General features: G+C 39.8%; 3 protein-coding genes and 1 pseudogene across 3 annotated transcripts; all 4 read right to left on the reverse strand.

Moving 5' to 3' along the window:
• Window positions 1–12,950: 12,950 nt before the first annotated feature.
• LOC122997391 lies at window positions 12,951–18,046 on the reverse strand (annotated as a pseudogene).
• A 2,904-nt stretch (window positions 18,047–20,950) lies between these two features.
• LOC122996561 (ankyrin repeat domain-containing protein 1-like) lies at window positions 20,951–27,865 on the reverse strand. Its single transcript, XM_044372065.1, has 9 exons — window positions 27,725–27,865; window positions 25,919–26,089; window positions 24,925–25,053; window positions 24,436–24,543; window positions 24,175–24,273; window positions 23,953–24,051; window positions 23,578–23,676; window positions 23,165–23,263; window positions 20,951–22,740 (listed from the first exon to the last, which is right to left on the reverse strand). The coding sequence occupies exons 1-9, from the start codon at window positions 27,749–27,751 to the stop codon at window positions 22,663–22,665; spliced, it is 909 nt and encodes a 302-aa protein (XP_044228000.1). The 5' UTR covers window positions 27,752–27,865; the 3' UTR covers window positions 20,951–22,662.
• Window positions 27,866–31,914: 4,049 nt separating this feature from the next.
• Window positions 31,915–37,523, reverse strand: LOC122996562 (ankyrin repeat domain-containing protein 1-like). The gene is made up of 9 exons (XM_044372066.1): window positions 37,382–37,523; window positions 35,594–35,764; window positions 34,600–34,728; window positions 34,112–34,219; window positions 33,851–33,949; window positions 33,629–33,727; window positions 33,254–33,352; window positions 32,842–32,940; window positions 31,915–32,426 (listed from the first exon to the last, which is right to left on the reverse strand). The coding sequence occupies exons 1-9, from the start codon at window positions 37,406–37,408 to the stop codon at window positions 32,349–32,351; spliced, it is 909 nt and encodes a 302-aa protein (XP_044228001.1). The 5' UTR covers window positions 37,409–37,523; the 3' UTR covers window positions 31,915–32,348.
• A 2,756-nt stretch (window positions 37,524–40,279) lies between these two features.
• LOC122996563 (ankyrin repeat domain-containing protein 1-like) lies at window positions 40,280–47,170 on the reverse strand. Its single transcript, XM_044372067.1, has 9 exons — window positions 47,025–47,170; window positions 45,227–45,397; window positions 44,247–44,375; window positions 43,759–43,866; window positions 43,498–43,596; window positions 43,278–43,376; window positions 42,903–43,001; window positions 42,491–42,589; window positions 40,280–42,068 (listed from the first exon to the last, which is right to left on the reverse strand). Exons 1-9 carry the CDS (start codon window positions 47,049–47,051, stop codon window positions 41,991–41,993), a joined length of 909 nt encoding a protein of 302 aa, XP_044228002.1. The 5' UTR covers window positions 47,052–47,170; the 3' UTR covers window positions 40,280–41,990.
• Between the last annotated feature and the right edge of the window lie 12,480 nt (window positions 47,171–59,650).

A 59,650-nucleotide genomic window follows, 5' to 3' on the forward strand; every position in this document is an offset into this window, starting at 1 on the left:
GATGGACCCATCTAAATTGGAGGGAGAAAGACTAAGGGATGAAGAGTGTCCTGCAAAATTCCTAAGGTCTTTTCAAAATAAATGGAGGGAGGAAACTGGTGGAGCATGGAACGAGAACAGCACAACTGAAAGCCTGTTCAAGGTTATGGCAAAGAAAGCCATGCCTCAAGAAGTGCAAAAGCGCTTGAATAATGTAGTGGGGCTGATGAAAATGGACTGGCCTCTGTTTTCTGAACATCTTGTACATCATGTGGAAAATGTGAGAAAAGAAAAACAGAAAGAAGCGGAGGTAAATAAAAACCTGGCTAGTAAGCTCACCCAGCTCCAATTGAATGATCTACACTCCAAACAAAAAAAGGAAAAAACAAAAATATAGGCTCCAGTAGTGGCAGTGGAGCAACCTCTAGCTCCACAGTCTGCAACACCCCAGACACCCAAACAGCCCCAAGCACAGCCTGAAGTCACACCCGTGACGCCACCTGCTTCCCTACCACCTATTCATGTGCATGTTAACCAGCCTCAGGTAAATCAAGGGCCCCCCTATAGAGGACAGCCGAGGTCAAGGGGAGGAAACTATCGCCCTGGGAGAGGAAGAGGACAAAATCCACAGATGAACAGACAAACACAGTCCCAAAACCAGTCCAACTCAAACCAAGATGAAGAAATGTTGTGTTGGGGGTGCGACCAGAAAGGACACCGCCGAAGGGACTGCCCCACCAATCCATGGGTGGGGCCAGCCAAAGATTGGCAATAGGGGCGCCTAGAGAAGCCAGAGGGGACACACATGACACCGGTCATCTCAACACAACCACAAGAAGAACCCACTATTGCCGTTGAAATACAGAGTCGAGAATACACCTTTATGGTGGACACAGGAGCCACATACTCCTGTATAGGCAGCGAAGGTTCCTCATTTCCCCTCTCAGGACAATCCATCTAGACTGTAGGCTTCTCTGGGACAACCCAAATAATTCCCCTAACACGACCGGTGCATATGATAGTATCAGGAAAATCAATAACGGCACCCCTACTCTATTCAGAAAACACCCCTATCAACCTATTGGGACGAGACATCCTGTGCCCACTAAAGGCAACTATTACCTGCACCCACACAGGTCTCAAATTGGACTTAAAAGACAGTGTTTCAAGCATGATGACAGTCCAAGGGCTAAAGGAATTTGAAAAACCAACTACTCATGTTCAGCCTGCAGTATATTGGATACAATGGCCGCCCAACTCAGAGCTAATACACCAGTGGAACACCTGGAAAGCGTGGGTACAAAGAGAGCTGCCCTCTGCATCTGAACCACAGCCGCCACTGCACTGTACTATGCTGTATGATGAAACCCAACAACACACGGATTACAGAGAATGTTGGAAAGAGCTGGTGGGTGGAAAAATATTCTCCATGGTATGTCAGGACCTCTATGTAGGACCACAAGGAGCTGCAGCAGCAGTCATCCTGCCACCAAAATTGCGCCATTGGTTCCAAGTGGCCAACTCCACCCCACATGTCACTCTCATGGTTGCAGTTGGAAAAAAGGCTAAGGACATGGGACCTATGGTGAAGAAAGCCTTACAAATAACAACATGGAAACCAACTCAAAAAAAAACATGTGCAGTCCTCTGCCAGTGGACAATATCTGAAAATATCCCTACGAACGTATGATGAAGGCACTGGGATCCAAGTGTTGCTCAGCCAGAGATCTCCTACTCAAGCGCCACTCTCAGAAGAACACAGTGTGCTATTACTACAGAGCTATTACTACAGGGGCTGTGGTCACAACATAAAACAGATGTAGGGTTGGTTAGGTCAGCGCAGCCGGTCCAAATTAAAACAAAACAGGGCATCATACTGCCGTATAAAAAACAATACCCGTTAAAGCCCCATCAAATAGCAGGTATAGAACCCACCATCAAGGGCTTGGTAGCAGCAGGCGTGCTAAAACCAACAAAAAGTCCGTGCAACACACCAATTTTTCCTATCAAGAAACCACACTCAAATGATTATCGATTGGTACATGATTTGCGTGCCATTAACGCTATTGTAGATGCAGAAACGCCAGTGGTCCCAGACCCACACACTCTGTTATCTAATATTCTTCATGATGCCTGCTGGTACACAGTCATTGATCTATGTTCAGCATTCTTTAGTGTACCATTGCATCTAGACTCACAATACTTGTTTGCCTTTACATATAAAAACCAGCAGTACACTTATTCACGTCTTGCGCAAGGCTACGTGGACAGCCCATCAATTTTTAACAGAGTTCTAGCCAATGATTTGCAACATCTAAACGTCACTAGCACAGTGCTACAGTATGTAGATGATCTGCTGGTTTGTAGTCTAACAAAAGAACAATGTGTACAGGACTCACTCTCAGTTCTACAGGCTCTAGCAAGAGGGGGACATAAGGTAAGCAAAGACAAATTGCAGTTTTGCCAAACACAGGTAGAGTATTTAGGAAGACAGTTATGTGGCAATAAACGAGCAATCGCTCCCTCACAAATCGAGGCAGTATCAAAAGCTCCAAAACCTCAGACAGTGGGCCACATGGTGTCATTCCTGGGAATGACTGGATTTAGTCGACCATGGATCTGTGATTATGCTATAAAAACAGCCCCACTACGTGGCCTAATCCGTGCTGCAGGACAAACAAATGGCTCAGCTGAGTTGCAATGGACTGCTGAAGCTGAGGGCGCATTTTTGGCTTCAAAACATGACCTGCAACAAGCACCAGTGTTAGGTAATCCTAACTATGCTAATGTTTTTCATTTATATGTTGCAGAAAAAGCAGGCTATGCATGTGCGGTACTAATGCAGGATACGCCAACAGGTAAGCAACCACTAGCATACTATAGTACCAAATTGGACAACATTGAAACAGGTCTGCCACCCTGCTATCAGGGGCTAGCAGCAGCTGCCTTTGCCTTTCAGAAGGCATCAGCTATCACAATGGGCCATCCAACCATTTTGTACACATCTCATCAGCTGCACGCTTTGATCACGAGCCCCAGATTTGTGTTAACACAAGCAAGACGAACAGGCTATGAGGTAATCCTTTCAGCCCCTGAACTCACAGTTCAACGATGCACTATAGTTAATCCAGCCACACGCATGATGCTGCCTATAGAAGGCACACCACATGATTGCGTCCAGTCTACAGATGTGTTCCTACGTCCTCGTCAGGACCTACATAACCAGCCTATAATTGCAGAACTTACACTTTTTGTAGATGGTTCTTGTTTCAGGGATGCTACAGGAAACCACGCTGGATATGCTATAATACAGTTGCATCCCGATGATACCTTTACGGAAGTACAAACATTGAAATTGCCTCAGCCTTGTTCAGCACAATTGGCAGAAATTAAGGCTTTGACTGCGGCATGTCATTTGGCTGCAGACAAAACGCTGAATGTTTATACAGACTCACAGTATGCATACGCAGTATGCCATGTTCATGGAGTTATTTGGAAACAAAGGTTTTTTGAGAGCAGATGGCTCCCCAGTAACCCATGGGGAGGCTATATCAGCTTTGCTGGAAGCTATACATCACCCTAAGGCACTAGCCATCATCAAATGTGCAGCACACCAAAAAACAAACTCATTGATTGCCAAGGGTAACAACTTGGCAGACGAGGCTGCAAAACGTATAGCTACATCCACATGTATGGGACCACAGCTAGTGGCAGAAGATTGTGAACCCTTAACAAACTTAGCATCCCTTATTGCAGCACAACAACAGTCAGGTCCATATGCACACTCTACATGGCTTCAAAGGGGGGCGGTTAAAATAACAGAAGAGGGTCCCTCACAGGGGCTATGGCGCAGTGCACAAGGCCACTTTGTTCTCCCCACATCACTGATACAAATCGCAATTCGTGATGCTCACGGCCGGGACCATTGTGCAAGGGGAGAGGTATTGAGAAGGCTTCAGAAGGTATGGTGGTCGCCATATTTAGCGGCTATGGTGGATAGAACATTGCATGAATGTGAGGTGTGTGCACAGCATAATGTAAGGAAAGCATTTTCAGCACCAATAGCACACATCCCACCACCAGAAGGACCGTTTCGCCACTTAATGTTAGATTTCATAGATATGACAGAACGAGTAAAAGGGTTCAGATACATCCTGGTGGTAATCGACAGATTCAGCAGATGGATAGAAGCGATCCCAACGAAAGGTCCAGACTGTAGATCTGTAGCTAAGTTCTTGTGCAAAGAGGTTTTTCCGAGATTTGGAATACCAGACACTATCAGTTCTGATAATGGGCCGTCAATTGTAGCGGAGACACTCAAAATAGCCTTAAAGATGTTAGGGATCAAACAAAAGTTTGGGTGTGTGTACCATCCACAGTCTCAGGGGGCTGTGGAAAGGGCAAATGGTACCTTAAAGACGAAGCTTAGGAAAATTATGGCAGATAGCCAGTACAAGGTTAACTGGGTGGATGCTTTGCCGTTGGCATTAATGTCTATGCGAACACAAGCTAACAGACTAACGCATCTAACACCGCATGAAGCGCTTACAGGGAGACCGATGCCGGTTCCCTATCGTAGGGGGCCATATGAAGGGCCACCCCTTGAACAATGTGAAAGAGAACTAACATGTTATCTGCAACATCTAACCCAAATACACAAGGTTGTGTTTCAACAGATAAAAACTGTGGCTGAGAGCAAGGACGTGGAAATCCCAGAACAACTGAGGACAGTCGAGCCTGGTGATTGGGTCTACGTAAAAGTATTCAAATGAAAGTGGGATCAGCCAAGGCGAGAAGGACCTTTTAAGGTGATCCTAGCCACCCCAACTGCACTAAAAGTAGAGGGTAAGAGATTTTGGTTTCATCTCAACCATTGCTGCAGAGCACGACGCCGACAAGAACCAGAACGGGACGGCAACGCCTCCCGACAAGAGGAGAGACAGCAGTGCGGGCCTCAAGGAGAAAGAAGATCACAAAGATTAGCTGCTAGACGTGGAGAGTCAGTAAGCAGTGGGAGGAGAGACAGTTAGAGGGTCAACGAGTGGTGAGCCACAGAGTAGTAGCTCAACCCCAGTCAGACAGAGTCATGAGGATCCAGCAGAAGTCAGGGAAACTTCAGGTGCCTCATCAGGAGAGGAAGTATCAGCCGGAGCCATTCCCATTGAATGTAACCCACAGAGTTACTATAATCGGAAGACAAAAGCATGAGAGAAGTCCAGGGAGTGACAGACGGAAAGCGTTGCTACTAGTAATTTTGGGGATGGGTTTAATGCTCACTAGGTATAGTAGCACAGGAAGAGTGTCAGAGGAAGAGCAGTTGGAAGAGTGCGCCCTAGCCACAGGCCTAGTAGCAGCATTAGAGGGAAAGATATGGAAGGAGGAGGTAATTGCACTCACATACATAAGATCAGCCCAGTACAATCAAACCCTAACATTAGGACCTGGAGACGTGAAAATAGACACATATGCAGTCCACCAACAATGCCTGGCAGAGGGGATAGTACAAATACGGGTGCAATGCTCTTACAATCAGTGTACGAACATAAGGTCCAAACGCATAATGAATGCCGAAGAAGCGATCAAATTGACTCGGGTGTATGTGAACGATAGTAAAGTTAGAAGCCTGCAGGAAACAGTGCACCAAAGTGATGAAGAGGAGGTATTAGGATGGGAGAGCAATTTGTTTTATCAATTGGTAAAATATTCTGCTAGACAGGTCAGCCAACGCGCTTGTATTACATGCTATAACTCAAAAAGACTGCCAGAAATAAAACCAATTCCAGGGATAAAAGAAGAAACATGTTCAAATAAATCCACTTGCTTTGCTTACTGTGCAACGGTAATGGCAAGTTGGGAGAGTATAACAAATATGGATTTGACAAAAAATACATCTATATGCCCTCAACGAGTAGATAATGAACTAAACACCTGGACACCATCCTTAACTAAAATAACTAAAAAGATAAAACATCCCTTCTGTATAACAAGGGGACAAGAAATGAAAAAGAAAATGGTAGCGCTCAATGGTAAGCTGCAGCAACAAACTGAAAAGGTAGCATTGAAACAAATGGGGACAACGATGAATAATGTTAGCAACTTGGGAATAGTGCTAAGTGTAGAATCAGAAGATGGTCTACGGCTAGATTATAGGTGGCTGCGTATGCCAGAACAGGGGAGAGTTAAACACCTACCAAGCAGCATGCCTTACTTTATATATAGTACTACAAACACTGCAGCAATACAATGTGAACAAGTTATAATAGATCAAGGGCTACCACTGATTGTTATGAACAATAATAGGTACTACAGTCAGTTCATCTTACCATCCTTAGACAACGGCACAAGACCACTAGCAGATATATTTTGGCTGTGTGACGACAACCAACAAGTAAAAGTAACGTTACCTAAAAAGTGGAAAGGGATATGCGCGCCAGTTATGGTAATGGGACAAGTTACTGTAATTAGTGAGCAGGTAGTAAAAAAATAGAACAACCAAAAGAATTAGGCGAACGGCTCAGACTCCATGGAAATTGGATGATAACATATACATAGCATGGAACCAGGAGCCCATTGGAGTACCAAAAAGACCATCAGGTGGTAGGGGAGGACTGTGCTAAAATCTCATTAACATATGAATATGATTTAGTAACAGCAGGATATAATCAGGCAACAGCAAGATATTACGACTATCCTGATTTTCCCTACTTTCCCCTTACCACTAAATATACAGTCAACATGATTACTATATTCTATGGAGAAGATATATTGTTTAGCACTCACATGTTCCTACAAAGATATGGTAAGGCAGGACTAGAACGACTATCAACTAGATACGAGCAGAAGTATAAAAAAATGCTTGAGTTATGGCAGCTTGACAGGGAGATGGATGCTGAAGCAGAGGAGGAAAAGGAGTAATAACTGGCAGAAGTCTGTGTCAATCCTCATTATGTGATGTTCCACCCCAGGTAGACATGGCTGAACAGTGGCTGTACTATTACGGCATGGATGGGCAATCCAATGCAGATTACCAGGATGGCCTACACATGCCAACAGGACCAACACCAGGGGGAAATGCAGCTCCAGGTTGGGCCGGTGTGTATACCTGGACATTCCAGCCACCTTCGACAGGACCCACCTGGACTGAGAGCAGACCACCACCACCCCACAAGCCACCATCAACTCCATGGCTCTTGAGGAGCAGGACCCGCCAGGAACAGCAACCACAACTGCCGTAACCCATGCAGTACTTATACACTGAATCAGAAGGCATCAAAGGGGGGAAGGGCGTCAGCTCCACTACTAAACGAGAAATTGACGACAACTCAGTGGAGACTGACCTGCTGCCCGCTCCACCCTCATTATGGGAAGGACCGAAATCTAGTCCTACAGTCAACTAACTACTGTATTGTCCAATGATTGTTTTTGATTTGTTTTCTTGCTACCTAAGACTACTACTAATACTTATGATACTGAAACTAAATGAATGTGCCTGAACCCCTATGACTTAGATGTATTTGTCACCCATTCCCCATATTGCAGGATCCCTGTTATTAAGAGATGACATGGTTTGTGAACCTAAATACAGTGTACATAAATATCGATTGGCAATGGGACCTTATCATCCCCAAGCATTATCGATTGGACTTTTTAGTCCCAAAGGGGGGAAATGTGGTGTAGTTTCATTAGAAGTCATTGGTGTGCTTAAAGACAATATTAAGCTATGCAGATTGATTTTACAAGTTTATAAGCAATAAGGGCTAGTGTGATACAATTTGTATTGGTGTAGTTATAATCTCACGAACCATATTTAATCACACTGTACATATAGAGGCACAGTAGAAGAATCATAATCATACACTGGAGAAATTTGAGTGTGTTTGTATTACATGTCATGTTGCTTGGGTCTGCATTAAAGTCTTCACCTTTTAGAAAAAATACCCTCTGGAAGAGATCAAGAAATAAGGGTGTAAAATGACTAAGAATAACTAGAATAAAATAAGAGGCCAGAAGACAACTGGACAATAATGGTATAAAGTGATTCCCAATACTTATATATAAAAAATTGGACACAATCAGGAAGAATTATGTGGGCCGAGATATGCCCACAAACAGCTCAAAACATGGTCTGAAGAGTTTTTGCCAGCAACAAGTGACGAGGAAAAAAGTAACATAATAATTGGTCAAAAATTAGGGAGGCTGGATGATAAGGTGTGGCCTAAGCTGACCCAAGGACATAAAAACAATGCCCCAGAGAAAAACCTTTGGAGCGATTTGATACTTTGTAAAAGGTGCTACTCGTTCCCCTTTTTTGCCGGCATTAAAGAACACTTTGCTGCTTGGACCTCTGACTCCCTTTTTATTAAGAGAGAGTTTTTTTTGCTCTGATACATTTTTCTGCAACAATTCGACACAACACTTGCACCTTTAATTTATTTACTGTATTTACTTATTTCTCAATTCTCTGATGCCTTTAACTGTTCTGAGCTTATATTTCTGATTATGTGTAGAAAACTCTTGGCAAAAAGCCAATGCATTTCCATCACTGTAGGGTTCTGGAGAAATATAATTTACTGAGATTTGAGGATTTTAGATTATTCTCACATTTGTGCCTAGTTTATAAAATGTTAAATGGTTTGGCCCCTCCTCCACTATGTGACTTTGTGTACACTGGCTCAGTAAGTTCTATTAGATCCTCCAGAATATCCTCTATACAAGATTGTACCAGACCATTTCGTCGCACTGCATTTGGACAGTCAGCTTTCTCTGTAAAAGCCACAACTCAGTGGAATGTCCTCCCTGATGATATGAAGAGCTGCAGTTCAATCAGTGCGTTCAGAACCAGGTTGAAGAATCTGCTGAAGGCTGCTCAGCTCTGTGGCCACTGAGACTGGATTTGATCTCATGGTCTTCCCAAATAATCTTGCTTTTGTTTTGACAGGCTTGCATTGTTGATTTCTGGTTGACATTGTGGGTGTATGCTTTGTATTTTGTGTAGTGTGTCCTGTGTGTTTTTTACTTTGTATTGCTTGTTATTGTGCTGTTATATGTTTTAATTGTAAGGGACTGCAGAGGAAAATTAACTTTAAAGCTAACTCTGGTGCAATGCATCAAATGTTAGCATTTATGTTTAAAACTGTACATTGTCCCAACAAATACAATACAATACAATACAAGGTCTGGTACCAACAGTTTTTCATATTTGTGTCAGTAATATTTTCATCAGTTGAATATGAGGGAAAAATAAAAAATAACTACTGGCAGGCAACACACTCAAAACACAGACAGTAATTAAACTTTTTGGGGTGGTTGGTTAAGACAAACTTATTACAAAAAATATTTTCTCTTTCTTACTTTTATTGTGAAAGTGTCCAGAAACTGACGTAACTTCATAAAGCTAATTAAATGTAACAAAAGCAACGGGGAGATCAATACCACAGTAATCTACTGTTTATTTCAGTTCCCTAAATGCTTCATTGTTACCTTTCCCAGGTACAGCCAGAGATGGAACAGAAATATTCAGATGGTAAATCTCATTTTACAATGAATCCTTCAAATTTGAAGTACTGTGTGTGTACAGATGCAGAAAAAGATGAGTTATCAAGTGTTTATTAAAGCAACTTTTAACCCAGAATGATCTTCATTTTCACAAAGACCTTTCTGGTTGAAATATTTAAGATGAGATTGAACTCTATTCCATCATCACGAAAGAAATGTCAGAATTCCACGGGACAAAAGCAATGATGCCTGCGAGCTCACCTGACATAGTAAAGATCCCCACCACTAGGTTAAGGCTTCGGTTTCCCAGCAGGACCATGTCCATTCTGGTAGCTGCACTCTTTTTCTGTTCCTTTTTGGACTTGAAGGAAGCCCAGATGCCAGTTCCAAGGACCAGCAGGTAGAAAAACACCATCGCTACCACTCCTGGGATGTTTACAGCCATGATTGACCTAATAGACGTCCTCACAAGTTGAAGTCTGACTGACTCATTACCTGACAGGTTTGAAAGGTTTTCTAGAGAATGATGAGGAAAGGCCATGCCTAAAAAAATATTCTAGTATCTAAGACATTGTTTGAAAACCAACCCCTCAAATCTGAGGCTAAAATGAGCCTCTATCAAGCCATTTTGCCACACCCATGCACAAGACCCATAAAATTTTTCACGATTTCTGGCATATGTGCAATGTTATCGAGCACACCAGGTGCAATACATTCTAGTGGAGACCTGCAGTTGTGAGCAACAAGCACCACTTGTTGCTCACATTGTCTCAGCACATTTGGTTTGGATGTGTGTCATTGTTTGTTCAACAGTTTTTACATTGTAAATGCACTTTTGTTCCTCAATGGGAATTAACATCATGTGACTTATTGCCTCCAGCATCTTGATCAGTTGATTCAGTTTCATAATCTGTCATAAATTTGTCTGGAAGCGTCTATACTGGATGGAATGCTGCTGTTTTTGCTGCCTTGATCATATAACATGGCAGCATTATTTCTAGTGTATGTTGAGTAGAGGTAGTAGTTTGCATCTTGAGTCCCCCGTGATTAGGTTTGGGCAACAAAAACACTTCGGTTAACATCAGGGAAAGAGCTGCGCAAGGTTTTAAATGCCACAATGAAAATAAATCAAATAAAGAAATAAATAAAGTGAAATGCAATACACATTGTTATTTGTATTTCCTGATTATGTATGCATTTACTGTAGCGTAATTACATGAAAAACATGTTAAATGACAAGTTGTTCAGCCTTTTATCTTTAATAACTGAGAGAGCTGTTTTTCATTGTGACATGAATTTTCCGTGTCACATTAAAATCCATTCATAGCAGAAAACAAAGTGAGGAGGAGTATTGCACTGCATTAGCATTAGCTAATCATCGTCCAATAAACCAGCTAGCTTAGCTGTCCACAATTACCAAGAACTGTCTGTTTGTACAACTTCCTTTAGCACAATCCATCAATAAAACTGCAGACAGTTGAAGAAGTTCTGCACATTTCTAGCTCTACATTTCTATTCTGGGGCTCTACTGGTATATCTTTGCATGATTCACAGTTAAAAACTCCTAATTTTCTTATACTGGTCCTTTATGCAGCCCCTCAGTTCAGCCTCTGTCTGAAACAGGCCGTTTTAGCTCCTGTCACTTTAAGGCATGTTTTTAATTGATTATGAAACATTGCTTTTTCTTTTTACATCACTAGAAATGTCAGCGGGATTTTGAATCTCTTATTTCAGAATACTTGATGCACTCAGTGAGGAAGTGAAGCTCTGTCAACAATAAAAAACAGCTTAAATTCAAAATCTGTTTTATTCAATCAATCCATAAATACAAGGCAAGATTTACATACATCTTTAATAATAAAAAAGGAATCCGATAACCATTCATATATCAAGATCTGTTGTATCAACATCAACACTTGTCAAACATCCTCTGAACTAACAGTTTCAGCTCCATCCCTCTCACACTATCCCCAGAATATCTCCTCTGTGGGGCCAGTTGAAGCTCTGTTTGTATCACTGATGTGATACGTTGGATAACTTATTTAGACCCCAGATGTTCAAACTGAACTCCAGTAGATGAAAATGGGAAAAAGACAAACTTAGTCTAAAGATTAAACCTGCAGACATATGGAAAATTAGATTCACAGAGTATTTGGCAGCAGAAAAAAACATTAAAATAATCCTGAAACTAATTTTCAAAATGATAAATTGTACTTTTATTTGAAATTTTGTTGCAGATAAGACCTGCAGAATATTATGGAGCCAGATCTGTTATTATGCAATATAAACACATGTCCTTGCAGGAAATAAAATGTAAAACTGTTGTCTATTTTACAATCTAGGTATTTGTTCTTATTTAAAAAGTGTAAAGTGTTAAAAGTGTAAGTGGAGAGATTCTTCTCGACCTGATCCAAAAACTTACTTTGTCCTGTCTCGTCTCTCAAACTTAAAAAGCATAAGACCAAAGAACTTGGTTCAACTTCTCTGAATGTTTAAGTACAACAAAACACTCTCACACAGAGCCGCAGTAATTTGATACAAACGATTCACTTCAGTTTTACTCTGGAATGGATCCACTGATTGTTGATCCAATGGGACTGAGAGAAAAGTGTCAACCAGGTGATGAAAATCTCAAGCAGTATCCCATTTGTTTCCATGATGTCAGTAAATAAAAATCAGTAAATTCCAAGTTTATATATTTGGTTAAAGTCAGACCATAAAAATCCTTAAACCAACTACAGTATAACTCTAGACAACCAGTAACTCAGTTATTAAGTGTATTGTATTGACATAAATCAAAAGCGATCGCTTACACTCATCATTCATCAATAAATAAATCATCTTCTCAATGCATCGCTGACTTCAACTCAGCTTCAAATAAATATTAAGAAAGAGAAAAAGAAAACATCCTCATGTTGTCAGCCGAGACATTGTCCAGCAATATTTGGCGATCAATGAATCTACCAGTGCTAATAATCACATTATTAACAACATCCTGATTAGATTTCACATTTTTGATCAAAAGCTCACATCCCTGCTGTTTTTTTTTTTTCGGAAGGTTCTTCTCCCATGTGACGTTACACTAGATACAATATATGTGTAATTAACATCTGAGAAAATGTAACCCTGCCAATAACCTACAGGTTCAAATCCCTGAACCAGAAGGAGGCGCTGGATGTTAGCGACTAATGCTCTCCAACACACCCAAACACTCTGGCTGAATATCTGTCAGTCAACACGTGAGACAGTTTGAATGTGATGCAGGGCGTTCTCTGAAAGAGAGCGTGAACACTCAGCAAAGCCTCCCTGAAAAAACAGAGATTTTCAAAACAAAAGACTTGTGTGCTTCCTCAGTATGGAAATGCCATGGACAGTCCTGCCCGACAAACCAGACAGGACTAGAAAAATACAAGTTTTTTTTCCCTTTGTCTACAACATTTTTTCCCTGATAATCCAGTACATTCTGTGGCTGAAACTCATGATTCTACTGGTTTCTACTCGCTGAAGTTACACAGGAGGCTCTTGGCTCCGTTCTGCCATGAATACAGCGTTTCCATCGGAGTTTTTCCATCCTGTACAAAAAGAAACAAACACACAAGATCAATAAATGGGTCCTGAAAATTTATTTTCTCAACACAAATGTAAAAAACCAGTCAGTGCAGAAAGAGTATTTCCATCTGTTTTCAGTTCAACTGCATCTTGAAGCAAGAAAGTATAAGATGTGTCGCTACACTAAAATTATAATAAAGGATCTTAATTTTAGAAAATACTTTAAATAAATATTTTTTTACATGTTTTGAGAAAATAAGTGGTTCAGAAAAACACAATAAGAAGACATTCAGGGAATAAATGCATCATAATTTCAAAGGTTACAATTTGTTTTGTGTGTAAATATCTGACTTAGATTATTGACATAGATTTTGTGTATTGATAACAGTATGGAGGCTCTGAGGAGTCATGTACTGTATATTGTGAGGTGATACTCTGTACTTACACAGTTCTTGGTTTTGAGACTGGCTCCGTGCATCATCAGCAGCTTGATCATCTTGAATCTGTTTATTCTCACAGCATCATGCATGGGCGTGTCTCCGTCCTACACTCAGGGAGGAAAAACAGACATTCAGCATATGTAAAGCTCATTAGGAATCATTTTACAATCCCAATGATAAAAACACTCATTTCTAATAAGCTGTTGTGTGTCAGAGTGTGACATATTTAGTTTGGAGTTTTGTAATTGAATATAAATACAAGTCTGTAGCAGCACATTTTGCTGCTGTAAGCCACAGACAAGCACCCCTGCAGTGATTGAATTAGCTTTGTGTCCTGCTGCAGGAGATTTAATGTAGCTGTAAGAAGACTAGCTGCAGATGTCTGGATCTTCGGTCTGTCTGAGTCCTTACTCTGTCTTTGGCGTTGACGTCTGCTCCGCAGTGAATGAGATGCTCAGCACACTCATAGTGTCCTGTCCTCACAGCTACATGGAGAGGAGTGCTGCGCAACTGGAGAAAGCAAACACGGAGAGAGGATTTCTTGATTTATGCAGGAAAAATACTGAAAATGCCACTAAAACATTAAAGGCTCAATCTTTATTTTTGTGCACACTTTGTGAAAATATATTCCTGCACTGGTGTTGTTTTTAATACGACCACCAGATGGTGCTAAAGTAACAAACACATACTGTACTGGCTTTTAGATGCACCTGAGAGAATAAGAACTCTATGCAGCAGAGGTGACCTGTAGGAAACCCAATTTCCAAGTTCAGTGTGTGGACAAACCTTGTCTCTGGAGGTGAACTTGGCTTCCTGGTCGAGGAGGAGCTGCAGGGCCGGCAGGCTGCCTCCTCTGCAGGCCCAGTGGACCGCTGTGGCCTCCAGCTGAAACACACACTCGACTGTTAGACTACTGTATGTGTGTGTGTCTATGTGCATGTATGACAGAGACAGTGAAAGGAGAAAGAAGGAACAAAAAAATGTATGGAGTTTTCAATCCTCTCACCTTGTCTTTTTTCTCGATGGCAGCTCCGGCCTCCAGCAGCTTCTTCATCACCTCCACGTGTCCTTTGTATGAGGCTTTGTGCAGCGCTGTCCTCTGGAACTGGATATAGGTTTTAAAAAGTTTCCTTTTTAATATTTCAACAGTTTGTTCACTGAAACAATCGATGAATTAAAAGCAAAATACTGATAAGACAAACAAACATAAAGATTACTTAGGAATACTTTGTGTTTAATGAGATGTTTCTACAGAGGCGACACTCACATGGTCGGCTACGTTGGGGTTTCCTCCGTCACTCAGGTACTTCTCCACTACAGCCATTTTGTTCTCCATGGCTGCTGTCAGGAACAGCTTCTGATCCACAATCTCTGGCTGGAAGATATATGCAAAAAAAATTACATATAATCTATAGTTTTCTTTCTCTGAAGCTTAAAATAACTAGAAGAAGGTTTAAAAACAAATACAAATCTGAAAAGACTGTATTTTCCTCATTAGCTCTTAAATGTATGATATGGTCAGTTCCCCGCAGCAGCAGCTTTTACAACTTCCTGCATCAAAGGTGGCTACATGTGAGCGTCACTGCAGAGTATTTCAGTATGAAGACAGAGGTTCAATGAAATCAGTGTTTCTGAAGCTGCATTTCCTCTTACAGCCACTAGATGCTGCCTTCAAGCAAACAAGGCTGAATATCAACTTATCAAGACAAGAACATGTTTAGAAATATAAAAAATGTGAAGACTATAATCCTACCACAAACTCAGGCTCCGGCTCTCGTTTCTTGCGGATGGGAGTCTTCCTCTCCCTCCTCCTCTTCCTCAGCTGCAGGATGTTGAACAGGTCGTCCACAGTCTCCAGCTTCAGTTTGCCGCTTTTATCCGTCTGACAGGGCAGAGACGAGACACAGGACTTCAACAAACAACATCAACAACTAAATGAAGAAACATATTCGAAAAGCGGCTTCTCATCTTCATCTTTATGAAAGTATTCATTGATTAAAACGAAATATTTGCTTAAATATAAAAAGTAAAGGTACATATTAGTATATTTCAGAGTGTGAATTAATGATATTGTGTAACTTGTAAACATGATCTCAATGTAGGAGCATCACAGCTGGACTTGATCCTTATTGGCTCCTCAGATTGTTTTAGTGATTATTGATCTGTCAAATGAGGTTTGTAGCATTTATACTGACTTTTTACCCTTACACAATCATAAAAAGATGGAAAAAGACATGTGTATTTGTTTTTAAAATGATAAAAAATGATTCCTGAAAAAAAGAATAAGTCTAGTTTACTAGAAATTGGTATGAAAATATATGTGAATGCCTCCAGGTGGCAGCATGGAGCTGAAGTGAAGCTCAGAGGAGACTAAATTCAAACCCAGTTAGAGATCATATGCAGGATTTAAATAGTATTTACTGTATCAGTCTCATTTGTCTCTTTGCCTTTGCTTCACCATCATCTTCAGGCAAATGCTTGTCATTAAATAAAAACAAAGTACATCCTGAGCTCTGCCAACACGTGTTGATACAGAGCAAAGTCACGGATAACAGCCCAATGACTTCCTCTCCTTGTCCTGGTGACAACAGATACTTGAGTAGCGCTCTTGTTGCTGTTATCAGTGGATTCTTACATTGAGAGCAGCCACGCTGACTTCTTCCTGTTCGCTGCCGCTGTCGTTCTCCTCCGCCAGCGCTTTGTGGGACCTGCGGTCATCCTGCTTCTCTTGATGGACAGCTGTCTCGTACACGCCGTCTTGGAAGTTGGCTGCCGCCTCTTTGCCCTCTGACCTCTTACCGGTCACCTGAAGGGAGAGAAGAGGTGGAGATGTTGTACGTGACGTGTCTCTTTAAGGTCATACCAATGTCTAAATATCTGCCCTGAGCTTTAAAAAGGTGAACATTAAGTCTAAGTTTAAAATACTACAGTAGTGCTCACATTTAGCCTTACACATTTATTTAAATACAAAAAAACCTTCAAATAAGGTGAGATGATTTGTTTGGTGGTTCCAGTAGTGTTTTTTAGACTCAAAATGAGCCATAATAACATATAATTTGATTATTTTGAGGTAGAATAGAATAAAATGTATGAAAAGTTAATATTTTATATGTATTAGTTTCGATTCTTTAAGATTTTTGAAGTTGTTTGGTGCAGTTGTTGGATTTTGTTGAAGGTTTAATGACTTTAATGTTGAAGACAGAATCACTGGCGGAGTTGTTTCACAGTTGTTGGTGCTTTTATATTTTCTGCATTTTGTCCACAGTGACTCCAAGTTAATGAAACATAAGAAGGAGTCTCAGTTTGTAAATCACCAATGTTACTATCAGGCTGCTGGCGACAGATGACACAAACTATTCCCGCTTCCTGAGACTTGTTCTGTACATGTGAAAGATGATATGAGACCATGAGAACATTTGCAAAGGAAAAGGACTGAAGCTGTTAACAGAATTCCCTGTTAACTTGATGTCTTAATCAAAGCTCAGCGGGAGAGCTTTTTGTTTGGTCTTATCCAGAGAGTTAAAACACAGGAGCTGCTCTCAGCATTCAGTGTCTGCAGAGCCAAGTCATGCTGCTAACACACCACAGCTTCAACACATTAACACACACACTTCAGCTCCGGAGGGACGACTGTTTATATGTCCAGTTAATGAATCACTCATGTAATCACTGGATCATTATTAATCATTCTAACCGACTTTTAATCCTCACAGGGAGGAGAACACAGTAAGAAATTCAAAATATGAAGTTGAAATGTGCAGAAATAAGTAACTTTATCAGATAAAACAATTCAATTTGATGCTTAGCAGTGATCAGTGTTGCTTAATGTTTAATTACCTTTACCTAAACATAAGTTGTAATTAAGCAGCCTTTCCCTTAAGCTTGCAGAGTGAGCGCTAATTGAGCCATAAAATGAGGTAAATGAAAGAGTTTATTTCAGGTTGTGTACATAGATTAAGAGATGATTGAGGTTATTTTGAGTTGTTTTAATCGAGCGTTTTCTAGTTTTATTTATCTTTCACCTCAGGTGTTCTGGCATCACATGTAAAAGTTTCACTTTGGTTGTTTCAATCTCTCATTAAATGCATCACTACAATATATTTCTAGTCATCTTTTACATTTCAAAGGGACAGAAGGCAAAATAAATCAAACATCTGTCCAAGAAATGAATCCTTTCACCCAACATGTTCAAAGCATCATCAGTTTCCAGCAGTACGTTAAAACCAGAAGCTATTTTTTTATTTTCTTATGTGAACAAATAGAAAATTGTTTGAACCCAGAGAGAGAAAATGAATTAATTTTCCCTCCATCCCCTCATTTAAAAAGTTGCAAGCACAGAAATCCTACAGCTCATTTTTGGGACTCTTTCCGCCTCCTAGGCCTTCTCATAATTGCGATCATTTAAAAGTAACACACACATCAGCAGATCTTACCAGTTCCTCAACACTGTGCAGGACCATTTTTCTTCTTTGATAGGATGTAGTTTAATCTCACTGCAGGTAACTGGAGGTAGAGTTAAGTCCACTGGTCTTCTCCTGAGATGCTCCCTGTCTCTCTGTCTCTCTGTTCTGCCTGCAGCCAGAGTGTCGGCTTCTTTTATAGCCTTGTCAAACCTCTGTCCAAAAAATAGAGGTCCTGTCATTCAACTCAGATCACATTACTTCCCTCATGTGTACATTTGGCACGGTCAGTGCTGCCAACATCACCCCCCCCCCCCTCATCTCCATCTCCAGCCCCTCCCACTACCAGTCCTGCCCAGTATGGACTGCTGCTGGTTTCTGTATCATCATGCAAAGATTGAAGTGAGGTAAGAGGTGTCACTCTGCCACTGTTGACATTAACCGTATTACAGATTCTGGGGGGGAGACGATAAGAATTTAGTTTTATTGTCTTAGTTTTTCAACTTCCTGGGTATCAACTGTCTTAACGTTTGACTTAAACTTACAATAACTGATGTTTTTGTCCACCAGCTTTCAGCAGAAAACAAGTAGTGAACACAACACTGACATATCATCATCTTTTTAAGTTGATATGTTGAACATCCAGCAGTTACGGGGCAACATTATCATTCATGTGGAGTCATGTTTCTGTCCACCTGATGAATGTAAGTCCAATATTCACTGTCTTTTAGCTCTGTTTTTACTCTCTACCAACTCCTGAGGGAAATATCTGGCTCTTTAGCTGCTAAATGCTCCACTATGTTCACTATGTTCACAGCATCACTTTTGATCCTTTTCTTTAAACTGTCCATAGTGATGCTAAATCAGTGGAGAGTAATCCATCCTCTCAAACACAAACAATCTTTGGCAGTGTCTCATCACACTGACCATGTGGCCCCAGAAATGCAGTGATGTCACCGTGAGGAGACATGATGATGGTTCATGATGGTTGAGCAATAAATATAAATATCACACGTCCAAACATCCACTCACTGCCCTGCGGCCAATCACAGATCAGGGCCAAAGGTCAGCAGGATGCCTGACTGACTGGAAGTGGGTAACGTTATGTCATGTGTTTTATGCCCTGCTTGTAAATGTTGTATACTGCATATTACACATCTGAGAGCTGCGTAGAGTACATTCTCTGACAGTGATGACTCTTTACGATATGTGCAACATGTTCTCACTCCCAACTCGTCATATACCGAAGCTTGGTCAGGACCCCCTGGCGTCACTTTTTAACCCACTGGGTACCCCTTTAGCATCGTTTTTCAACGCGCAGTATCACGGCAGTCACTGTTAAAAAATAGTTATATTTTATGGTGTGACAACGCCGTGGTTAAGGTCTGGTTAGGTTTAGGCACAAAAACTACTTGGTTAGGGTTAGGGAGAGATCATGGTTTGGGTTTAAATAAAAAATGAAATAACAACGTTAAGTGTTAGGGTTGGGTTAAGGTCTCGAGCCGTGCTCTGCGCTGACTCTGTGCTGATTTCCAACTTTTTGCCAACAATATTACAAGCCATCCACGTCCTAATAAGAAAGTCAGCTTATATAGATGTCATGTGAAGTACGTTACTTCAGAAATGTCGATATGATACGTACTGTTGAAATGTTAATATGCTCCGTATTACAGGTACATATTCAATGTATCTGTGGTTAAGAGAAACATACAATGCCAACGTTTTATTCTGGCGACCAGGCTGAAATTTGTCACCTTATATAGACATCATCAGTCTCATAGGGTCTATTTCAGACGTTGTAGGAGTTCAACAGAAGTCTATCGGACTACCCTGCATGTTAAATAATGACGCTAATGGGCTACCCAGTGTGTTAAAAAGTGATGCCATGGGGTCCTGACCAAGCTTCAGCATGTGACGAGTTGGGAGTGAGAACGTACCTCGAGGGCTCCTCTGTTGAAATTTTTAGGGGGCACTATTGAGCCCCCCTGCCACACCCTAAGCCCAAGACCCATATCAGACAAAAAAATTCACCCCTTCTGACGCGTGTGCCAAGTTTTGTGAGTTTCCGAGCATCCCTAACCCCTCAAAAACAGATTCCTGTTTCATGGCAAATTAATAATATGTCGCCATGGCAACAATGTTTGATGAAAACTTAAAAGCTTCACTATTTAGCATCATCAAGGTCTTACAAATAAGCTGACCAAATTTGTGGTGGATCTGGTTAACATGCTAGTAGTTTGTAAAAGTAAAGGTCCTATAACTTCCTGTTGCCAGTAGGCGGCGCTATGACTATGACTCAATATTGACATGTAGATGTCATCAGGCCAGGACTCTTATCAAGCCTGAGAAATTTTGAGCAGATTGGACGATGTATATTTGAGTTAGAAAAACTTCCTCTTTCATGGTGAAAGGTTTTAAATGCCACAATGAAAACAAATCCAATAAAGATATCAATAAAGTGAAATACAATACACATTGTTATTTGTATTCCCTGTTTATGTTTACATTTACAGTAGCGTAATTACATGAAAAACATGTTAAATGACAATTATTCAGCCTTTTTATCTTTAATAACGGAGACAATTGTTTTTCATTGTGACATGAATTTTCCATGTCACATTAAAATCCAATCATAACAGAAAACAAAGTGAGGAGGAGTATTGCATTGCATTAGCATTAGCTAATCATTGTCCAATAAACCAGCTAGCTTAGCTGTCCGTAATTACCAAGAACTGTCTGTTTGTACAACTTCCTTCAGCACAATCCATCAATTAAAACTGCAGACAGTTGAAGAAGTTCTGCACATTTCCAGCTCTACATTTCTATTCTGGGGCTCTACTGGAATATCTTTGCATGATTCATAGTTAAAAACTCCTAATTTTCTTGTACTGGTCCTTTATGCAGCCCCTCAGTTCAGCCTCTGTCTGAAACAGGCCGTTTTAGCTCCTGTCACTTTAAGGCATGTTTTTCATTAATTATGAAACATTGTTTTTTCTTTTTACATCACTAGAAATGTCAGTGGGATTTTGAATCTCTTATTTCAGAATACTTGATGCACTCAGTGAGGAAGTGAAGCTCTTAAACAGCTTAAATTCAAAATCTGTTTTATTCAATCAATCCATAAATACAAGGCAAGATTTACATACATCTTTAATAATAAAAAAGGAATCCGATAACCATTCATATATCAAGATCTGTTGTATCAACATCAACACTTGTCAAACATCCTCTGAACCAACAGTTTCAGCTCCATCCCTCTCACACTATCCCCAGAATATCTCCTCTGTGGGGCCAGTTGAAGCTCTTTTTGTATCACAGATGTGATACGTTGGATAAGTTATTTAGACCCCAGATGTTCAAACTGAACTCCAGTAGATGAAAATGGGAAAAAGACAAACTTAGTCTAAAGATTAAACCTGCAGACATATGGAGAATTAGATTCACAGAGTATTTGGCAGCAGAGAAAATATTAAAATAATCCTGAAACTAATTTTCAAAATGATAAATTGTACTTTTAATTTGAAATTTTGTTGCAGATAAGACCTGCAGAATATTATGGAGCCAGATCTGTTATTATGCAATATAAACACATGTCCTTGCAGGAAATAAAATGTAATACTGTTGTCTATTTTACAATCTAGGTATTTGCTCTTATCTAAAAAGTGTAAAGCGTTAAAAGTGTAAGTGGAGAGATTCTTCTCGACCTGATCCAAAAACTTACTTTGTCCTGTCTCGTCTCTCAAACTTAAAAAGCATAAGACCAAAGAACTTGGTTCAACTTCTCTGAATGTTTAAGTACAACAAAACTTCTCACACAGAGCCGCAGTAATTTGATACAAACGATTCACTTCAGTTTTACTCTGGAATGGATCCACTGATTGTTGATCCAATGGGACTGAGAGAAAAGTGTCAACCAGGTGATGAAAATCTGGAAAACCTCAAGCAGTATCCCATTTTTTTCCATGATGTCAGTAAATAAAAATCAGTAAATTCCAAGTTTATATAATTGGTTAAAGTCAGACCATAAAAATCCTTAAACCAACTACAGTATTATTCTAGACAACCAGTAACTCAGTTATTAAGTGTATTGTATTGACATAAATCAAAAGCGATCGCTTACACTCATCATTCATCAATAAATAAATCATCTTCTCAATGCATCGCTGACTTCAACTCAGCTTCAAATAAATATTAAGAAAGAGAAAAAGAAAACATCCTCATGTTGTCAGCCGAGACATTGTCCAGCAATATTTGGCGATCAATGAATCTACCAGTGCTAATAATCACATTATTAACAACATCCTGATTAGATTTCACATTTTTGATCAAAAGCTCACATCCCTGCTGTTTTTTTTTTCCGGAAGGTTCTTCTCCCATGTGACGTTACACTAGATACAATATATGTGTAATTAACATCTGAGAAAATGTAACCCTGCCAATAACCTACAGGTTCAAATCCCTGAACCAGAAGGAGGCGCTGGATGTTAGCGACTAATGCTCTCCAACACATCCAAACACTCCGGCTGAATATCTGTCAGTCAACACGTGAGACAGTTTGAATGTGATGCAGGGCGTTCTCTGAAAGAGAGCGTGAACACTCAGTAAAGCCTCCCTGAAAAAACAGAGATTTTCAAAACAAAAGACTTGTGTGCTTCCTCAGTATGGAAATGCCATGGACAGTCCCGCCCGACAAACCAGACAGGACTAGAAAAATACAAGTTTTTTTCCCTTGTTCTACAACATTTTTTCCCTGATAATCCAGTACATTCTGTGGCTGAAACTCATGATTCTACTGGTTTCTACTCGCTGAAGTTGCACAGGAGGCTCTTGGCTCCGTTCTGCCATGAATACAGCGTCTCCATCGGAGTTTTTCCATCCTGCACAAAAAGAAACAAACACACAAGATCAATAAATGGGTCCTGAAAATTTATTTTCTCAACACAAATGTAAAAAACCAGTCAGTGCAGAAAGAGTATTTCCATCTGTTTTCAGTTCAACTGCATCTTGAAGCAAGAAAGTATACGATGTGTCGCTACACTAAAATTATAATAAAGGATCTTAATTTTAGAAAATACTTTAAATAAATATTTTTTTTACATGTTTTGAAAAAATAAGTGGTTCAGAAAAACACAATAAGAAGACATTCAGGGAATAAATGCATCATAATTTCAAAGGTTACAATTTGTTTTGTGTGTAAAAATATGACTTGTGATTACTGACATAGATTTTGTGTATTGATAACAGTATGGAGGCTCTGAGGAGTCATGTACTGTATATTGTGAGGTGTTGCTCTGTACTTACACAGTTCTTGGTTTTGAGACTGGCTCCGTGCATCATCAGCAGCTTGATCATCTTGAATCTGTTTATTCTCACAGCATCATGCATGGGCGTGTCTCCGTCCTACACTCAGGGAGGAAAAACAGACATTCAGCATATGTAAAGCTCATTAGGAATCATTTTACAATCCCAATGATAAAAACACTCATTTCTAATAAGCTGTTGTGTGTCAGAGTGTGACATGTTGCATATTTAGTTTGGACTTTTGTAATTGAATATAAATACAAGTCCGTAGCAGCACATTTTGCTGCTGTAAGCCACAGACAAGCACCCATGCAGTGATTGAATTAGCTTTGTGTCCTGCTGCAGGAGATTTAATGTAGCTGTAAGAAGACTAGCTGCAGATGTCTGGATCTTCGGTCTGTCTGAGTCCTTACTCTGTCTTTGGCGTTGACGTCTGCTCCGCAGTGAATGAGATGCTCAGCACACTCATAGTGTCCTGTCCTCACAGCTACATGGAGAGGAGTGCTGCGCAACTGGAGAACACAAACACAGAGAGAGGATTTCTTGATTTATGCAGGAAAAATACTGAAAATGCCACTAAAACATTAAAGGCTCAATCTTTATTTTTGTGCACATTTTGTGAAAATATATTCCTGCACTGGTGTTGTTTTTAATACGACCACCAGATGGTGCTAAAATAACAAACACATACTGTACTGGCTTTTAGATGCACCTGAGAGAATAAGAACTCTATGCAGCAGAGGTGACCTGTAGGAAACCCAATTTCCAAGTTCAGTGTGTGGACAAACCTTGTCTCTGGAGGTGAACTTGGCTTCCTGGTCGAGGAGGAGCTGCAGGGCCGGCAGGCTGCCTCCTCTGCAGGCCCAGTGGACCGCTGTGGCCTCCAGCTGAAACACACACTCGACCGTTAGACTGCTGTATGTGTGTGTGTGTCTATGTGCATGTATGACAGAGACAGTGAAAGGAGAAAGAAGGAACAAAAGAAAGTATGGAGTTTTCAATCCTCTCACCTTGTCTTTTTTCTCGATGGCAGCTCCGGCCTCCAGCAGCTTCTTCATCACCTCCACGTGTCCTTTGTACGAGGCTTTGTGCAGCGCTGTTCTCTGGAACTGGATATAGGTTTTAAAAAGTTTCCTTTTTAATATTTCAACAGTTTGTTCACTGAAACAATCGATGAATTAAAAGCAAAATAGTGATAAGACAAACAAACATAAAGATTATTTGGTGATACTTTGTGTTTAATGAGATGTTTCTACAGAAGCGACACTCACATGGTCGGCTACGTTGGGGTTTCCTCCGTCACTCAGGTACTTCTCCACTACAGCCATTTTGTTCTCCATGGCTGCTGTCAGGAACAGCTTCTGATCCACAATCTCTGGCTGGAAGATATATGCAAAAAAAAAAATTACATATAATCTATAGTTTTCTTTCTCTGAAGCTTAAAATAACTAGAAGAAGGTTTAAAAACAAATACAAATCTGTAAAGACTGTATTTTCCTCATCAGCTCTTAAATGTATGATATGGTCAGTTCCCTGCAGCAGCGGCTTTTACAACTTCCTGCATCAAAGGTGGCTACATGTGAGCGTCACTGCAGAGTATTTCAGTATGAACACAGAGGTTCAATGAAATCAGTGTTTCTGAAGCTGCATTTCCTCTTACAGCCACTAGATGCTGCCTTCAAGCAAACAAGGCTGAATATCAACTTATCAAGACAAGGACATGTTTAGAAATATAAAAAATGTGAAGACTAAAATCCTACCACGAACTCAGGCTCCGGCTCTCGTTTCTTGCGGATGGGAGTCTTCCTCTCCCTCCTCCTCTTCCTCAGCTGCAGGATGTTGAACAGGTCGTCCACAGTCTCCAGCTTCAGTTTGCCGCTTTTATCCGTCTGACAGGGCAGAGACGAGACACAGGACTTCAACAAACAACATCAACAACGAAATGAAGAAACGTATTCGAAAAACAGCTTCTCATCTTCATCTTTATGAAAGTGTTCATTGATTAAAGCGAAATATTTGCTTAAATATAAAAAGTAAAGGTACATATTAGTATATTTCAGAGTGTGAATTAATGATATTGTGTAACTTGTAAACATGATCTCAATGCAGGAGTTAGTCCTTCCTTTAGTCGCCTACAAAAAATACCAAAGTTAAGAAACACAACCTCTTCTTTTTATCTACTTTACTCCATCATGAGGGCGTCATACACAGATCCACAAAATACATCACAGCTGGACTTGATCCTTATTGGCTCCTCAGATTGTTTTAGTGATTATTGATCTGTCAAATGAGATTTGTAGCATTTATACTGACTTGTTACCCTTACACAATCATAAAAAAATGGAAAAAGACATGTGTATTTGTTTTAAAAATGATAATAAAATGATTCCTGAAAGAAAGAATAAGTCTAGTTTACTAGAAATTGGTATGAAAATATATGTGAATGCCTCCAGGTGGCAGCATGGAGCTGAAGTGAAGCTCAGAGGAGACTAAATTCAAACCCAGTTAGAGATCATATGCAGGATTTAAATAGTATTTACTGTATCAGTCTCATTTGTCTCTTTGCCTTTGCTTTACCATCATCTTCAGGCAAATGCTTGTCATTAAATAAAAACAAAGTACATCCTGAGCTCTGCCAACACGTGTTGATACAGAGCAAAGTCATGGATAACAGCCCAATGACTTCCTCTCCTTGTCCTGGTGACAACAGATACTTCAGTAGCGCTCTTGTTGCTGTTATCAGTGGATTCTTACATTGAGAGCAGCCACGCTGACTTCTTCCTGTTCGCTGCCGCTGTCGTTCTCCTCCGCCAGCGCTTTGTGGGACCTGCGGTCATCCTGCTTCTCTTGATGGACAGCTGTCTCGTACACGCCGTCTTGGAAGTTGGCCGCCGCCTCTTTGCCCTCTGACCTCTTACCGGTCACCTGAAGGGAGAGAAGAGGTGGAGATGTTGTACGTGACGTGTCTCTTTAAGGTCATACGAATGTCTAAATATCTGCCCTGAACTTTAAAAAGGTGAACATTAAGTCTAAGTTTAAAATACTACAGTAGTACTCACATTTAGCCTTACACATTCATTTAAATACAAAAAAACCTTCAAATAAGGTGAGATGATTTGTTTGGTAGTTCCAGTCGTGTTTTTTAGACTCAAAATGAGACATAATAACTTATAATTTGATTATTTTGAGGTAGAATAGAGTAAAATGTATGAAAAGTTAATATTTTATATGCATTAGTTTCGATTCTTTAAGATTTTTGAAGTTGTTTGGTGCAGTTGTTGGATTTTGTTGAAGGTTTAATGACTTTAATGTTGAAGACAGAATCACTGGCGGACTTGTTTCACGGTTGTTGGTGCTTTTATATTTTCTGCATTTTGTCCACAGTGACTCCAAGTTAATGAAACATAAGAAGGAGCCTCAGTTTGTAAATCACCAATGTCACTATCAGGCTGCTGGCGACAGATGACACAAACTATTCCCGCTTCCTGAGACTTGTTCTGTACATGTGAAAGATGATATGAGACCATGAGAACATTTGCAAAGGAAAAGGACTGAAGCTGTTAACAGAATTCCCTGTTAACTTGATGTCTTAATCAAAGCTCAGCGGGAGAGCTTTTTGTTTGGTCTTATCCAGAGAGTTAAAACACAGGAGCTGCTCTCAGCATTCAGTGTCTGCAGAGCCAAGTCATGCTGCTAACACACCACAGCTTCAACACATTAACACACACACTTCAGCTCCGGAGGGACGACTGTTTATATGTCCAGTTAACGAATCGCTCATGTAATCACTGGATCATTATTAATCATTCTAACCGACTTTTAATCCTCACAGGGAGGAGAACACAGTAAGAAATTCAACATATGAAGTTGAAATGTGCAGAAATAAGTAACTTTATCAGATAAAACAATTCAATTTGATGCTTAGCAGTGATCAGTGTTGCTTAATGTTTAATTACCTTCACCTAAACATAAGTTGTAATTAAGCAGCCTTTCCCTTAAGCTTGCAGAGTGAGCGCTAATTGAGCCATAAAATGAGGTAAATGAAAGAGTTTATTTCAGGTTGTGTACATAGATTAAGAGATGATTGAGGTTATTTTGAGTTGTTTTAATCGAGCGTTTTCTAGTTTTATTTATCTTTCTCCTCAGGTGTTCTGGCATCACATGTAAAAGTTTCACTTTGGTTGTTTCAATCTCTCATTAAATGCATCACTACAATATATTTCTAGTCATCTTTTACATTTAAAAGGGACAGAAGGCAAAATAAATCAAACATCTGTCCAAGAAATGAATCCTTTCACCCAACATGTTCAAAGCATCATCAGTTTCCAGCAGTACGTTAAAACCAGAAGCTATTTTCTTATTTTCTTATTTTCTTATGCAAACAAATTGAAAATTGTTTGAAACCAGAGAGAGAAAATGAATTAATTTTCCCTCCATCCCCTCATTGAAAAAGTTGCAAGCACTGAAATCCTACAGCTCATTTTTGGGACTCTTTCCGCCTCCTAGGCCTTCTCATAATTGCGATCATTTAAAAGTAACACACACATCAGCAGATCTTACCAGTTCCTCAACACTGTGCAGGACCATTTTTCTTCTTTGATAGGATGTAGTTTAATCTCACTGCAGGTAACTGGAGGTAGAGTTAAGTCCACTGGTCTTCTCCTGAGATGCTCCCTGTCTCTCTGTCTCTCTGTTCTGCCTGCAGCCAGAGTGTCGGCTTCTTTTATAGCCTTGTCAAACCTCTGTCCAAAAAATAGAGGTCCTGTCATTCAACTCAGATCACATTACTTCCCTCATGTGTACATTTGGCACGGTCAGTGCTGCCAACATCACCCCCCCCCCCCCATCTCCATCTCCATCTCCAGTCCCTCCCACTACCAGTCCTGCCCAGTATGGACTGCTGCTGGTTTCTGTATCATCATGCAAAGATTGAAGTGAGGTAAGAGGTGTCACTCTGTCACTGTTGACATTAACCGTATTACAGATTCTGGGGGGGAGACGATAAGAATTTAGTTTTATTGTCTTAGTTGTTCAACTTCCTGGGTTGTATGTCTTTGAGTTTGGGACATAATTACATAAGTCGTGTTTCTGTCCACCTGATGAATGTAAATCCAATATTCACTCTCTTTTAGCTCTGTTTTTACTCTCTACCAACTCCTGAGGGAAATATCTGGCTCTTTAGCTGCTAAATGCTCCACTATGTTCACCAGCTAGTCTACAGCATCACTTTTGATCCTTTTCTTTAAACTGTCCATAGTGATGCTAAATCAGTGGAGAGTAATTCATCCTCTCAAACACAAACAATCTTTGGCAGTGTCTCATCACACTGACCATGTGGCTCCAGAAATGCAGTGATGTCACCGTGAGGAGACATGATGATTGTTCATGATGGTTGAGCAATAAATATAAATATCACACGTTCAAACATCCACTCACTGCCCTGCGGCCAATCACAGATCAGGGCTAAAGGTCAGCAGGATGCCTTACTGACTGGAAGTGGGTAACGTTATGTCATGTGTTTTATGCCCTGCTTGTAAATGTTGTATACTGCATATTACACATCTCAGAGCTGCGTAGAATACATTCTCTGACACTGATGACTCTTTACGATATGTGCAACATGTTCTCACTCCCAACTCGTCATATACCGAAGCTTGGTCAGGACCCCCTGGCGTCACTTTTTAACCCACTGGGTATCCCTTTAGCATCGTTTTTCAACGCGCAGTATCACGGCAGTCACTGTTTCATGGTGTGACAACGCCGTGGTTAAGGTCTGGTTAGGTTTAGGCATAAAAACTACTTGGTTAGGGTTAGGGAGAGATCATGGTTTGGGTTAAAATAAAAAATGAAATAACAACGTTAAGGGTTAGGGTTGGGTTAAGGTGGTCTTGAGCCGTGCTCTGCGCTGACTCTGTGCTGATTTCCAACTTTTTGCCAACAATAATACAAGCCATCCACGTCCTAATGAGAAAGTCAGCTTATATAGATGTCCTGTGAAGTACGTTACTTCAGAAATGTCGATATGATACGTACTGTTGAAGTGTTAATATGCTCCGTATTACAGGTAAATGTACATATTTAACGTATCTGTGGTTTAGAGAAACTTACAATGCCAACGTTTTATTCTGGCGACCAGGCTGAAATTTGTCACCTTATATAAACGTCATCAGTCTCATATGGTCTATTTCAGACGTTGCAGGAGTTCAACAGAAGTCTATCGGACTACCCTGCACGTTAAATAATGACGCTAAAAGGCTACCCAGTGTGTTAAAAAGTGATGCCATGGGATCCTGACCAAGCTTCAGCATGTGACGAGTTGGGAGTGAGAATGTACCTCGAGGGCTCCTCTGTTGAAATTTTTAGGGGGCACTATTGAGCCCCCCTGCCACACCCTAAGCCCAAGACCCATATCAGACAACAAAATTCATCCCTTCTGATGCGTGTGCCAAGTTTCGTGAGTTTCCGAGCATCCCTAACCCCCTCAAAAACAGATTCCTGTTTCATGGCAAATGAATAATATGTCGCCATGGCAACAATGTTTGATGAAAACTTAAAAGCTTCACTATTTAGCATCATCAAGGTCTTACAAATAAGCTGACCAAATTTGTGGTGGATCTGGTTAACCTGCTAGTAGTTTGTAAAAGTAAAGGTCCTATAACTTCCTGTTGCCAGTAGGCGGCGCTATGACTATGACTCAATATTGACATGTAGATGTCATCAGGCCAGGACTCTTATCAAGCCTGAGAAATTTTGAGCAGATTGGACGATGTATATTTGAGTTAGAAAAACTTCCTCTTTCATGGTGAAAGGTTTTAAATACCACAATGAAAACAAATCCAATAAAGATATCAATAAAGTGAAATACAATACACATTGTTATTTGTATTTCCTGTTTATGTTTACATTTACTGTAGCGTAATTACATGAAAAACATGTTGAATGACAAATTATTGTTTTTCATTGTGACATGAATTTTCCATGTCACATTAAGGTCCAATCATAACAGAAAACAAAGTGAGGAGGAGTATTGCATTGCATTAGCATTAGCTAATCATCGTCCAATAAACCAGCTAGCTTAGCTGTCCGAAGTTACCAAGACCTGTCTGTTTGTACAACTTCCTTCAGCACAATCCATCAACTAAAACTGCAGACAGTTGAAGAAGTTCTGCACATTTCCAGCTCTACATTTCTATTCTGGGGCTCTACTGGAATATCTTTGCATGATTCACAGTTAAAAACTCCTAATTTTCTTATACTGGTTCTTTGTGCAGCCCCTCAGTTCAGCCTCTGTCTGAAACAGGCCGTTTTAGCTCCTGTCACTTTAAGGCATGTTTTTCATTGATTATGAAACATTGTTTTTTCTTTTTACATCATTAGAAATGTCAGCGGGATTTTGAATCTCTTATTTCAGAATACTTGATGCACTCAGTGAGGAAGTGAAGCTCTGTCAACAATAAAAAAAACAGCTTAAATTCAAAATCTGTTTTATTCAATCAATCCATAAATACAAGGCAAGATTTACATACATCTTTAATAATAAAAAAGGAATCCGATAACCATTCATATATCAAGATCTGTTGTATCAACATCAACACTTGTCAAACATCCTCTGAACCAACAGTTTCAGCTCCATCCCTCTCACACTATCCCCAGAATATCTCCTCTGTGGGGCCAGTTGAAGCTCTTTTTGTATCACAGATGTGATACGTTGGATAAGTTATTTAGACCCCAGATGTTCAAACTGAACTCCAGTAGATGAAAATGGGAAAAAGACAAACTTAGTCTAAAGATTAAATCTGCAGACATATGGAGAATTAGATTCACAGAGTATTTGGCAGCAGAGAAAATATTAAAATAATCCTGAAACTAATTTTCAAAATGATAAATTGTACTTTTAATTTGAAATTTTGTTGCAGATAAGACCTGCAGAATATTGTGGAGCCAGATCTGTTATTATGCAATATAAACACATGTCCTTGCAGGAAATAAAATGTAATACTGTTGTCTATTTTACAATCTAGGTATTTGCTCTTATCTAAAAAGTGTAAAGCGTTAAAAGTGTAAGTGGAGAGATTCTTCTCGACCTGATCCAAAAACTTACTTTGTCCTGTCTCGTCTCTCAAACTTAAAAAGCATAAGACCAAAGAACTTGGTTCAACTTCTCTGAATGTTTAAGTACAACAAAACACTCTCACACAGAGCCGCAGTAATTTGATACAAACGATTCACTTCAGTTTTACTCTGGAATGGATCCACTAATTGTTGATCCAATGGGACTGAGAGAAAAGTGTCAACCAGGTGATGAAAATCTGGAAAACCTCAAGCAGTATCCCATTTTTTTCCATGATGTCAGTAAATAAAAATCAGTAAATTCCAAGTTTATATAATTGGTTAAAGTCAGACCATAAAAATCCTTAAACCAACTACAGTATTATTCTAGACAACCAGTAACTCAGTTATTAAGTGTATTGTATTGACAATATAACATCAAAAGCGATCGCTTACACTCATCATTCATCAATAAATAAATCATCTTCTCAATGCATCGCTGACTTCAACTCAGCTTCAAATAAATATTAAGAAAGAGAAAAAGAAAACATCCTCATGTTGTCAGCCGAGACATTGTCCAGCAATATTTGGCGATCAATGAATCTACCAGTGCTAATAATCACATTATTAACAACATCCTGATTAGATTTCACATTTTTGATCAAAAGCTCACATCCCTGCTGTTTTTTTTTTTCGGAAGGTTCTTCTCCCATGTGACGTTACACTAGATACAATATATGTGTAATTAACATCTGAGAAAATGTAACCCTGCCAATAACCTACAGGTTCAAATCCCTGAACCAGAAGGAGGCGCTGGATGTTAGCGACTAATGCTCTCCAACACACCCAAACACTCCGGCTGAATATCTGTCAGTCAACACGTGAGACAGTTTGAATGTGATGCAGGGCGTTCTCTGAAAGAGAGCGTGAACACTCAGCAAAGCCTCCCTGAAAAAACAGAGATTTTCAAAACAAAAGACTTGTGTGCTTCCTCAGTATGGAAATGCCATGGACAGTCCCGCCCGACAAACCAGACAGGACTAGAAAAATACAAGTTTTTTTCCCTTGTTCTACAACATTTTCTCCCTGATAATCCAGTACATTCTGTGGCTGAAACTCATGATTCTACTGGTTTCTACTCGCTGAAGTTACACAGGAGGCTCTTGGCTCCGTTCTGCCATGAATACAGCGTTTCCATCGGAGTTTTTCCATCCTGCACAAAAAGAAACAAACACACAAGATCAATAAATGGGTCCTGAAAATTTATTTTCTCAACACAAACCAGTCAGTGCAGAAAGAGTATTTCCATCTGTTTTCAGTTCAACTGCATCTTGAAGCAAGAAAGTATAAGGTGTGTCGCTACACTAAAATTATAATAAAGGATCTTAATTTTAGAAAATACTTTAAATAAATATTTTTTTTACATGTTTTGAAAAAATAAGTGGTTCAGAAAAACACAATAAGAAGACATTCAGGGAATAAATGCATCATAATTTCAAAGGTTACAATTTGTTTTGTGTGTAAAAATGTGACTTGTGATTACTGACATAGATTTTGTGTATTGATAACAGTATGGAGGCTCTGAGGAGTCATGTACTGTATATTGTGAGGTGTTGCTCTGTACTTACACAGTTCTTGGTTTTGAGACTTGCTCCGTGCATCATCAGCAGCTTGATCATCTTGAATCTGTTTATTCTCACAGCATCATGCATGGGCGTGTCTCCGTCCTACACTCAGGGAGGAAAACAGACATTCAGCATATGTAAAGCTCATTAGGAATCATTTTACAATCCCAATGATAAAAACACTCATTTCTAATAAGCTGTTGTGTGTCAGAGTGTGACATGTTGCATATTTAGTTTGGACTTTTGTAATTGAATATAAATACAAGTCCGTAGCAGCACATTTTGCTGCTGTAAGCCACAGACAAGCACCCCTGCAGTGATTGAATTAGCTTTGTGTCCTGCTGCAGGAGATTTAATGTAGCTGTAAGAAGACTAGCTGCAGATGTCTGGATCTTCGGTCTGTCTGAGTCCTTACTCTGTCTTTGGCGTTGACGTCTGCTCCGCAGTGAATGAGATGCTCAGCACACTCATAGTGTCCTGTCCTCACAGCTACATGGAGAGGAGTGCTGCGCAACTGGAGAAAACAAACACAGAGAGAGGATTTCTTGATTTATGCAGGAAAAATACTGAAAATGCCACTAAAACATTAAAGGCTCAATCTTTATTTTTGTGCACACTTTGTGAAAATATATTCCTGCACTGGTGTTGTTTTTAATACGACCACCAGATGGTGCTAAAGTAACAAACACATACTGTACTGGCTTTTAGATGCACCTGAGAGAATAAGAACTCTATGCAGCAGAGGTGACCTGTAGGAAACCCAATTTCCAAGTTCAGTGTGTGGACAAACCTTGTCTCTGGAGGTGAACTTGGCTTCCTGGTCGAGGAGGAGCTGCAGGGCCGGCAGGCTGCCTCCTCTGCAGGCCCAGTGGACCGCTGTGGCCTCCAGCTGAAACACACACTCCACTGTTAGACTGCTGTATGTGTGTGTGTGTCTATGTGCATGTATGACAGAGACAGTGAAAGGAGAAAGAAGGAACAAAAGAAAGTATGGAGTTTTCAATCCTCTCACCTTGTCTTTTTTCTCGATGGCAGCTCCGGCCTCCAGCAGCTTCTTCATCACCTCCACGTGTCCTTTGTACGAGGCTTTGTGCAGCGCTGTTCTCTGGAACTGGATATAGGTTTTAAAAAGTTTCCTTTTTAATATTTCAACAGTTTGTTCACTGAAACAATCGATGAATTAAAAGCAAAATAGTGATAAGACAAACAAACATAAAGATTATTTAGTAATACTTTGTGTTTAATGAGATGTTTCTACAGAGGCGACACTCACATGGTCGGCTACGTTGGGGTTTCCTCCGTCACTCAGGTACTTCTCCACTACAGCCATTTTGTTCTCCATGGCTGCTGTCAGGAACAGCTTCTGATCCACAATCTCTGGCTGGAAGATATATGCAAAAAAAAAATTACATATAATCTATAGTTTTCTTTCTCTGAAGCTTAAAATAACTAGAAGAAGGTTTAAAAACAAATACAAATCTGAAAAGACTGTATTTTCCTCATCAGCTCTTAAATGTATGATATGGTCAGTTCCCTGCAGCAGCGGCTTTTACAACTTCCTGCATCAAAGGTGGCTACATGTGAGCGTCACTGCAGAGTATTTCAGTATGAACACAGAGGTTCAATGAAATCAGTGTTTCTGAAGCTGCATTTCCTCTTACAGCCACTAGATGCTGCCTTCAAGCAAACTAGGCTGAATATCAACTTATCAAAACAAGGACATGTTTAGAAATATAAAAGAAATGAAAACTATAATCCTACCACGAACTCAGGCTCCGGCTCTCGTTTCTTGCGGATGGGAGTCTTCCTCTCCCTCCTCCTCTTCCTCAGCTGCAGGATGTTGAACAGGTCGTCCACAGTCTCCAGCTTCAGTTTGCCGCTTTTATCCGTCTGACAGGGCAGAGACGAGACACAGGACTTCAACAAACAACATCAACAACTAAATGAAGAAACATATTCGAAAAACAGCTTCTCATCTTCATCTTTATGAAAGTGTTCATTGATTAAAGCGAAATATTTGCTTAAATATAAAAAGTAAAGGTACATATTAGTATATTTCAGAGTGTGAATTAATGATATTGTGTAACTTGTAAACATGATCTCAATGTAGGAGCTTGTCCTTCCTTTAGTCGCCTACAAAAAATACCAAAGTTAAGAAACACAACCTCTTCTTTTTATCTACTTTACTCCATCATGAGGGCGTCATACACAGATCCACAAAATACATCACAGCTGGACTTGATCCTTATTGGCTCCTCAGATTGTTTTAGTGATTATTGATCTGTCAAATGAGATTTGTAGCATTTATACTGACTTGTTACCCTTACACAATCATAAAAAAATGGAAAAAGACATGTGTATTTGTTTTAAAAATGATAATAAAATGATTCCTGAAAGAAAGAATAAGTCTAGTTTACTAGAAATTGGTATGAAAATATATGTGAATGCCTCCAGGTGGCAGCATGGAGCTGAAGTGAAGCTCAGAGGAGACTAAATTCAAACCCAGTTAGAGATCATATGCAGGATTTAAATAGTATTTACTGTATCAGTCTCATTTGTCTCTTTGCCTTTGCTTTACCATCATCTTCAGGCAAATGCTTGTCATTAAATAAAAACAAAGTACATCCTGAGCTCTGCCAACACGTGTTGATACAGAGCAAAGTCATGGATAACAGCCCAATGACTTCCTCTCCTTGTCCTGGTGACAACAGATACTTGAGTAGCGCTCTTGTTGCTGTTATCAGTGGATTCTTACATTGAGAGCAGCCACGCTGACTTCTTCCTGTTCGCTGCCGCTGTCGTTCTCCTCCGCCAGCGCTTTGTGGGACCTGCGGTCATCCTGCTTCTCTTGATGGACAGCTGTCTCGTACACGCCGTCTTGGAAGTTGGCCGCCGCCTCTTTGCCCTCTGACCTCTTACCGGTCACCTGAAGGGAGAGAAGAGGTGGAGATGTTGTACGTGACGTGTCTCTTTAAGGTCATACCAATGTCTAAATATCTGCCCTGAACTTTAAAAAGGTGAACATTAAGTCTAAGTTTAAAATACTACAGTAGTACTCACATTTAGCCTTACACATTTATTTAAATACAAAAAAACCTTCAAATAAGGTGAGATGATTTGTTTGGTAGTTCCAGTCGTGTTTTTTAGACTCAAAATGAGACATAATAACTTATAATTTGATTATTTTGAGGTAGAATAGAGTAAAATGTATGAAAAGTTAATATTTTATATGCATTAGTTTCGATTCTTTAAGATTTTTGAAGTTGTTTGGTGCAGTTGTTGGATTTTGTTGAAGGTTTAATGACTTTAATGCTGAAGACAGAATCACTGGCGGACTTGTTTCACGGTTGTTGGTGCTTTTATATTTTCTGCATTTTGTCCACAGTGACTCCAAGTTAATGAAACATAAGAAGGAGCCTCAGTTTGTAAATCACCAATGTCACTATCAGGCTGCTGGCGACAGATGACACAAACTATTCCCGCTTCCTGAGACTTGTTCTGTACATGTGAAAGATGATATGAGACCATGAGAACATTTGCAAAGGAAAAGGACTGAAGCTGTTAACAGAATTCCCTGTTAACTTGATGTCTTAATCAAAGCTCAGCGGGAGAGCTTTTTGTTTGGTCTTATCCAGAGAGTTAAAACACAGGAGCTGCTCTCAGCATTCAGTGGCTGCAGAGCCAAGTCATGCTGCTAACACACCACAGCTTCAACACATTAACACACACACTTCAGCTCCGGAGGGACGACTGTTTATATGTCCAGTTAATGAATCACTCATGTAATCACTGGATCATTATTAATCATTCTAACCGACTTTTAATCCTCACAGGGAGGAGAACACAGTAAGAAATTCAAAATATGAAGTTGAAATGTGCAGAAATAAGTAACTTTATCAGATAAAACAATTCAATTTGATGCTTAGCAGTGATCAGTGTTGCTTAATGTTTAATTACCTTTACCTAAACATAAGTTGTAATTAAGCAGCCTTTCCCTTAAGCTTGCAGAGTGAGCGCTAATTGAGCCATAAAATGAGGTAAATGAAAGAGTTTATTTCAGGTTGTGTACATAGATTAAGAGATGATTGAGGTTATTTTGAGTTGTTTTAATCTAGTTTTATTTATCTTTCTCCTCATGTGTTCATGCATCACATGTAAAAGTTTCACTTTGGTTGTTTCAATCTCTCATTAAATGCATCACTACAATATATTTCTAGTCATCTTTTACATTTAAAAGGGACAGAAGGCAAAATAAATCAAACATCTGTCCAAGAAATGAATCCTTTCACCCAACATGTTCAAAGCATCATCAGTTTCCAGCAGTACGTTAAAACCAGAAGCTATTTTCTTATTTTCTTATGCAAACAAATTGAAAATTGTTTGAACCCAGAGAGAGAAAATGAATTAATTTTCCCTCCATCCCCTCATTGAAAAAGTTGCAAGTATAGAAATCCTACAGCTCATTTTTGGGACTCTTTCCGCCTCCTAGGCCTTCTCATAATTGCGATCATTTAAAAGTAACACACACATCAGCAGATCTTACCAGTTCCTCAACACTGTGCAGGACCATTTTTCTTCTTTGATAGGATGTAGTTTAATCTCACTGCAGGTAACTGGAGGTAGAGTTAAGTCCACTGGTCTTCTCCTGAGATGCTCCCTGTCTCTCTGTCTCTCTGTTCTGCCTGCAGCCAGAGTGTCGGCTTCTTTTATAGCCTTGTCAAACCTCTGTCCAAAAAATAGAGGTCCTGTCATTCAACTCAGATCACATTACTTCCCTCATGTGTACATTTGACACGGTCAGTGCTGCCAACATCACCCCCCCTCCCCCCCATCTCCATCTCCAGCCCCTCCCACTACCAGTCCTGCCCAGTATGGACTGCTGCTGGTTTCTGTATCATCATGCAAAGATTGAAGTGAGGTAAGAGGTGTCACTCTGTCACTGTTGACATTAACCGTATTATAGATGCTGGAGGGGAGACAATAAGAATTTAGTTTTATTGCCTTAGTTTTTCAACTTCCTGGGTTGTATTTCTTTGAGTTTGGGACATAATTACATAAGTCGTGTTTCTGTCCACCTGATGAATGTAAATCCAATATTCACTGTCTTTTAGCTCTGTTTTTACTCTCTACCAACTCCTGAGGGAAATATCTGGCTCTTTAGCTGCTAAATGCTCCACTATGTTCACCAGCTAGTTTACAGCATCACTGTTGATCCTTTTCTTTAAACTGTCCATAGTGATGCTAAATCAGTGGAGAGTAATTCATCCTCTCAAACACAAACAATCTTTGGCAGTGTCTCATCACACTGACCATGTGGCTCCAGAAATGCAGTGATGTCACCGTGAGGAGACATGATGATGGTTCATGATGGTTGAGCAATAAATATAAATATCACACGTCCAAACATCCACTCACTGCCCTGCGGCCAATCACAGATCAGGGCCAAAGGTCAGCAGGATGCCTTACTGACTGGAAGTGGGTAACGTTATGTCATGTGTTTTATGCCCTGCTGGTAAATGTTGTATACTGCATATTACACATCTCAGAGCTGCGTAGAATACATTCTCTGACACTGATGACTCTTTACGATATGTGCAACATGTTCTCACTCCCAACTCGTCATATACCGAAGCTTGGTCAGGACCCCCTGGCGTCACTTTTTAACCCACTGGGTACCCCTTTAGCATTGTTTTTCAACGCACAGTATCACGGCAGTCACTGTTTCATGGTGTGACAACGCCGTGGTTAAGGTCTGGTTAGGTTTAGGCATAAAAACTACTTGGTTAGGGTTAGGGAAAGATCATGGTTTGGGTTAAAATAAAAAATGAAATAACAACGTTAAGTGTTAGGGTTGGGTTAAGGTCTCGAGCCGTGCTCTGCGCTGACTCTGTGCTGATTTCCAACTTTTTGCCAACAATAATACAAGCCATCCACGTCCTAATGAGAAAGTCAGCTTATATAGATGTCCTGTGAAGTACGTTACTTCAGAAATGTCGATATGATACGTACTGTTGAAATGTTAATATGCTCCGTATTACAGGTAAATGTACATATTTAACGTATCTGTGGTTTAGAGAAACTTACAATGCCAACGTTTTATTCTGGCGACCAGGCTGAAATTTGTCACCTTATATAAACGTCAGTCTCATATGGTCTATTTCAGACGTTGCAGGAGTTCAACAGAAGTCTATCGGACTACCCTGCACGTTAAATAATGACGCTAAAAGGCTATCCAGTGTGTTAAAAAGTGATGCCATGGGATCCTGACCAAGCTTCAGCATGTGACGAGTTGGGAGTGAGAACGTACCTCGAGGGCTCCTCTGTTGAAATTTTTAGGGGGCACTATTGAGCCCCCCTGCCACACCCTAAGCCCAAGACCCATATCAGACAACAAAATTCATCCCTTCTGATGCGTGTGCCAAGTTTCGTGAGTTTCCGAGCATCCCTAACCCCCTCAAAAACAGCTTCCTGTTTCATGGCAAATGAATAATATGTCGCCATGGCAACAATGTTTGATGAAAACTTAAAAGCTTCACTATTTAGCATCATCAAGGTCTTACAAATAAGCTGACCAAATTTGTGGTGGATCTGGTTAACCTGCTAGTAGTTTGTAAAAGTAAAGGTCCTATAACTTCCTGTTGCCAGTAGGCGGCGCTATGACTATGACTCAATATTGACATGTAGATGTCATCAGGCCAGGACTCTTATCAAGTCTGAGAAATTTTGAGCAGATTGGACGATGTATATTTGAGTTAGAAAAACTTCCTCTTTCATGGTGAAAGGTTTTAAATACCACAATGAAAACAAATCCAATAAAGATATCAATAAAGTGAAATACAATACACATTGTTATTTGTATTTCCTGTTTATGTTTACATTTACTGTAGCGTAATTACATGAAAAACATGTTGAATGACAAATTATTGTTTTTCATTGTGACATGAATTTTCCATGTCACATTAAGATCCAATCATAACAGAAAACAAAGTGAGGAGGAGTATTGCATTGCATTAGCATTAGCTAATCATCGTCCAATAAACCAGTTAGCTTAGCTGTCCGAAGTTACCAAGACCTGTCTGTTTGTACAACTTCCTTCAGCACAATCCATCAATTAAAACTGCAGACAGTTGAAGAAGTTCTGCACATTTCCAGCTCTACATTTCTATTCTGGGGCTCTACTGGTATATCTTTGCATGATTTCCAGTTAAAAACTCCTAATTTTCTTATACTGGTTCTTTGTGCAGCCCCTCAGTTCAGCCTCTGTCTGAAACAGGCCGTTTTAGCTCCTGTCACTTTAAGGCATGTTTTTCATTGATTATGAAACATTGCTTTTTCTTTTTACATCATTAGAAATGTCAGCGGGATTTTGAATCTCTTATTTCAGAATACTTGATGCACTCAGTGAGGAAGTGAAGCTCTGTCAACAATAAAAAAAAACAGCTTAAATTCAAAATCTGTTTTATTCAATCAATCCATAAATACAAGGCAAGATTTACATACATCTTTAATAATAAAAAAGGAATCCGATAACCATTCATATATCAAGATCTGTTGTATCAACATCAACACTTGTCAAACATCCTCTGAACCAACAGTTTCAGCTCCATCCCTCTCACACTATCCCCAGAATATCTCCTCTGTGGGGCCAGTTGAAGCTCTGTTTGTATCACTGATGTGATACGTTGGATAAGTTATTTAGACCCCAGATGTTCAAACTGAACTCCAGTAGATGAAAATGGGAAAAAGACAAACTTAGTCTAAAGATTAAATCTGCAGACATATGGAGAATTAGATTCACAGAGTATTTGGCAGCAGAGAAAATATTAAAATAATCCTGAAACTAATTTTCAAAATGATAAATTGTACTTTTATTTGAAATTTTGTTGCAGATAAGACCTGCAGAATATTGTGGAGCCAGATCTGTTATTATGCAATATAAACACATGTCCTTGCAGGAAATAAAATGTAATACTGTTGTCTATTTTACAATCTAGGTATTTGCTCTTATCTAAAAAGTGTAAAGCGTTAAAAGTGTAAGTGGAGAGATTCTTCTCGACCTGATCCAAAAACGTACTTTGTCCTGTCTCGTCTCTCAAACTTAAAAAGCATAAGACCAAAGAACTTGGTTCAACTTCTCTGAATGTTTAAGTACAACAAAACTTCTCACACAGAGCCGCAGTAATTTGATACAAACGATTCACTTCAGTTTTACTCTGGAATGGATCCACTGATTGTTGATCCAATGGGACTGAGAGAAAAGTGTCAACCAGGTGATGAAAATCTGGAAAACCTCAAGCAGTATCCCATTTTTTTCCATGATGTCAGTAAATAAAAATCAGTAAATTCCAAGTTTATATAATTGGTTAAAGTCAGACCATAAAAATCCTTAAACCAACTACAGTATAACTCTAGACAACCAGTAACTCAGTTATTAAGTGTATTGTATTGACATAAATCAAAAGCGATCGCTTACACTCATCATTCATCAATAAATAAATCATCTTCTCAATGCATCGCTGACTTCAACTCAGCTTCAAATAAATATTAAGAAAGAGAAAAAGAAAACATCCTCATGTTGTCAGCCGAGACATTGTCCAGCAATATTTGGCGATCAATGAATCTACCAGTGCTAATAATCACATTATTAACAACATCCTGATTAGATTTCACATTTTTGATCAAAAGCTCACATCCCTGCTGTTTTTTTTTCCGGAAGGTTCTTCTCCCATGTGACGTTACACTAGATGCAATATATGTGTAATTAACATCTGAGAAAATGTAACCCTGCCAATAACCTACAGGTTCAAATCCCTGAACCAGAAGGAGGCGCTGGATGTTAGCGACTAATGCTCTCCAACACATCCAAACACTCCGGCTGAATATCTGTCAGTCAACACGTGAGACAGTTTGAATGTGATGCAGGGCGTTCTCTGAAAGAGAGCGTGAACACTCAGCAAAGCCTCCCTGAAAAAACAGAGATTTTCAAAACAAAAGACTTGTGTGCTTCCTCAGTATGGAAATGCCATGGACAGTCCCGCCCGACAAACCAGACAGGACTAGAAAAATACAAGTTTTTTTTCCCTTTGTCTACAACATTTTTTCCCTGATAATCCAGTACATTCTGTGGCTGAAACTCATGATTCTACTGGTTTCTACTCGCTGAAGTTACACAGGAGGCTCTTGGCTCCGTTCTGCCATGAATACAGCGTTTCCATCGGAGTTTTTCCATCCTGCACAAAAAGAAACAAACACACAAGATCAATAAATGGGTCCTGAAAATTTATTTTCTCAACACAAATGTAAAAAACCAGTCAGTGCAGAAAGAGTATTTCCATCTGTTTTCAGTTCAACTGCATCTTGAAGCAAGAAAGTATAAGATGTGTCGCTACACTAAAATTATAATAAAGGATCTTAATTTTAGAAAATACTTTAAATAAATATTTTTTTACATGTTTTGAGAAAATAAGTGGTTCAGAAAAACACAATAAGAAGACATTCAGGGAATAAATGCATCATAATTTCAAAGGTTACAATTTGTTTTGTGTGTAAATATCTGACTTAGATTATTGACATAGATTTTGTGTATTGATAACAGTATGGAGGCTCTGAGGAGTCATGTACTGTATATTGTGAGGTGATACTCTGTACTTACACAGTTCTTGGTTTTGAGACTTGCTCCGTGCATCATCAGCAGCTTGATCATCTTGAATCTGTTTATTCTCACAGCATCATGCATGGGCGTGTCTCCGTCCTACACTCAGGGAGGAAAACAGACATTCAGCATATGTAAAGCTCATTAGGAATCATTTTACAATCCCAATGATAAAAACACTCATTTCTAATAAGCTGTTGTGTGTCAGAGTGTGACATGTTGCATATTTAGTTTGGACTTTTGTAATTGAATATAAATACAAGTGTGTAGCAGCACATTTTGCTGCTGTAAGCCACAGACAAGCACCCCTGCAGTGATTGAATTAGCTTTGTGTCCTGCTGCAGGAGATTTAATGTAGCTGTAAGAAGACTAGCTGCAGATGTCTGGATCTTCGGTCTGTCTGAGTCCTTACTCTGTCTTTGGCGTTGACGTCTGCTCCGCAGTGAATGAGATGCTCAGCACACTCATAGTGTCCTGTCCTTACAGCTACATGGAGAGGAGTGCTGCGCAACTGGAGAACACAAACACAGAGAGAGGATTTATTGATTTACGCAGGAAAAATACTGAAAATGCCACTAAAACATTAAAGGCTCAATCTTTATTTTTGTGCACACTTTGTGAAAATATATTCCTGCACTGGTGTTGTTTTTAATACGACCACCAGATGGTGCTAAAGTAACAAACACATACTGTACTGGCTTTTAGATGCACCTGAGAGAATAAGAACTCTATGCAGCAGAGGTGACCTGTAGGAAACCCAATTTCCAAGTTCAGTGTGTGGACAAACCTTGTCTCTGGAGGTGAACTTGGCTTCCTGGTCGAGGAGGAGCTGCAGGGCCGGCAGGCTGCCTCCTCTGCAGGCCCAGTGGACCGCTGTGGCCTCCAGCTGAAACACACACTCGACTGTTAGACTGCTGTATGTGTGTGTGTCTATGTGCATGTATGACAGAGACAGTGAAAGGAGAAAGAAGGAACAAAAAAATGTATGGAGTTTTCAATCCTCTCACCTTGTCTTTTTTCTCGATGGCAGCTCCGGCCTCCAGCAGCTTTTTCATCACCTCCACGTGTCCTTTGTACGAGGCTTTGTGCAGCGCTGTCCTCTGGAACTGGATATAGGTTTTAAAAAGTTTCCTTTTTAATATTTCAACAGTTTGTTCACTGAAACAATTGATGAATTAAAAGCAAAATAGTGATAAGACAAACAAACATAAAGTTTATTTGGTGATACTTTGTGTTTAATGAGATGTTTCTACAGAGGCGACACTCACATGGTCGGCTACGTTGGGGTTTCCTCCGTCACTCAGGTACTTCTCCACTACAGCCATTTTGTTCTCCATGGCTGCTGTCAGGAACAGCTTCTGATCCACAATCTCTGGCTGGAAGATATATGCAAAAAAAAAATTACATATAATCTATAGTTTTCTTTCTGTGAAGCTTAAAATAACTAGAAGAAGGTTTAAAAACAAATACAAATCTAAAAAGACTGTATTTTCCTCATTAGCTCTTAAATGTATGATATGGTCAGTTCCCTGCAGCAGCGGCTTTTACAACTTCCTGCATCAAAGGTGGCTACATGTGAGCGTCACTGCAGAGTATTTCAGTATGAACACAGAGGTTCAATGAAATCAGTGTTTCTGAAGCTGCATTTCCTCTTACAGCCACTAGATGCTGCCTTCAAGCAAACTAGGCTGAATATCAACTTATCAAGACAAGGACATGTTTAGAAATATAAAAGAAATGAAGAATATAATCCTACCACGAACTCAGGCTCCGGCTCTCGTTTCTTGCGGATGGGAGTCTTCCTCTCCCTCCTCCTCTTCCTCAGCTGCAGGATGTTGAACAGGTCGTCCACAGTCTCCAGCTTCAGTTTGCCGCTTTTATCCGTCTGACAGGGCAGAGACGAAACACAGGACTTCAACAAACAACATCAACAACTAAATGAAGAAACATATTCGAAAAACAGCTTCTCATCTTCATCTTTATGAAAGTGTTCATTGATTAAAGCGAAATATTTGCTTAAATATAAAAAGTAAAGGTACATATTAGTATATTTCAGAGTGTGAATTAATGATATTGTGTAACTTGTAAACATGATCTCAATGCAGGAGTTTGTCCTTCCTTTAGTCGCCTACAAAAAATACCAAAGTTAAGAAACACAACCTCTTCTTTTTATCTACTTTACTCCATCATGAGGGCGTCATACACAAATCCACAAAATACATCACAGCTGGACTTGATCCTTATTGGCTCCTCAGATTGTTTTAGTGATTATTGATCTGTCAAATGAGGTTTGCAGCATTTATACAGACATGTAACCCTTACACAATCATAAAAAGATGGAAAAAGACATGTGTATTTGTTTTAAAAATGATAATAAAATGATTCCTGAAAGAAAGAATAAATCTAGTTTACTAGAAATTGGTGTGAAAATATATGTGAATGCCTCCAGGTGGCAGCATGGAGCTGAAGTGAAGCTCAGAGGAGACTAAATTCAAACCCAGTTAGAGATCATATGCAGGATTTAAATAGTATTTACTGTATCAGTCTCATTTGCTTTACCATCATCTTCAGGCAAATGCTTGTGATTAAATAAAAACAAAGTACATCCTGAGCTCTGCCAACACGTGTTGATACAGAGCAAAGTCATGGATAACAGCCCAATGACTTCCTCTCCTTGTCCTGGTGACAACAGATACTTCAGTAGAGCTCTTGTTGCTGTTATCAGTGGATTCTTACATTGAGAGCAGCCACGCTGACTTCTTCCTGTTCGCTGCCGCTGTCGTTCTCCTCCGCCAACGCTTTGTGGGACCTGCGGTCATCCTGCTTCTCTTGATGGACAGCTGTCTCGTACACGCCGTCTTGGAAGTTGGCCGCCGCCTCTTTGCCCTCTGACCTCTTACCGGTCACCTGAAGGGAGAGAAGAGGTGGAGATGTTGTACGTGACGTGTCTCTTTAAGGTCATACGAATGTCTAAATATCTGCCCTGAGCTTTAAAAAGGTGAACATTAAGTCTAAGTTTAAAATACTACAGTAGTACTCACATTTAGCCTTACACATTTATTTAAATACAAAAAAACCTTCAAATAAGGTGAGATGATTTGTTTGGTAGTTCCAGTAGTGTTTTTTAGACTCAAATTGAGACATAATAACATATAATTTGATTATTTTGAGGTAGAATAGAGTAAAATGTATGAAAAGTTAATATTTTATATGTATTAGTTTCGATTCTTTAAGATTTTTGAAGCTGTTTGGTGCAGTTGTTGGATTTTGTTGAAGGTTTAATGACTTTAATGTTGAAGACAGAATCACTGGCGGACTTGTTTCACAGTTGTTGGTGCTTTTATATTTTCTGCATTTTGTCCACAGTGACTCCAAGTTAATGAAACATAAGAAGGAGCCTCAGTTTGTAAATCACCAATGTCACTATCAGGCTGCTGGCGACAGATGACACAAACTATTCCCGCTTCCTGAGACTTGTTCTGTACATGTGAAAGATGATATGAGACCATGAGAACATTTGCAAAGGAAAAGGACTGAAGCTGTTAACAGAATTCCCTGTTAACTTGATGTCTTAATCAAAGCTCAGCGGGAGAGCTTTTTGTTTGGTCTTATCCAGAGAGTTAAAACACAGGAGCTGCTCTCAGCATTCAGTGGCTGCAGAGCCAAGTCATGCTGCTAACACACCACAGCTTCAACACATTAACACACACACTTCAGCTCCGGAGGGACGACTGTTTATATGTCCAGTTAATGAATCGCTCATGTAATCACTGGATCATTATTAATCATTCTAACCGACTTTTAATCCTCACAGGGAGGAGAACACAGTAAGAAATTCAAAATATGAAGTTGAAATGTGCAGAAATAAGTAACTTTATCAGATAAAACAATTTAATTTGATGCTTAGCAGTGATCAGTGTTGCTTAATGTTTAATTACCTTCACCTAAACATTAGTTGTAATTAAGCAGCCTTTCCCTTAAGCTTGCAGAGTGAGCGCTAATTGAGCCATAAAATGAGGTAAATGAAAGAGTTTATTTCAGGTTGTGTACATAGATTAAGAGATGATTGAGGTTATTTTGAGTTGTTTTAATCGAGCGTTTTCTAGTTTTATTTATCTTTCTCCTCAGGTGTTCTGGCATCACATGTAAAAGTTTCACTTTGGTTGTTTCAATCTCTCATTAAATGCATCACTACAATATATTTCTAGTCATCTTTTACATTTAAAAGGGACAGAAGGCAAAATAAATCAAACATCTGTCCAAGAAATGAATCCTTTCACTCAACATGTTCAAAGCATCATCAGTTTCCAGCAGTACGTTAAAACCAGAAGCTATTTTCTTATTTTCTTATGCAAACAAATTGAAAATTGTTTGAACCCAGAGAGAGAAAATGAATTAATTTTCCCTCCATCCCCTCATTGAAAAAGTTGCAAGCACAGAAATCCTACAGCTCATTTTTGGGACTCTTTCCGCCTCCTAGGCCTTCTCATAATTGCGATCATTTAAAAGTAACACACACATCAGCAGATCTTACCAGTTCCTCAACACTGTGCAGGACCATTTTTCTTCTTTGATAGGATGTAGTTTAATCTCACTGCAGGTAACTGGAGGTAGAGTTAAGTCCACTGGTCTTCTCCTGAGATGCTCCCTGTCTCTCTGTCTCTCTGTTCTGCCTGCAGCCAGAGTGTCGGCTTCTTTTATAGCCTTGTCAAACCTCTGTCCAAAAAATAGAGGTCCTGTCATTCAACTCAGATCACATTACTTCCCTCATGTGTACATTTGGCATGGTCAGTGCTGCCAACATCACCCACTCCCCCCCCCCATCTCCATCTCCAGCCCCTCCCACTACCAGTCCTGCCCAGTATGGACTGCTGCTGGTTTCTGTATCATCATGCAAAGATTGAAGTCATGTAAGAGGTGTCACTCTGCCACTGTTGACGTAAATCCTATTACAGATGGAGGCCATCATTCATGTCAATTGTGTTAATGTTTGACTTAAACTTACAATAACTGATGTTTTTTTTCACCAGCTTTCAGCAGAAACAAGTAGTGAACACAACACTGACATATCATCATCTTTTTAAGTTGATATGTTGAACATCCAGCAGTTATGGAGCAACATTATCATTCATGTGGAGTCGTGTTTGGTGAATGTAAGTCCAATATTCACTCTCTTTTAGCTCTGTTTTTACTCTCTACCAACTCCTGAGGGAAATATCTGGCTCTTTAGCTGCTAAATGCTCCACTATGTTCACCAGCTAGTCTACAGCATCGCTTCAGATCCTTTTTTTTAAACTGTCCATAGTGATGCTAAATCAGTGGAGAGTAATTCATCCTCTCAAACACAAACAATCTTTGGCAGTGTCTCATCACACTGACCATGTGGCCTCAGACATGCAGTGATATCACTGTGAGGAGACAGGTTCATGGTGGTTGAGGAATAAATAGTCACACTTCCAAACACTCCACTCACCGCCCCAGCAGCCAATCACAGATCAGGGCCAAAGGTCAGCAGGATGCCTGACTGACTGACAGCCGGCGGCGGGTAACGTTATGTCAGATGGTTTATGTCCTGCTGGTAAATGCGCATATTACACATCACAAAGCTGCGTACAGTACATTCTCTGGGAGTGATGACATCTTACGGTATGTGACAGTCACAAGCTGCGTGAGCTCACCGTCGACCAATCAGGGGACGGAAAATGAAGACGTAAGGTGTGACACATGAGAGAAAAACTTCATCTAAATGAGAGATTTAGTGTTTTGATCGATTTAAAGATTCATTAAAGTTTTTTTTTTTTTTTTTGGGGGGGGTTCCACTTTCTCTGACACTTCCTGCTCAGTTTGTCTGACAGTTTCAACTCCTTTTAAGTGCTTGAACTTCAACTGATTCCTTAAGTTCACTCAGCGCTCAAACTTAAGTGAACTGACATAATAAATCAATATATCTCCCTTTTGGATTGCATGAAATCAAATTTTATAAAATGTATAACTGGCAAAATGACATATTGTTAAATTAAGTCAAAAATGGCAGAATTAAGACCCAAATAATGATGACAATATAAAGGAGTTTACAAGTTTATATCCAGAATAATTACAAACATTTAATAAGCAAACAATTATTTATCATGAATCTGATAAAAAAAATTGTCTTATCTGAAATCTATATAACATTATTGTCTGTTTGAGAGCTGATGTAGCTCCGCTGGTTATGAAGCAGGTTGATTTTGATCTCAAAGGCTACAATACGTCCATAAAAAGACATGTTCTAGCGTTACGATCCAATAACCTTTCATTCTCATTCAACTCTAGTGGCAGTGTTTTAACCACCGGGTTTATGAACTACACTCCACCAGACGACAGAACAGAAATAAATCGCAAATATGACAAAAAAGTGAATTTGCCAGTCAAGAATCAAGAACCAAGGTCAATCTACAGAAAAATAAACACATTAATCAGTGAATATGACATTAGTGGGGTCAGTGAGATAATGAGGAAGGCAAAGGCAAGTTTATTTGTATAGCACATTTCAAGTGCTTTACATAGAACATAAAAGGCATTAAGACAGAATATAGAAGCAACACGAGGCAATATGAAAAGATATATAAAAGTGAAAATAAGAATAACAATCTTTGCTCTTCTATGTACATTTTAAGTCAAAACGGAGCTCAGATCTGTTCCTCTGAAGGTGAATTCATAACTGCAGGCTATTTTCAACACTGACCTTGTGACTGAAATAGATGGTAAAAGGGGGAAACTGTTTTGGATGGAGACCTTCAGAGGTCCTGCACACCACTTTCTACATCTAGCAGCAGATTTGTCACCACTAGTTAACTCTTTTATTAACCCTAATCATGATCATTCTCTAACTTTAACCATGCCACAGTTTCACAAATATTATAGAAAGTGAGAGTTTTTCAGATGTGATGAGGTGAATGTAAGACAATGTGACTGGATATAATGTGGGGCGAGGAGGGGGGGGATTTATAGGGTCATGTTCTTATCTGGAGATAGGGTTACCATATATTTCCTGTGCCAGTAGCAGCAGCACTTACCAGAAGTTATGAACAACTTTTTGTTTAGTTATTTTAGTCTGTGAATGCCTCGCTGACAGGTCCACAGCTCGATCAGGAACAGCAAATCATCTCGTTGCAATGAGCGCTTGGCGCCAGCGGTGAAGACTAAATAAAAAAGGTACAGTTCACCGAAATAAAGTCCCTTGTGTCTATATTACCAGCACACACACACACACACACCTCATATCCTTTGCTCATATTTGTCACAGTCTAAAGGAGAGTGTGAAGATGACACTATCTTTATATGCATGTCGGTAGTCTAAGACCGGTTTGGCGTTAAACCCAGAGGGATACATCATAGGATTCTGTAATTATTAATAGGCCCCGTGCAGAATTCCTTCTCTGGAAATATATCTAGTTTACTCTATTATTAGCTGCGCAAATCCTCCTCACACCCGGTATTCTCATTTGAGGGAGGGGGGGGACAGGGGGCGAGGGGGGGCGCTGCATCTGTGAGATCGATTGCAGCGCCTTGGTCCTGTTTACGAGTGTGTCATCGTATGAAGATAATCCTTCACTCAGAGAGACAAACCGTCCGGTCGTAATTCACGACGCTGTTTGCTTTCTGACAAGCGCCCTCAGGCTCTCCAAGGCCCCCAGACTCTGTCCTACTGCCATCTGTCTGAAAGAGCTGTAAACTCTGACAGAGATGAAATTTTAAAGGTGATTTGTCAATCCGCTGCCACGTTTTGTCAGAATAGACACAAAGGCGTGACAGAAGAGATGAGATGAGATAAAGGTGACGAGGATGCCGAGTTTTAGTATGCGTGTTAAACTGTATTTTATATCAAACAGCCACGTATCCCCCAGGAACTAGCTTCATATCTTCACAGTTTACGCACAACGCCAACGTTTAGTGTCATTTATTTAACAAGGTGGAGAGCAAAGACCTGCAAAAGAGTGCCAAAGTGAAATCTGAACTTCTGGATTCTGCACCAGAAGTAAGAAAACTTGATATTTGTGATAATGTAAATGAATAAAGATCCAACGCTAGCTTACTGGGAACAGCTAGTGGTGCACACTTGGGCTAATGGCTCTTACATTTTGAAAATATTGCTTTCTTCTCTGTATCACAGCTCTGCAGAGTCATAGCAACTACTTGACTTCTGTTTTTTTATACTCATGAGGAGGCGTCAGAGCATGTAAAAAAAAATATTAATTCATATCCTCGACACTTTGAACCCTCTTGCTGGTCTTTTTCTCCAAAACAATTTCAATCAAACTGTCAAGCCAGCCTTTTTTTGATGAGATCATTAATTTTCTTCTTCTTCTTTTTAAACACAGCACTGGACTTTCTCCCACATAACTGTTGGAGGAAAGACAGGAAGTGAAGACAGGAGACACAACCTCATTTTCTCTGCAGATGATGATGACTCACCTTTTGGATTTTGGCATTTCGAATATTTCTGCCTCCTACTTCAGTAAAAATAATATCATAAACCAACCAATTACTGACGTCCTTTACAACCACAGTGTTTTACTGCAACAGGAACACTTCACTTTCAGTATTTTACATGTTAATAAAAAGACTCATAACACTGTGAAAGCTGCTATAGTCTTCAAAATCCTACTCTGATGCACAAAGATGCTCTGGGACCTGTTGGTTCAGGTGTTTCCTCCTTGAAATAACTCATGGAAATAAAGTTTGTTGCTAAGCAGCAGCAGCCAAAACTTGGTTTATGGGAAAATAAGTTATTTGTTGCCAAGCAACATTATCTTATTGGCTGTGTTGGGAACCGCTGGGAAATACTGTGTGGGAAATAAAACAATTTCAATTTATGAGTCATGCTTATTAACATGTTCATCAGCAGGTCGATGATGATGCTGACAGGCTTCACTGTCAGTCCACGTTTGTGCTAAAGGACAGGTTCACAATTTTTCAAGTGTGTCTTAAAACAACAGTCAGGAGGCAAAATGATCATTGAAACTTGCTTGCTGTAATCATTCCTCCTCTTCATACTGACCATTAGAAGATCCCTTCATAATGCACTTACAATGTAAATGATGGCGGACAAAATCCACAGTCCTCCTTCTGTGCAAAAATGTATTTAAAAGTTTATCTGAAGCTAATATGAAGCTTCAGCATCCAAATGAGTCAAATCAAGTAGATATCTTTCAACATTACAGTCTTTTTAGTGCCAAAGTTCCTCTTTTTGTTACTATACTTCCACCACAGCTCAACAGGGAAACACTGTCTGAGGAAACACGAGGGGACAAGAGGGAACTCTATACTAAAAAGTGTAAATGTGGCAGATATCCACTTGATATGACTAACTCAGACTGATGAAGCCTCATATCATCTTCAGATAAATCATAAAGATGCTCTGGGACTGTGGATTTTGTCCCCCATCACTTACATTGAAAGCACATTGAGAAAGGGATTTTTAATGGCCAGTATGACAACAGGAGGAATGATTACAGCGAGCTTAACATGTTCATTTGGGCTCCTGACCAACAAGTCCTCCAAATTAAATGACCACATAGGTCGTTTACTCATGCAACCACTCGGTTAGATTTAGGGAAAGATCATGGTTTGGGTTAAAATTACTACTTCCTTAAAGTTAGGCAACCTTCGTCATCATGGCAACAGTAAACACCATGACAACCCTAGTTTTTAAAAAAGTGTCCTGACTCACAGTTGGAAGTGGGAAGCGAACGGCGGTCTCCTGCAGGAAGATCCACTAGGTCCACATTTTGCCATCTATCTATCTAGCCATCTGCCAACCCCTCACCTCTGAATAATACAGTAATCATCTGAACTGCATCATTTCTCCAGGTCATAATTACTTCAGTAGATGGTCACTCAAATGTAACTATAGGTCGGGTTGTTTTTGGCGACTGACATTGTGTTGTCTTTCTTGGGAGGACAGGCTCCACCTGACCATTGTTTTAAAACTTTAAATGAAAAGACATGTGAATTCACTAACAAAGACCACGCCATTTGAATGGTATAAAAAGTAGTTTTATTTGGATTGTCGAGAGGGTTCAGGATTGGATGAGGATAGTGTATGATGGGCTGGATGGGGGTCGAGGAGAGGGATGAAGGGGGTCAATGGCATGGGGACCAAATGGAATCACAAAGAGGCTGGAGCGTCTAGGAACCAGGGGGTCGAGACTCAGGGTGGGGGGGAGCATGTCTCGATGTGCTTTCTGCTTCATCATCCCCCTGTGGTTCCTAGAATAGGACAAGAAGAATCACTTATGCAGAAGTATTAACCCTAACGAGCATGTCTTTGATCGTGGGAGGAAACCACAGTACCCGGCGGAAACCCACGCAAACATGGGGAGAACACACAAACTCCACACAGAAAGGACCTGGGACGGCCAGTGTTCAAACCCAGGATCTTCTTGCTGTGAGGCACAAGTGCCGCCCACTGAGAGGGGAGAGAGGAGAAAAATGGGGTTTGGGGGGGGGGGGCGGTGAGAACTGAGACGAACGGGAGAGAAAAGGGTTAGTCACGCTTATACAGGTATGCCTGAATTAGTGAGGCACAGGTGATTGAATTTAGTGAGAGAGAGGTGCGTGGTCTTGTTCCTGAACCTTTGTTATAATAATAACTCCATTCTATGCTTTCATTTTATTACCTTTTCTAGTATAAAGAAGACCAACAAGAAGTAAATCTTTCCACCTTGTAAACAGACATGTTATAATCATGCGTAAGGTACCCCAATATAGAAAATAACGCTATAAGACGTGTTGTTTTTCATCTCTATATTGTCATTTATTACTGTTTGTTTTCTTACTAATTTACAGCCATTCATGTTTAATCCTCACACAAATAATAATAGTTTTAACTTAAGTTTTATACAACCAGAGTGAAGAACTAATATAATAAAAATTGAATAAACATAAACACTTCTGTACAGTCACCTCATGTTTGTGTGTTTGTTTGTGTGCTACAGATTGTTTTGAACGCTTCAGTTTACGACAGTGTGAGAACGAGGTCAACTCGGATGTTGTGGCACGAGTCCTAAGTGGGACGAGCTGTTGGTCTTTCTCTCTCCCCCTGACCTGACCCCCCCCCCCCCCAAAAACACAGCAACAAGCTCACATAAACACTTCCTGTCGGAGCGCTAAAAGAGCTTAACGATGAAGCATCTTCGTGTGTATTAATAGATGCCGTGGAGAGCTGGATGGCAGTAATGAGGGTCTTTAAGACAGTGGAGATGTGTTGGGATTAACTACAGGTGTCACACTCACACATACAAACACACACATACATGCATGTACAAGCAGGCGGAGATACACACATGCAGGCATCAGCATATGAACAGCTGTAAAAATTGCCTCTCAGGAAGATTCACTGCTCAAGGTCACAGGAGAGCTCTGTGTGTATATGTGTGTGTGTGTGTTGCTTCACATGTATACATGAGATCACCCTCATAAGAGTGGAGGCAAAGGTCAGCGAACCAACACCTGCTGCAACCACATACACACACATGCAGATACATAACACCCTATACAAGTTATTTCTGTCTGATACCGTTGATGATAAACAATCCATAATCCTCCTCTAATCTCCCTCACGCTTCAAACAAAGTTCCACTCTGCATCAACACAGACCGGTTTAACAAAGGGACGTCCAGCTGTAGAGGGGAAACGCAGAACAGTGTGTCGGTCAAGAACTAAACCCTGTTTTTCTATATGTAGACATGCAGTTTCCAAAAGGGGTTTAAATTTGTTGGCAAATGACTGTGTTTACATCCTGGTTTTTGAGTCTTATCCCATCATATTTGGTGTTTACATGGAACATAACCTGGTTCGAATATCACCTATGTCAAAGAATTGATTTTAAGATACTGAAGCACTGAATGGTTTAGAAGCCAAAATACATATTTCTGATCTGCTGCTACATTATGAACCATCCAGACCTCTCGGGTCATCTGGATCAGGTCTGCTTTCTGTCCCCAGAGTCAAAACTAAACATGGAGAAGCAGCGTTCAGTTTTTATGCTCCACATATCTGGAACAAACTCCCAGAAAACTGCAGGTCTGCTGCAACTCTCAGTCCTTTTAAATCACAGCTGAAGACTTTTCTGTTTGCCGCTGCCTTTTATTAAACCATTTATCTCCAAATTTAACACTTTAATTGTTTTTATGTCTTTTTAATTGTGTTGCTTTTATATTCTGTTTGATGCCTTTTATGCTCTACGTAAAGCACTTTGAATTGCCTTGTTGTTGAAATGTGCCGTACTAATAAACTTGCCTTGCCTTATACTTGACTCTAACATGATCCAGGTGTCTGATCGTCTGTGTCCAGATGTGTTTTGATCCTTCATCATCTGAGAACAGGATATGATGTTTAAAACCAAAAACCTGATCATAACCAGGATACTAACACACAAGTCAACACGCTCAGTGTTTAGTTAAAAAAAAAAACCCTCATACCAGTCAGCCAACTCACGTGGAATATGTAAATGTAGAGTATGTATAGCATTAGTGTTCGGTGTTGAGGCTCTGACCTCGTTGCTCCCCGCTCTACATACTCTGATCCTCTGAGCCTAGGAGCCTATAGGAGGATGTTGGGGTGGCGGTGAGGCTTTTGAAACATTATATCAATGGCAGCTAGCGGCAGCATAGCTCGCAGGCTTCGCTTCATACGGTATATGACCATACTTGCAAATTACATGTGTAATTTATATGCCCTGATCTGTGTCTGTCCGAAACATGTTAGTCACATAAATCTAATATATATATATATATATATATATATATATATATATATGTATGTATTTCAAAGTACTGCAACAATATATTTTAAAGATATATGTATATAGAAATGAATATATTTTAACATCAATGCTGTCATATGAGGTATATTGTTATCAGTTAGACATCCAGCCAGCTTTTTGTACTGTGAGGTGATAGTTAGATAAATACCCCAAATATCAAAATTACTTATGTAGCTTGAAAAGATTTCAAGTTGCATTAGATCGACTTTATATATATTTACATTTTGATTTAAAAAAAAGAAGTCGATGCACCGACACAAGGCTTATTTAAGTCCCGTAGATTTTGTCATTTAATCATGTGTAATAATGACAAGTCTTATTATAATCATTTTGCAAATAACAAACTGAAAATTGCATATGAGGCATCATTTTCTTTTTAAATTTAGAAAAAAAAGTCTACATTTCTAAATTCTCATAAGCTATGAACATATTAAAATCACATATGTCAAATATCTATATTTATGTTGAATATTTCCGTTTATATTGCATGTTGAAAGACATATTTAGTAGTTTTTGATGTGTAAAACACAGATACTGAATTAAAATCTATTTCAAAATACTGTATGTACATATTTCTAGTTCTTTTATTTAATATGTGTTCATATATTTATAATATACTGAAAACCTGACTGTGGTTTATTTGTTCTCTGTGCAACGTGCCTGTTGTGTTTTACAGTTTTATCCAAACCTTTTCTTACATCTTTATTAATTTACTTATTGATCTTAATGACTTTATGTCTGCATTTGTCATTTTTAAATGTGCTTCTGACTTAAGATTTATCATATCAGATATACAGTGTTTGTTGCACGAGGAAGAGATCTTTTCATAACCAATGTGGAGAGCAGGAATGAACCAATCACTCTTGTATCAATATAGACTTGAGAGACTGTTAAACCTCTCCTTTAAAAACCTTAATCATTTTTTTAGCTGCCAGCAGTGGATATTGTTGGGACAAACGCTCAAGTTGCTGCTCCACATGCTGTGAACACACACCAAGGCTAAACCAGACATAGAGGCAACAATCCCGTGGCATGTGTGCATGTGTGTGTATGATACATGTGTGTCTTTGTGTGTGTGTGTGTGTGTTCATGAATATGTGTCTACAGGAATGCCAACTACTCGCCATGAACAGGTGGAGCGGGCGCGGTAACGGGCCGTGTGGTGAGTAAAGGCTCGCCGACAGCAAACAGCAGCTCCGGAGGGATCAAAGCTGATCCTCAGGTTCAAGGTTAAAGACAAGAGGAGTGTGAGGAGAGAGCTTATAATGATCTGAATGATAAAGCAATATCACTGTCAGAGAAAAACATTTGTCATGTGACGCGCCTCTGTGGTGAGGTTAGTGCCATATCAGATTAAAGGATTATTCCAGTATTATTTCCGTAGTTTTTTTTTTATCATTTCTCAATGATCAATAATTACAACATTACTAAGTTAATTACCAAATGATCTGGGAACACACTGACATCACTGTAAAGAAGTCTGATGGCAGGAAACACGAGCAGTCAGATGATATGGTCGTTACAGTTTTTTCTTTGTAAAAAGTGAAGCTTTTAAGTTGGATGTTGAACTTGTTAGCAAAGAGTTGCTTATTTCCACATCCAGCAGTTACGGAGCAACATTATCATTCATGTGGAGTCGTGTTTCTGTCCACCTGGTGAATGTAAGTCCAATATTCACTCTCTTTTAGCTCAGTTTTTACTCTCCACCAACTCCTGAGGGAAATATCTGGATCTTTAGCTGCTAAATGCTCCACTATGTTCACCAGCTAGTCTACAGCTAACTGTGTCTGTTTGCCGTTTGGTGCCGAGCAGGTAGTGTACAGTAGCTTTTTACAGCTTTTTCCCTGAAAATGACGCTATGAGAGCCCTGAGAGTGAACCAAAACAGTAAAGTTGCAGCTGGACAGATAAACAATGAGCTGAAACTCACTATAAAACTCTGTAAAGTCCCTGATAATTCTCTGTAGGTTCATCACTACAAGCCACATCTTACACACTGTCCTTTTATACATTGTGGTTTAGTGTTTTAACAGGGAAATTTGTGTTGCTACTTTATTTTGTTCATAATTTCTTGCAATCTTTCTTGGTCTCTTCTATCTCCTGCCCAATAAAGGCAAGATAAATATACACACTCCTGAAAAACATAAACAAGAGATTGAGATTATAATGAAGATTTGAGGAGCTGCATTTAAATGCTGTTAAATACAGTGTTCATGCTGCCCTGTGAGAAATCATTCAGTATTTTGTTGTAGGAGACTGTTTGAGATGCTTCTTGCACCACATTTGTACACAAGTAAGGAAAAATCTTAAAGCCAGGCTGTGCATTTTTTGCTGAACAGCAGCCTCTGTGGCCACAAGCAGCAATTACCGGCTGAAGATTCTCCTCAGTCCGTTGCTTCGAAGGCGTCATCATTAGGTGGCTTGATTGAAAGTGAGAGGAACAGTGAGAGGAACAGGACCACAAACAGGAAACAACAAACATCCCCCTCCCTGCTGTTAGGTACACTGTGTTCTCTTCTTGTCTTAGTTTCATGACAAAACCGTTGACATGTTTTCCTGGGGCACAAAAATGTTGCTTAACAGTTAGACAAGTTGAGAAGGGTCATAAAGTCAGAAAAGTGATTCAATAGTGTCAGTTGTACTGCTAAAATTAACCACATTAGTATCTCATCAGTTAGAAATTCAACATTTAATTTATAAGAGGAAAATTGTGTTTTGTCTTTTTTTTTTATAGAAATTATGTAGTGAAGCTCTTTGAAATCCTAAATTTTAAAATGTTTTGTTGTCATTAGTGTTCCCAGAAACACTAAACCAGAGAGAAAGTCTAATTTCTCTGCACAGCAATGAATCACCGCGCCCTGCTGCCCAGAAGCATATCTGCGGTCAGAGCCACAGTGTTGAGGGAACTCCACTGGTGCCCAGCACACCCTGAAAATAATCCCAGTTTGGTATTTTCTGACTCAGCTGCTATTCAGCTGCTGCACGCTTCATTTGAAGGGTTGGACACCCAACCCCGAACATTTGGCAATACTGAATACAAAACAAGGTTAAATTTAAAAGCGGTTGGCACTCATGGCTACATTAAATCTGCGGGTGTTGTGGAGCAAAAAGGAGTGACAAAAACTCACTATACCCTAACCCTAACCCCAACCCCCAACCCCTAACCCCTAACCCTAACCCTAACCCCTAACCCTAACCCTAACCCCTAACCCTACCCTTAACCCTACCCCTACCCCTAACTCCTAACCCTAACTCCTAACCCCAACCCTAACCCCTAACCCTTACCCTATATCATGTTCGTAAAAAAAGACAAACATTTACTTAATTAATGGATGTAGAAAATTTAAAAAAAAGAATTACAGTGAGAATGGAGCTTTTCTGTTCCCATTTTTTTCGTTTCAATCTTATTTTTCGTGTTGAGAGCAGGCAGGTGTTGTCACATCGACTCAACGCCAAGTTGCTCAGCTGGACTGAACTGAACCGAAGCTCAGAAAAGCCAAATCCTGGCTTGAACAACATCTAATAAAGACATGTCTTGTAAGTTTGATGGTATCAACCACAGCTGGTATAAACCTCAGATTTAAATATGACCCAGCTGTTTGGGGTTTCCACAAGTTGGTAGAACATTTACTGGCAAATGTTTGTCAAGAGATGTTGATGCACAAAGAAGCAGCATGCAGAGGGAAAGATCTAAATCTTTTCATGGTCACTAAGAGCTTGAGTCCAGCTTTGTGCTTGGAGAGAGTTAGACTGAAGATTTAAAAGGTCTCCAGTTTCCTCTGTATCCGATATTTGGGCTTAACTAGAGTAAACAAATCACATGATTACCTCTGTATTGAATGCACAGATGGCAATGAAATTGATAGTGTCATCTACCTTTGTAAGGTGCAGTAACATGACCAGAAATCTTACTGTAGATGGGCAGTAGGCAGGCAACTATTACCATACTTGGTAAATCAATTACATTTCATGCTCCAAAAAAAAAAGAAATCACACCTGACAGAGAGCTTGACAACTTAACGTGGCACTCGTATGACAAAATGCTAGTCAACTCAGGAGCTTCTCGACTGATGATTCAAATCACTGATGCTTAAGGGGAAGCCCTGGAAATATGTCACTGAGGCTTAACGCGAGGTCCAGGACTTCATCAAGTGATGGAAAGTACTTATTCAGTGAAATTTCCATTTAACCGCCGAAGAAAACTCTCTTTGTCTGTTTTTTCCTGCCTCGCCACATACTAACTCTCCTGTCATTCCCTCCACCCACCTGCCCCCACCTCCCCCCGTGCTCACCTGTTTCCACTTCCCCAGTCAGCCCCGGCAGCATTTATACTGGTCTCATTCATTCTCTGCC

Source organism: Thunnus albacares, chromosome 14 (assembly GCF_914725855.1).
Source record: "Thunnus albacares chromosome 14, fThuAlb1.1, whole genome shotgun sequence".
Classification (NCBI taxonomy): Eukaryota; Metazoa; Chordata; class Actinopteri; order Scombriformes; family Scombridae; genus Thunnus; species Thunnus albacares.

Bases quoted from the DNA above. Each gene is read 5' to 3' on its own strand.
- LOC122996561 (XM_044372065.1), bottom strand. From the start codon at position 27,751: ATGGTCCTGCACAGTGTTGAGGAACTG. The intron at 24,052-24,174 runs GTGAGAGGATTG...TGTGTGTTTCAG, and splicing joins CCATCGAGAAAAAAGACAAG to CTGGAGGCCACAGCGGTCCA. The intron at 22,741-23,164 runs GTAAGTACAGAG...CTTTTTGTGCAG, and splicing joins GTCTCAAAACCAAGAACTGT to GATGGAAAAACTCCGATGGA.
- LOC122996562 (XM_044372066.1), bottom strand. From the start codon at position 37,408: ATGGTCCTGCACAGTGTTGAGGAACTG. The intron at 34,220-34,599 runs GTAGGATTATAG...TATATCTTCCAG, and splicing joins AGCCGGAGCCTGAGTTCGTG to CCAGAGATTGTGGATCAGAA. The intron at 33,728-33,850 runs GTGAGAGGATTG...TGTGTGTTTCAG, and splicing joins CCATCGAGAAAAAAGACAAG to CTGGAGGCCACAGCGGTCCA.
- LOC122996563 (XM_044372067.1), bottom strand. From the start codon at position 47,051: ATGGTCCTGCACAGTGTTGAGGAACTG. The intron at 43,597-43,758 runs GTGAGTGTCGCC...ACCTATATCCAG, and splicing joins ACCCCAACGTAGCCGACCAT to TTCCAGAGGACAGCGCTGCA. The intron at 42,590-42,902 runs GTAAGGACTCAG...CCCTGAGTGTAG, and splicing joins ACGTCAACGCCAAAGACAGA to GACGGAGACACGCCCATGCA.